This window comes from Coturnix japonica, chromosome 36, assembly GCF_054131305.1.
Source record: "Coturnix japonica strain WE chromosome 36, WE-NBRP24, whole genome shotgun sequence".
Classification (NCBI taxonomy): Eukaryota; Metazoa; Chordata; class Aves; order Galliformes; family Phasianidae; genus Coturnix; species Coturnix japonica.
Window position 1 is genome coordinate 4,581,995 of NC_140698.1, and position 60,948 is coordinate 4,642,942.

Sequence of the window (60,948 nt, forward strand, 5' to 3'; positions counted from 1 at the left end):
GATGGACTCGGGCAGTTTTCCCCTGATGAGTTCCACGCACTCACCAGGGAAAAAACCAACCTGTAATAAGAACAAAAAGACAGGTGGGCATTAGCCCAAGCCCAGAGCCAAAGGGAAGGTCCTCTGACACCGACACAGGGCAACTGTTTGCATCCAGAAGCCATCCTGTGCAGGCAGAGCAGCTCCAACCGGAGATTCTAGACACTACTGAAGCTGTGCTCTCTAGTCAAAAATGTGTGCCTACCTCAAAGCCACGCTTGCCTCTCCACCAGGGGCTTATCTCCTTTGGTGGCATATCAACAATGCACACGGTGTCTCCAACCTGCAAAAGATTGAAACATCAATCCCAGCTTCAGCACAGCTAAAACAAAAGCCTTCTTCTACGACACAAAATATGAGAGTATTCCCAAGGCGTTCACACTCTATACTAATTCTGTGCACAACAACAAGGAACGCCTGGAACTGCTTACCTCCAGAGAGAGCTCATCCGGCCCCTGGGCGACGTGGCTCCTAATAACATGGGCTGCCGCAATTGCTGGTACGTTTAAAGATGACATAGCACGCACCAGCTGCGGCTCCCGCATGTTATCAGCCTGCAAAACAGAGCACAGGCCGTGGTCAGGAGATGAGGACAAACCAGGAGGATTTCAAGGTGAGGAGCACATCTGCAAAGAAAGCTGCAGCAAATGCGCTCCGTCCTTATCAGGAGCACTTCAGAAGGAGCTGCACGTCTCATCACAGTTATTTCCCTTTCTGGCGTGCATTGCCAGGCCATGCAAAGATGCATCTCTCTCTACCCAGACTAATCAGCAATGGCACTGGCACAGACAGGTGGCCAGGCCTTTTTTGGCCCATTCTTTCCTGCAGGAGAGTACACCTGCAGCTCCTTCTAATGGCTCAACACAGGGAAAAAAGACCGGCCAGAGCTTCATACTGTACCTCCGTCGCCGCCAACTCAGGCTCACGGCTGATCCCACTGCACGCAGCACCCATCACAGCAAGTGTGAACAGCTGGAACAGAGCAGAAACACACTTCTGTTTTCTCTATTCACACAGCACAGTATGGACAGACTTCTTCAGAGCTACCCGCGCATACCCTGCGGCAAAACCATGCGGGGGGACAAAACATGGCACGTACCTGGCAGTGAGATCACCTCAAGCTATCTGCAGCAGTTCCTTGTCGCTTTGCTCGGATGAAATGAGAGCAAAAGCTGCACCGAGGCAGTGGGCGGAGGGTGAGGAGAGGAGAGAGAAAGAGCAGGTCAGTGAGCAGGGCTAAGACAGTCATGGAATAACACACACAGCACAACTGTCCCACCCACTTGCTGCAAGACATGCTGAGTCTCAGGCTACGTGATGCCTGTCCGCCCAGCAACTTTACAATGCTTCCACTACTGAGCAAAGACAATGGAAGAAGCACGGGACAGATGCCAACTTTACTGATACCCCCTTTGGAACGTGTGTACCGGGGAAAATTACGTCTGATGGTCAAGAGTAAGCAATACGGTGCTGTGAGCTCAAACAGCCAGCAGTTCTCAACACCTCACTGCCCACCCATCCATCCCACGTCAGCTCAGCTTACCTACAAGCTGCTGCACACGACGGTGAGAAGAAAAAGCACTAAAGATACTAACTAAAGCCACTAACTAAAGGCACTAACTAACTAACGGCACTAACTAACTAAAGGCACTAACTAACTAACGGAACTAACTAACTAACGGCACTAACTAACAACAGTAACTAACAAACAACGCTAACTAACAACACTAACTAACTAACAAAACTAACTAACTAACAAAACTAACTAACTAACGGCACAAAAGGCACAAGAACAACAAGACAACCAACCACTCCGACCACTAGCTCACCCACAAAGGAACACAGAACGCACCGCTCCTCCCCTCATTCCAGCCGCTTATGACATCACCAACGGCCAACAGCCTGGTCCACCATGACCCCCCACAAGGCGGGGAGCCAAGACCACGTGGTCACATCTGATTCCAACACGGCACCACAACATTCCAGGACTCAGTGTGGGCTTGGAATTCTATCCTGGTGTGGCAGCGCAATGGGAGGTGTTAGGGCACAGCTGAAGAGCTGACAGACAACGGACGTTTCCAAAGGAGGGTGCCAGATTAACTCTCAGCATTCTCTTGCGGGGCTCTTAGGAATGCTTCAAACCCATTTTCACTGCCTAGCTCATTTCTAGAAAGTCCAGTTGAGAAATGCTCACTTTGTCTGGGGAACGCCTCTATGCATCATGAATGAAAAATAAAATAAAATGGGCACGTGACCCTATGAAACTTACCTCTCTGCTCTTGTTGTCAGTCAGACACCTCAGATGAGCATGACGTGTCCCTGCTCCTGAATGAAGATTCACCCAAGTCTGTGTTCCTCTCTGCTCCATCTCTGGCTCTAAAAGAAACACAGACAGAGATGATTACAAGATCCTTTGTGCAGACGAAAGACAAGGGTGCACACGAATTCTGTTTAGCAAGAAATACTACATTCCCAATGGTAGTACTTGAATCCTCCTTTGGGGCTGGAGGTCAACACATCAGAAATAACACAAAGTGCATCTGGAAGACGTGTCTCAAAGCCCAGAAAATCCAACACGGGAGGGGGCTGGACAGTGGACTACAAGTGTCCATTTCCATTGCAGCTCCCTGTAGAGAACAGCACCAATCAGCAGGCGTGAATCAATTCATTCACAAGCTGCACAATGACTCTGTTCTTTACATGATAAAGAAACACACAGAGATTCCTGACCAAAAAGTTGGGAGTTAATAACGACCAAAGAGGTTCCTGTTCCTACACCTCATCCTCTCACCCCAACTCCTGGGTGATGCCCACAGGCTTCAAGTCAGCTCTCAAATCCATTGAACTCCAGTCACAGAACTCCATCAAAAAGGATGTCACACATGTGACACTTACATACATTTTGCATCAGAAACAGTGACGCCAGCAGGAGCAGAGAGGTGACTGTCCCCCTGTACTCAGCACTGGTGAGGCCACAACTCTAATTCTGTGTCCAGTTTTTGGCCCCTCACTGCAAAAAAGACACTGAGGCATTGGAACGTGTTCAAAGAAGGGCAACAAAGCTGGTGAGGGGTCTGGAGCACAATGGGGCCATATGAGGAGAGGCTGCAGGAGATGGGAATGTCCAGCCTGGAGAAGAGGTGGCTCAGGGGAAACCTCATTGCTCTCTATAACTTCCTGAAGGGAGGTTGCAGTGAGCTGGTGCTTGGCCTCTTCTCTCGTGTCATTACTGATAGAACTAGAGGGAATGTTTTCAAGCTGCGGCAGGAGAGGTTCAGGCTGGACATTAGGAAATATTACTTCTCAGAAAGGGTGGCCAGGCACTGGAATGGACTGCCCAGGGAGGTGGTGGAGTCACCCACCCTGGGGGTGTTCAAGGAACGTCTGCAGAAATCCCTGCTGAAATCCTGACCTCTGCCACAGGTGGCTGAGTGACACAAAAGCTGTGTCCTTGGTTCCCGGCCTTACCTTCACATGCTGTTCATCTTGCTCTGCAGCTCCTGTTCTGAATAGTCTTCTTATATTCCCATGTGATGTACCCTGAAATACATCATTTAGTGAGTCTGAACAAAACATAAGACATTAATTGGAACTGTGAAGAAATGTTTTTTGCACTTTACTTGGAGGATGTTACATGCTATACCTTCTTTTCTCAATTGTAACACACGATTTTTTATAAAAAGAAACATAGTAAGTCAGCTCTTCAGTGTGCATATTGATGAAACTTGGTGAAATACAACTTTAGAAAAAGGTAATTTGAAAATTTAAATATTCTTATCAGAATCTCTGCTATTAGTTACGTTCCAATGTTCTGATTTGATGATGATTCTCTCAGAGCTGTTTTGTCACTCGCCACCTCAAATGCACTTCAAGTGCTTTAGGAGCATCACTGGAATTTTGAATAAACTCGATATATTTTAGGAAAGCTGCTACAGATGCACGACTGCAGTACTTTGGAAAAATATAATCTTGATTGAACGCTGAACAGTGTTATTTAATTATAATCCAGGTAATTAAATTAATTAAACCAAGGGAATCACCTCCCAGTCAGTCAGCTCCCACCAGGGAAATCGCTTCCCTGCCAAGCAGATGTAACCAACACAAGCTGCTACATCACTCTAGGGCCCCACTGAGTCTTCCCAAGGGGTCTCCAAAGGCTTCCCTGTTGACTTCTGGGAACCTGGAAACACTCACATGGAAACCAGTGCCCCTAATGTGCCCCAGAGGTTTCTCAGGGCCCTGCAATTAGCTCTATAGACATCCAGACATGCCCCAGAGCAAGTATGTGTGCTGTAGGGAGCCCAAGAGACATTCCAGAGTATGCTAGTACTCCTCAGTGCGCTCAAGGGTTCTTCACCTGTCTCTAAATATGCCATACTTGACTTTGTTTTCTCTTCTGGAGCTTAGTTCTCAGCTTTGCTTTCTCATGCCATTTATCATTCAGTTTAGAGATTATTTTAACTAAAATATTTTAATCCACCATATTTTCTGAAAACTAAGAATTGATCCCGCTCAAGGAAACAGAAGAGAAAAACATTACCCACAGGCTGCAGATATTTACCTCGACTTCTCTACATGCCATCCCCAGTGTGCTTTTCAACTCACCTTGCACAGTGACCCTGGCTTTTGTTTCAGAGTCCTCTGTCTCACAGGTGTACTCCGCGCTGTCCTTGGTGGTAGAGTCATGGATGATCAGAATGGCCCCAGTTCCCTCCTGCTGCAAGTCGTACTTCTGGCTTTTTCTGATTGCTTTGCCATCCTTGTACCACCTGATGTTCACATCTGGTTTCGACAGCTCACGGCTCAGGCTGATGTCCTGCCCTGCTGCTGCTGTCTTATCCTCCAGCTGTTTTGTTACCTCAGTAGGTTTTTCTGAAAGAAAACATGCTTTTGAGTAACATACACTTAGGGTAGGATGCCTCTCTCAAAATACACGCATCTACATGCTGGAGATAAGTTAGAGAGGCACTTGCAACAGAGGCCATCCTACAGCCAGCAGTAATCTGTAAAGTAAAGACAATAGAATTCCAGGCACCATTAATTCTCTCTTAAATCTACCCCATTGAGGATGATGAACCATGTCTGAAAACTGCCTCTTCCTTCTCTCCACTGATCACACTGGGAGCCTCAGATGATGCTCTCAGATGCACATGTTCTAGATAGGAATTTGTTGTACAGCTAGATGATGTGAAGGCCATCCCTTCAGCTTATACTTAGAGGATATTGCTCCCACAGTTCCCTCAACAGATCATTCCTGATTTACTGTTAATGGAACAAGCTGTAGTGAGATGCCCATTTCCAACACTACCCCAGCGCTTTGGGTAGTTCTCACATTTGTGTCAAATGGTTCCTCCTTTTACTTATTTTTAAGAGAAATTCTCAGTGCTTCAAGGTTCAAGTAGAAGGTTGCTATTCACTTTAACCATATTATGAGTTAGCTCTCATGACAATCTTATCAGAAGACAGTTGAAGGAATCAGACCCCAGAATCTCTCCCATCTCATTACCTTTCACAGACAGAGAGGCTTTGGAGGTTAGACCACGGGCAATAAAAACGACTTCCACAGAGTCAGTAGGAGTCACACTTTTGATAAGGAGAGTCTCTTACCAACCCACGTTAGAAGCTTTAAATCGCCCACAACTTTCCACTCTGCTTCCATTCAGTGTCCACTTGAACTCATCAATGCTTTCATGGGACAGAATGCATTCAAAAGTGCCATCTTCTACCTCCTGGATTTCATTGTTTTTCAGCCGTTTGCTAATGCCAATATTCAGCTCTGGAAGATAAGAGATAGGTTAGTATGAGGTTTAGATGGAGAAAAGGCATTCGTGACCAATGTGAGTAGCAGTACTGGTGTTTGAACTCAGGATTTGCAGATCATGGCTGCGTTCCTCACTGATGTATTCTCTAAGACATTCTCCTCTCAGAATTACCAGAAAGCTATAAAAAAAAAAGAGACGTGAATCTCTTGGCTTTGCTCTGGAAGAACTACAAGGAGAGCAGCTCAGTCCATGGAGCACAATGAAGATTCAATGAGCTACAGAGGGAAAAACCTAACAGAGAGGACAACTCTAGGATGCTGTGTGAGAAAAAGGGTTTTGCCTACGACAAGACATTAAATGTTTCTATTAGCTAATTTGTTACCATCCTACCCCTACTGGTGTTCAAACCATTTCTCCATTTTAGGGATGTTTAGAAAGGAAACATTTCCAGGACATTCTTGACGTGTTTTGTGATTTTCATGGCAAAAGGAGATACATTTACTTCAAAAGCAATGGGAATTTTCCAGACATCACTGCGCTAAATTGCAGAAATACAGTTCTATTGTAGAAACTATTAAGGCTCGTGGGGGAATAGGTGTAAGACATAGTGACCACACTGAATGTGCTTTTAGCACTCCTTCACTTTCCACAGTACTTACCCTGAACGCCGACATTTGACTTGGCAACATCAGTGCCAATATCACAGGTATATAAACCTGCATCTGGCTTCTCGAGGTCATGGAGAAGGAGACATAGGGTCTTCCCAGACTGTAGCAGCTCAAACTTGTTGCCAGAAGTGAGCACATCACCGTCCTTTTTCCACACTGGTTTGACCTTCTCTTTAGAGACTTCGCATTCCAATTTAATCACACCCCACTCCTCAACAAAAGCATCATTCAAACACTTCATGAAGACAGCAGGCTTCTCTGCAATTAAACAGGCAAAACAGAACAACGTGATACAGAAGTTGAGACATTTCCAGTTGTGTTCAGATTTTTAAAGAGGTATCAATAAATCTTTACCATTACTGACGACACCAATATAGAACCTAAAGTGGTTTCATGTCTGTTGACTGAATACACTTTAAGGAATTCTGAACTAATCAGTAGGAGAATACAGGGAACAGGAGGGACAGCCTGCATTGCTGTGGGTGGGACTGATATCATATGAAAAAATTGGGATGTAGCTCTTCTAAAGCTGGAGAGCTGGCATTGCCCTCACGTGGAGCAGAGCTCATACAGCAGGCCACAGTATTAAGAGGATAAGCTGCTGAACACTTTTGATTTTCCTCTTTATTGACTCCTTTTATCTATCTTCTATTTCACACATCAGAGGTTTACACTGGGGAAAAAAGATCCACCAAATGCAAAAGAAAGGAGAAAGAGGAAATCCTTCAAACACTGAGCGCGTAGAGTAAAAGAGCTTAATTACTGGGGAGAGCAGATTAGAATCACAGTATCCTTAGAATTGGAAGAGACCCTTAAAGGCCATCTAGCCCAGCTCCCCTGCAATAAACACGGACATTCACAGCTAGATCGGGTTGCTCACAGCCTGGTCATTAGTCATTCCAGAGGCAAAACACACACTGAATGATCTCTCCCTGCAGTCATAAATCCTTGGGACAACAGCATTGACACTGCATGGCACTGAAGCAGTAAAAAAATTTGCTCCTGTAACTCTCCTTGTGTTAAGTAAAATGATGATAAAAAGCAATGGAATGCTTTGGCAGGACACCAAAACCATCCTCTTTCGTTGATATCTGCTGCAATGGAACCTTCCACTGGAAGAAAGCCCCTGATGACTTGTCACCCAGAGAGGTGAGTTTTAGAAGCAGGATTGCTGCACAATAGAATGAACTGGAGCTCCTTAGCATCTCTTACATCCAGGAGGGCTGTGATCAGACCCACCTCTCACCTTCAGGCGCGCGCTTTCTGACACCTTGTCTGACTTCACTGTCACTGGGCCAGCATCCTCAGGCTTAACCTGCTTCACTGTCAGTGTGCAGCAGTTGCCAACGTTCTTGATGTCATTGTAATTGTTGGTGTAAAGGAGGTTGCCATTCAGAAACCATTCCACATCCTCATCATCATGGGACAGCTCGCAGGAGAAGACAGCAGAGCTCTCTTCTTCAATTTCCACATCCTGCAGGTGCTTCCTTACTTCTACATCGTGGGCTGTAGGGAAACAAGGTGAACTGTTACCACTGTTACTATAAAGCATACTGGGATGTGGTAGAATGGCTGGACTAGATAATCTTTGTGTAATCTTCTCAGTGAAGTTTATACATTTGCAAAGTTAGCAGGAGAGAACGGCAGAAATCAACCTCAAGAAGAGAAATCTGAGGTGAAATAGGACATGGAAGAGGCCACCCTCCCTGCTCATACCTTCAGCTGTCAGCGTGGCCTCAGTCTCTGCAATTCCCGCCTTGCACTTGTACACACCAGTATCATTGGGCTTCAGCTTCAGAATCTGGAGCTCTGCTGAATGCTTATCCCTCTTGATCTTGTACTTCTCGGAGGGCTCGATGGGTGTGTGGCCCTAAAAACCATTTCACAACCTTTGGAGAAGGCCTGAAGTCACAGGACAGGATGACAGAATGATGTTCCAAAGCTGTCTTGTCCTCCAACTTCCTGGTGATTTGTATATGGTAATCTGAAAAGCAGGGGTGGAAGAGAAGAAAGGATGAGGACAATTGGAAGAAGAGGGAAGTCTCTTGCAACTATTCCATTCCAATTAATTTCATGTTCACAATGGTTCTTTGAACAACTCTGAAGATAAAACAAATGATTGTCTATAGGGAAGGCCATTGATTATATTTTTATAAAGTAATACTGTATAGTATCTACCAAATGCAAGCTCCAGCTCTTGCTCTGTGCTTATTAAATTGCTCCCAGTTGAGGCTTTTATTCAAATAAGAGTGAGTTGAAAATATAATAATTACTTTAGGATGTGAATGGAGACTCTTACGCTGGGGACAACAGGAGATAAAAAGCCTGCAAATTTCTTTCAGATAAAATCAATGACAAACTGCATCAAATTTAGGTGCTACCAAACTTAAACTTGTCTACTTCAGAAATACAATTAATTTCACCTGATTTGACTTCTTTGGTATAGCCAAGGACAAAACCTCAGCTCTGTAGATCTGAATAGTAAGCACATCACAACTATTCATACAGATCTTTTACTAAGACGCAGCGGTCTCATTTAGTGTCCAATGACTTTGAACTGGAAATGGAGCAGAACCTCCAGACACACACACAATATTTCAAAGACCCCAGTGAAGGAAGACTGGACATTAATTAATTCTTCATCTTCATGATGTAAACCAAGCCAGGATATGTTACCTCTAACAAGCAGATTGGCTGTGGATTTGGATCTGCCAATTGAGAACTGAATGGTGCCTGTCATATCAGTGGTGGTTTTCAGTATGGTCAGCTGGTGGATGGTGCCTTCTTGCTGCATAATCAAGTTTCCGCCAGCCTGTAAGACTTCCCACTTAGATACCACCTGCGAGGTTTCACAGAAGGAATGGATACCTCGCATTCAAATTTGGCTTCTTCAGGCTCAGTCACATCCTCATCACACAGCTCCTTTACTAGATTAATGGATTGCTCTTTAAGAAAGATGGAACAAGAGAAAGCAGAGATTTAGAAGGAATGTAAAAAACCCTTACATTATCACCCTACTTACTCATGTCAGCATTACTGCACATGAACACTACACCTATCAGCTCAAAATGCCTTAAAACATCATTAAAAAATAATAGAAAGAAAGGAATGTTGTTAAGAAGTCAGACAATAAGACTGACAACCTGAAGAGAGCTCAGATCTTTTGATTCTTACTCCAACATCCAAATCAAACTATGACCTTCCCATCCCGATATCAAACTCCTCGCATTACAAAATGGAAAAGAGGTTCAATGAAACACGGACATTGATAATTACTTTGGTTAAATACAGCAACTTAGCTCTGAACAACAAGTTTTCTCCTAGTAAAGGTCTCTGTAGCTCAAACGTAATGACTCTACTTAAGAGAAATTCATTTTCCAGAATGTTTTTGCCCTTATAATTGTAACAGTGGCAAAGCTGGGGACTGAACTCTTGAGTAGTGTGCTAACTCAAATGTCTCCCTTTTCTTTATCGCACTTAACATCATATATATATCCTAACATTGTATATATTAAAAAAAGAACCCTGTGCTCTTTTCAAACAGACAGAAAAAATGAAGAAAAAGTCAAGCTATGTTTTTTATCCCTCAACGTTCAAACACAAATCTCAAGTCTAGAGGTAGAAAATCAACCTCCTAAGAAAATAATCTGTTTTACTTAGCAAAAGTAAATCCCAAAAGACAAGCTGGATACTTTGTGGGCAGAAAGGTAGGTAGGTAGGAGTTTTTATTTCTGTGAAAGGTCCTGGTGGTGTTTAACTTCTTAGACATTAAAGCAAAGGATGTTAGCTGGTTTATAATATAAGATAATTTAAGCAAAATCGTCATCAGAAGCATAATTACCTTTAACTGTAAGATGGGCACGAGATTCTGCCTTTTCTGATACAGATTTGATTTCTGCTGCATCCTTGACTTGGACACGTGTGTAAGTCAGAGAGCAGGTCTTTCCTGAAGCAGAGAACCACAGAGTCACTAAGGCTGGAAAAGACCACTAAGCTCATCTAGTCCAACCGCCAACTCATCCCTACCAAACTGTGCTCTTGAGAGCAACCCCACAACTACACTTGGCTTCCTTGAGCAAAGAGCTCTGAGGCACATGGCCAGGCTGAGCATCATCCATCTGGTTTCACAGCATCACTGCCTCTTCTCTCATGTCAATGAAACCACCCATTCCACCCCAACCACATCCCACCAAAGCTGCTTAGTGCTCCCAAAGCGAATGCTCACCAGTTGATTCCAACTTGAAGGTCATCTTCTGGCCAGCAGCCTCGCAGATGTATTCTCCAGCATCTTTCTTCTCCAGCTGCTCCACAACCAGATGCCGTGTTTTGCCCACAGATTCCATTCTGAACTTTCTGGAGGAGGCAAGCAGTCTTCCATCCTTGTACCATTTTACTTCGCTTGGATCCTGTGCTACTTCACAGCTGAGGGAGGCACTTGCTGCCAGGGCAGCACTCACGTCTTTCTGCACCTTCTCCTGGTTTATAAACACAGGTTTTGGCTCTGAGGGAAGAAAAGAAAAAGTATTGACTGAGGGACTGAAATGAGACCATCTTGCAGGTTTGTATGTACAGGTTGGAACAGGTTTAGGTTACCACTTGTGCCCAAACTAATAGCCTTCACTAGAGAATATCAGCTCTTCTGTTGAAACTAAGTGTCAAATCTAGGCAAGAAAGAACCCAGGAACTGAAGGAACCAAGAGGGTCCTTGAACACCAGTCCCATGGTTGCAAGTCACTATGCAAACATATTGAACCCAAAAGAACATCTGTCCTGCAGGCAACCAAAACCTGAGTTCCTTTTACTTAAGACCCACTGTGAAACATCAAAACACATAAACATGTGATAGTCAAACCACTGGCTGCCTTTTCATGACCCAGAACAGTACTCCTGGCTTCCTGAACAGACTCCTCATGGCCTCTACCATTGCCACAACTGTGACTGTCAAAGGCACAAAGGAAATATGCTCACCAACGCAGTCCTTTGTTCTTTGTGTGTGATTTCCAGATATCTATTTTACTTTGAGCTCTGGGAATAGTCAGCTCTACCAAGTCTCTTACTGGGAGTAGCAGACTCACCTATCCAGATGCAGCCTCCAACATAAAGGCATAGTAAAAAGGCAGTGTACTACTAGGAGAAGTTCCTGCTTCTCCTGCCATGAAAGGCTGCACGCACAACATGCACTCCAGCCTCACTGCACATACTTTGCTTAGTCAAATGTTTCGGTGAACAGGAATTACAGTTTGGGACCTCAGGCACAGGAGAGATTTGAATAATATCTTGAATATTGCTTCCATTGTACATATATCAGTAATTATTATTCTACAGACAGACTTTGTGCGAGACTAAAACCAAATACTTTCTACAAACCCAGGCAATCAAGTATAGGGAAAAATCCTCAGCACAGACTACTGCAACTGGATCACTGTATAATAGAAACTAGATTTTACTTTACTGTTCTCTGCTGTATTTCAGACAACACCTGTCTTACCTGTGACATGAATCTTGAAGGTGAGTTTCTGGCCAGCAGCCTCGCAGCTGTACTCCCCTGCATCTTTCTTCTCCACCTGGCTCAGCACCAGCCGACGCTGTTTGCCCTCTGACTCCACCTTGAACATCTTGCTCCAGGTGATCAGTTTCCCCTCCTTGTACCACTTCACCTCCGTCTTCTTCTGGGCCACCTCGCAGCTCAGCGTGGCATTTTGAGTCAGTACAGCCTTCACCTCCTCTTGTACCTTGTCCTTGTTTGTAAACACGTCTTCTTTCTCTGCAGGGACATCACAACAGTCACACCGTTTTGCTGTAGTCTGCTGCAGAGCTTACTCCAGTTCCCCATTTTCACTGTACTTGCCCTTCACAGGGAGCATCGTGATGCCTCATTAAGACAGGAAAACACTTTTCCCTCTATTTTGCCTTGGGAAATGATAGGCATATCATTTCATATCATTTCATCTCATATCATATAATTTCATATCATTTCACATCATATCACAAAGCTAAAGATTTTACAGTCTGACAGCAGATTTGGACATGAGATTTAGAACACCTGCATGCACTGCTGAACCTCCTCCCTTCTCTTTTTTTCTTCTCGTGTCTCTCTACATTTCCAGTAAATCAGAAGGGAACGGCCCTCTAGAACAGGTTGCCCAAGGAGACTGTGGATGCTCCATCCCTGCAGGCATTCAAGGCCAGGCTGGATGTGGTTCTGGGCAGCCTGGGCTGCTGCTTGGCAACCCTGCACATAGGAAGAAGGGGGCTGGAACTGGATGAGCACCGTGGGCCTTTGCAACCCAGGCCATTTATGAGTCTGATTATTGGCATTTTCCACCTCATTGTGTCATTCAAATTTTGTAACCAGATCTCTTCAACCACCTCTCCTTTTCTCACTCCTTGCATGCCTGGTGTGCTCTTGCACTGTAACCGTGCAGACACCAGCTGACTACAAGAGCTGCACAAGTTACCCTCCTTGCCTATGGTTTGTTGCAGGAATTCATTCCTGGATGGAAAAGCACATGTAGAAAAGTGTTGCTATGACACTAGTTGACCAAAATGTTTTGCACCAGAGGGGCGGCAAGTTGATCCTACAAATGCAAGACACACAAAATGAAGCGTTCCTTTCTCTCTGGGATTCCAAGCATTTTCTCACCTCTGACTTTAACTTGGAATGTTGCTTTGTCATCTTTTGTTTCACAGCTGTAGCTCCCTTGGTCTTTCAGGGTCACATTTTTGACCATGAGCTTGCGGTGCATCCCCTGGGAGATGATGTTTGTCCTCTGGTCCTGTTTCACCTCTGTTTGATCTTTCTTCCTTACGACAGCTCCTCTTGCAGCTGACACCTCACACACCAGCTCCAGGTCTTCAGAAGGACTGACTAATATTTCTGGAGTCGTTTTGGGCTTGTTGACAAAATCAATGGCTTCATCTGAAGAAAAAAAGAGAAAGTGGTTTACATCCTGACTCAGGCTTCTTCAGTACAGCATTAAGATACAGTTAGAACTGATTGTAATGTCTCTGCTCATTAAATTTGGGTGATGGAGTTTCACCTCTGGAGGTACTCACATACAAATGTGTGCTTGATTCTCCTGTGTAAGGAAAGAGTAAGTTCTATGCAGACAGTTCTTATTTCTTTTAATCAATTCTGTATTCTGCACGTGTTCTTCTGAAGCTAAAATGAAGGCAGCTAAGTAACGTGTTTGCAATACATGAACAAACCTATTCAACACCTTGTCTCTAAGCTAACAAGAAGCGTTTGATGAGCACATCAGTATTTCATGCCCTTCATTCCATCCAGACACAACCTGCCTGAGGAGCAAGCTGATGGCTGTCAGCTACAGGCAGACCGAGCTTAGTATTGCATTTCTTAGAGCAACAACTGTTGCTTTCAGTCACTGAATATACCAACGGCAATTGCTATGCCAGGCACATTTATGGCATCAGTGAACAAATAATGAGTTAAAAATTGTAATAGACAGGAGCCATCTATTCTTTTAAAACTAGGTGACCAAAGAAGAATGGTCCCTCTAGAGTCAAGCTGTTTAGAACTAATAGCATCAATCAGTATCACATAGGTAGATTACTTCCCTGCTTTAAGACCAACTTGTGAACATTTGGTGCTCCTAATTAAGCCCTCTTGATGGCATTTTTGTCTGAGCCACGTGACATTTTGTGATAGGAGTTACTGCTAGTGTTCCCTTAACCCTACACCAAAGTAGGAGGTATCCATTCTCAGGGAATCATGCAGGCTTCCTCTGGATTTGATGCTCAGAGACAGCCCCAGAACTTTTTAAATCTTAGCTTAGCTCTCATCCAATAATGTTCATCAAACAGTGCAACTTGTCCTTTGGGGATGCCTTTGTTCTGCATCAACCAGTTCCAACGGAGTCTTCTTGGCTTGTTTTAGATCAGTTTTTCAACAGATAAAGCCAGGGTCTTTGAATTACAAAGTGAAATTGCAGAATGCATGATTCTCAACCAAACAGAACGGGAGGTGGAATGCAGGGTGAATACCTGAGCCAACACCACCTGCAAGCAATCCTTCAATATCTTAGGAATCTCTAGCCATCCCAAATCCAGTGTTGTGCTTGATCTATCATCTCTGCTGAGTTTTTAGCTAGCTGATGGTGAGCATCATGGTGGTGATGGGTGAGCAGTCGGACTAGAGGCTCTCAATCAACCTTAAGGATCCTGTGATTAGAGGAACATGAACGTGCTGTTAAAGGTCACAAGCACTGCACTGCAGCATGAACATACACAGTGAAAGGTTTCAGTAGAGCTTCAGTTCATAAATGAGGACTGGGTTATGGATAACAGGATCAAGATAGAAACCAGAAAACAGATCTTAACGCCAGGTTCTGTGAATGCAGCCAGCTGAATTTCACAGATATTGAATTTCAATGACAATTTCTTGTGTTATTTTACCCTCCAGCTCCACCCTGAACTGGAACAGGTCAGTGACAAGCATTACTCCTCCAGGCTTGACCTGACAGTGCTTTACTTGCACTATGAGCTAATGGCTGTGCTTACAGCACCTCAGGGAGACACCTCAGAGATCACAACGTCCTTCGGGTACAGCAGGAGACACTCAACTCTCCAAATGTGGAGTTTAATTTGTCAAAAGAGGAGACAGGATTCCCATGCTAAGAACTTAGGACCATTTCAGTCAGAGGTTTAAAGATGATGTAAGTGCTGAGGCAATTCATGAACTAGAAGAATGAAGCCCAGATGTCAGGGCTCAAGTCATGTCTCCAGCCCCAGCTGGAGATAAGGCTGTCTTGAATTCATCACAACACAGTTACATTATTTGCTCATACTGTGGATTTGCACAGGGACAACAGTAAGGTCAGAATTGCTTCAATAGAGATATGCAAACTTTGTCCTAAATACTGGAAAACCACAGGGTTGGACATATAAAATGAATTAAGTCTGAAGTGCTTTGCATGGATTGCGATCCCATGTTTGCCTCACAAACTTACCTGAGACTTTCCAATCAAAAATCAGAGTGTCATCTCCAATTTTGCAGAAGCATGTTCCCTTGTCTTCATTCGTTACAGCTGAAGCCACAAGCTTACGCACTTTCCCTTTATCTTCCATTGTGAATTTCTTACTGGTTGTGATTTCTTTGCCATTTTTGTACAACTTCACCATGACACTGGCTTCAGAGGTCTCAGAAACAAATTCAGCTTGTTTTCCAGCAACGGCCCTGATAACTCCTCCAGTTGTCTCTTTGTTTATGAAGTCTGCCAGTGCTGAAACAAAATATGGAAACACAAAATATGTATGATGGTAAAGAACTGCAGGGACATTGCTGACCATGAGGCATTCATTTATCATAAAACCAAACGTACACGTTTAATCCCAGTTCTAATTGCTGGATTCTAATTCAGAAGCTGGCAAATTGGCAGCTTTTATAAACCACGTACCAGATTACCTTATCTCCACAAGTTGAAGGACATACACTGTACAGGGGACAGAGCCAAAGGAAGAAGCCCAAGGCTTCAAGAAAATGTTTAAAATAGGAAAACTGAGGAAAGAATTGGAACAAGCAAACTAGAAGGAAATCAATGGAGGGGGTTCTATTACTGCATTGTAACCCCCTGGCAAACAAAATGAGCCTAAAAGATGGAGATATCACTTAGGACTGAAAAGAAAATCAGAATTCCTTTATGGAAATTAATTGGAGCGCAAAAGTTAGATGATGAAACTGGCCCCTATTAACACACAGTGGAACAATTGACTTCAAAGATTCAAAATCTCACCACTTTCTTAGCCAAAAGTTTAAGCCTATGGCCACGGTCCTATTTTACTCAGGGTAATGGAGTTTGTTTTCCAACTTCTTGTTAACATATCATTTCAAAACAGCGCACACAACTGAGTTGGGTCTGTTGAGACAGCGCAGTCAGAGCTGCTAAAATCAAAGTCTGGATTATGCATGCATTTGTTCTGCAGTTCCAAGAACACACATGTATAATACAAATTCAACAACGTTCTACAGAACGCCTGTCTTTTAGGAGCTCGAGAGCCAGCTGATGGACACTGGGATGCCTGAGATCCTGTCAATGCATTTAACTCCATCCTATCATACAGTCAAATTTCATTCATTTTTTCAGCAACTGTCTCTTATCATTGTAGTTCCCTCACCACTGCTGGATGTGAGCCCAGCCACACAAAAGCAGCTGCTGGTTTTCACTGCAGATACTGCAGGAAGGAGGAACAGCCTCCGGACTGGACCAGCTGAGCGTGGCCCTATCAGGATTTGCTCCAAAAATCTTATTACCAGTAGTGCTTCCTGCTGAAATACATGGGGGTCCTCCTTTGATTCCAACCCCAACCCACCCCACCATGCCCCCTGATAACATCCATCAGGGCCACATCTCCACAGTTCCTGAACACCTCCAGGGATCCCACCACCTCCCTGGGCAGCCTGTGCCAGTTAATTCTGTGGGCAGACCTGCCAGTATGAAATATTATGCTAACATGACAAAGAGAGAGAAGAAAAGCAAAATTAAGACTAGCTGACAAGCCTTGGCAGGAAGTTCTGCTCTCCATAAATTCAGTCCCATTATTCAATTCTCTTTGGAGATGTCTCCATGCCTCTCTGGAGTTTGTTCTTTGAGAAGAAGCAATTAAGTAAGCTCTCCAATGCCAAAGTGCATACACTACTCTAGGGCTTTGTTGTTTCTCCATGGATCAACAAGGGTGACAAGCCAGCAGAATATGATGAAGAGCCTCATTCATATTCAGTGTAAAAAAAAAAAAAAAAGGCAATTGTTGCTGGGAAGAAGGTGCATTTGCATTTGTGTCATCCGCAGAGGGTACTGCAGAAATGGAAAGTCTTCCACTGGAGCAAACAAAGGGCTCTCATTTATTGCAATCAAGGCCCAGCGTGTGGATCTCAGAGATCAGACCTACACCCTGCAGCAAAACAGAGACCTGCGTGGGAAAGTTCAGTTTCTCTCTACATCTGTGTAAGAAAAAGCCCACCATGGAATGACAGCTAAGTAAACATCCCTGTGACTCTTCACAGGTCTCTTCTACATTTGGGATCACTGCTACAAAAAGAGATGTTGACATCATCTCTCGTGGCCACCCTGAGAGAAGAGCAGGAAGGCTGGGATGCTCTTTTTCCTCTCTTTCCCTTGATTTCCTCTGGATCTTAGGGACAAATCACAGGACTGAACACAGAAATCAAATGGCTCTACAAAGCAGATTGGCCAGTTCAAGTCAAAACAGCCACTGAAAACACCCCACATGCTGTCTGACAACAGCTGGACTGTCGGGGAGTCAGGTGAATGCAGTCTGCTGGCCCTGGGCAGGAAGAGGACAGCCCAGACTGTCACATACCTTTCACTGAAAGCTGATAGAGCATTTTATCCCCCTCACAGATGCACTGACATCTTCCAGCATCATCCATTGAGACGCTGTGAATTTTCAGGGTGTGTTTCTTCCCCACAATGTGCAGTTCATAATTTTCACTGGCCTTGAGCTCCTTCCCATCCTTCATCCACTCCACAGTAGCGCCTGTGGCTGAAAGCTCAGCCTGCAATTTGGCTTCCTCATGCAGCCGAGCGGAGATCTTTTCTACATCTTTGCTCTTATTGGTAAATCTCACTGCAGCACCTGTCAGGAGCAAAGGCCTCATTATTTCAATTTAGATCAGGCTAACGTGGTCAATGTTTGCTGCAACATCTCTGAAAAAGTATCACCTTCTGTTCCTGCACTCAGCATTGTGTCAGTGCTGAGCAATTCAAGATATTTCATTTGGTCTTCTTGCCGGATTTACTAAGTAAAAATCAACCAAACATCTCCTTCTACTGATTAAGAATGCTCTAAACATGCTTCTGCAGAGTTTTCCACCCAATGACAAACAGGTCCTTCCATAATGAATGTTTATCTGTTCTATTTGGTCATGCAAAGCTGATTGATACAGATATTATTGGAATGATTGCTCCCCTACTTCTAAACTATTCCAGTGCAATCAGAAAGGCTGTCTGAACCTGGAGCTGAAAGTACTGCTCTATGGTGATGCAGTGTTAAACCTGCTGACTGAATGCACTGGCCAAGAGCTGTGAACTGCAGACATTCATCAGCTGGCATGAAGCAATCTGGTTCAGATACCAAGCAGCTGGGTAGACTGGCTTACCCTACACTCAGTGCTATCATGTTTAGGTCATTACCAGGACTCACATCAGTCCATGGGATGCAATTTCAGGTATTTGGTACAGTCAGTGAATGCCTGCAGCCCCAGTTCTAATCATCAGATCACAGCAACTATGCCTTGACTGGAAGAGGAAAGGAGAAGGATCAAAGCAAATACCTCTCACTCTCATCTTGGTGCTGACATCAACATTTTTGGTAACAAATTTCACTTCTGCTCCATCATCGTTCTTGGTGATGTTCTTTATGATTAGGCTGTGAGTAGTTTGGGTTCTCTTGATGATGCAGGTCTCGCTTTCCTGTAAGACTTTACCATTGAGGTACCAAGTGCCGCAACACGTTGTTATAAGGTCAATAGTAAACATGGCATCCCCTCCAGGTACAGCTTCACCAGTTGTTAGGGGGGATTTCACAGCCAGGACTGGGTCTGAGGAAGAACAACATGGATGTCTTAATGCTCTTTAGATGCAAGTCTGGTATCTCATTTAGAGATGGAAGATTAAATCATAGGGACATTTCTACTTCTCCCTATGCATGAGTGCTGGAAGAAGCACTTCTATGCTTCAAATCTGTTACAGAAAGTTCTGCCTCTTGCACATGTGAGATATCAAAAGATAAGGATATTCATGTCTCTGTCACAGAAACAGAACTTGTATCACTTTAGTGGTAGCTGGAAGTTGATAGGAGATAGGAGAACTAGGAATAAGAGAAAGCCTTTGGTGTGTTAATGCACTACTATCCTTAAAGTCAAAGGAAACATCTTTAGGGAACCAACACAGCTGCTCAGCTCACACTGACCCAATTTCCATTGGGGTTTTTGTGCTTACCAAGGTGCACGCTCCCTGGGAATTCCAGAGACGGGCTCTGTCCATGCGCATTGACTGCAGACACTCGGAACTGATCATCAGCCTCTTCAGACAGATTGCTCACCGTGAACTCTGGGACAGGGACATGAGACTCGTGGCACCTCACCCAGGTGAAGCCAGTTAGTTTATTGGGTTCCACAATGTAGCCATCGATTGGAATGGGGCGTTGCATCTTTGGAGGGGACCATGCCAGCGTCACTGAGGTTTCTGTTTTATTTTTCACCACAGGGTCAGCTGGGGGCTGGGTGGGAGGTTTTTGGGGAGCTGAACAGAAAGAAATACAGAAATATTAGCATAAGGTCATGTAGGCTGGAAAAGACCTTCATGATCAGCAGACTCAACTTTCAGCATGACCTACTGAGTCCCACCATTAACTACTGTGGTACCTGAGGACATACATGAAGCTTATTCCTGCAGGTATTTGCACAGTGAATATATTCACCCTCTGGTTGCTTTGGAACGTTTTAGAGGTTAAAATCCCATCAGACTTTTTCACTGTGTGCAGCCACTGATACAGGCAGGAGGCTGGGAATTACCTGATGGGCTCTGGTTACAGACTACTGACACAGTAAAGGATTGATTTCATTTCATTTTGGCCATCAGAAAGTTTGGTGTCTGGTTTAAGTCACCCAATTATAATTTAAAACTCCAAGTATAATCCTATGGAGAGCAGCGCATTCAGGAGAACTCATCTCATCTTCATAAACCTGAATGAAATCACAGAATCCTAGGATCACGGGAGGGCTTGTGTTTGAAGAAACCTTCAAGATCATCCAGTTCTAAACACCCTGCCATGGGCTTGCTGCCCACTAACCAGCTCAGGCTGCCCATCACCCATCCAGCCTCGCCTTCAACACCAAGGACAGGCATCCACAGCTTCTCTGGGCAGCCTGAAATGGAAGCAATGAGCCACATGTTGAAGATACTCAAACATTCATGACTGTAGAGAGAGCCAAATACTCCATACATATTGCCTGACTGGTCAATGGTATTAAAATGCCAACAACAGACTCATCCAGCTCATTGAAAATGGTGTGAACATGGCGAAAAACACCTTCCTAAGATCCAACCTAAACCTCCCCTGTCTCAGTTTAAAACCATTCCCCCTTCTCCTATCACTATCCACCCTCATACACAGCCATTCCCCCTCCTGTTTATATGCTCCCTTCAAGTACTGAAAGGCCACAATGAGGTCTCCCCGCAGCCTTCTCTTCTCCAGGCTAAACAAGCCCAGATCCCTCCACCTTTCCTCATAGGAGAGCTGCTCCAGCCCTCTGACCATCACAGTGGCCCTCCTCTGGACCCACCCCAACAGCTCCACATCCTTCCCAGGCCTGGACACAGTGCTGCAAATAGGGCCTCACAAGAGCTGAGCAGGAGGGGACAATCACCTCCCTCTCCTGCTGGCCACCCCTTTTTAAGTGCAGCCCAGAACACGCATGGATCTATCTTTTTCATACGGATATTCCCATAGATGTACATATATATACCACACCTACACACCCACAATCTGCTACAACTCCATAGAATTATCAAGGTTGGAAAAGACCTATAAGATCATCCAGTCCAACCATCACCAATACTTCCCAGTTCAATCATAGCCCTCAACACAACATCCAAACTTTTCTTGAACTTCCCAGGGTCGGTGACTCTACATGAGAGAAAAGGGCACACAGATAAGGGATTCTGCATTTGCTATTAGCAGGGGTGGGATGAGACCGAGCACTGCCCCAGCTCCTGGGATAACGCAGAAGGGCTGAGACCTTCCAGCTGCTTCCACCCAGGGTCACACAGCAAAGCCGACCCTGCAGGAGTCTGCATCATTCTTTGCATGGCATTGCTAAGAGGAAGATCCCCCCCCTACCCTTGGCTCTACACTCCAGCTGCTGTCTGCCATCTGTAAAGCCACCACAGCTCTCCTACTGGAGTTCCCATCTGCACAGTGACAGCTTGGTTTCTTCTTACTGTCCAAACAGCCACAGCCTCAGTGCTTCTCAAATCTCCCCTTTTCAGCTGATTTCCTCTTTCTAGTGGCTGGGCAATTCCTCCCTCTCACAGTCATCCCTCTGCCCCACTCTATGCCCACAGACCCACAGAGGGCACACAGAGCCAGCCCTGTCCCAGCAGCTGCTGCTTCACATCTGACAGTCTCAGGAGCTGAGATCCAGGCCGAGACAGCACTGCCCAGACATGGTTTGTAGGACGTTTGTGAGAGGAAATAGGGAGGTTTGTGATTAAACCTGCCCCCTAAGGAGGAAGGCAATGCTGCCTGCAGCCCCAGCAGGCATTACAAAACATTCCCTAGAGTCCCCATAAACTCCCTTTACAGCCCCTGCACAGCTCTATATAACAGTCTTACAGAACTACCTCTAGTAGAAGCAATCTCCACACAGAGATCCTTTCCCAGTGGCACTCAGCCCTTCAGTGGGGTCTAAGAGAGCTGCAGCCAGATTCAAACGCAACTGCTCACACAGCTCAGCTGCCTTCACCTGTGCTCCTGACGCTGACACATTGCAGCCCCACATCCCCCTCTGCCCCCCCCACAGCCCCACACCCCCCTGTCCTCCCCGCACTCCCCATCAGCCCATCCCACCTCAGTGCTGCCTCTGTCTCTTCTCTCCTCTCCCCGTCCCAGCGCCGGCCTCCCCCGGCCTCCCATTGGGCAGCGGCAGCTCCGCCGGCTCCGATTGGCTGAGCCGCAGTGCGCGGGAGTGGCTGTTGTGGGGGGGGCAGAGGGGGATGTGGGGCTGCAGTGTGTCAGCGTCAGGAGCACAGGTGAAGGCAGCTGAGCTGTGTGAGCAGTTGTGTTTGAGTCTGGCTGCAGCTCTCTTAGACCCCACTGAAGGGCTGAGTGCCACTGGGAAAGGATCTCTGTGTGGAGATTGCTTCTACTAGACGTAGTTCTATCAGACTGTTCTATAGAGCTGTGCAGGGGCTGTAAAGGGAGTTGAGGGGGAATCTAGGGGGCATATGGGGCTGTGGTGGGCCATAGGAGGACTAGGGGCTCTAGGGGGCTCTGAGGGTGTGTAGGGGTTGTGGGGAGCTATTGGAGGATATGGGCAGGTATGGGGCTTGAAGGGGTGGTGTATGGAGAGATACAGGGTTGTGGGGGCCTTAGGGTGATATGGGGCTACTGGGGGCTGTCGGGGGCAAATATGGGGAGGAATATGGAGTTGTAACAGATTGTGGGGGTGTAGGTGTGGTATATATATATCTATATATATAGATCTGTCATTGTCTTCATTCGAAGAAATCTGAAAATAAAGAGTCCCAGCTGATAGTAAAGACTACCCAGAGGGATGGGATGACCATATGGACTGTAATGAGGATGCATTAGAATGTGTGATAAACACTGTAAAGCAGTGTTGCTCCGGGAAATGGCCCAATACGACACAGAAGCAGCTTTAAATATCTTCCAGTCACAAGCTGTTCATATCTAATGTCTGTTTTACCCAATGTTTTCCAGTTCCAGAAGCAGAGGATGCCTTTATCAACAAGCAGAAGGTGCAGAAGGAGGTGAAGGCTGCACCAACAGAAAATGCCACGCTGAGCTGTGAGGTGGCCCAGGAGAAGATGGAGGTGAAGTGGTACAAGGAGGGGAAACTGATCACCTGGAGCAAGATGTTCAAGGTGGAGTCAGAGGGCAAACAGCGTCGGCTGGTGCTGAGCCAGGTGGAGAAGAAAGATGCAGGGGAGTACAGCTGCGAGGCTGCTGGCCAGAAACTCACCTTCAAGATTCATGTCACAGGTAAGACAGGTGTTGTCTGAAATACAGCAGAGAACAGTAAAGTAAAATCTAGTTTCTATTATACAGTGATCCAGTTGCAGTAGTCTGTGCTGAGGATTTTTCCCTATACTTGATTGCCTGGGTTTGTAGAAAGTATTTGGTTTTAGTATGGCACAACGACCTGTTTCAGTCTGTCTGTAGAATAATAATTACTGATATATGTACAATGGAAGCAGTATTCAAGACATTATTCAAATCTCTCCTGTGCCTGAGATCCCAAACTGTAATTCCTGTTCACCAAAACATTTGACTAAGCTAAGTATGTGCAGTGAGGCTGGAGTGCATGTTGTACGTGCAGCCTTTCATGGCAGGAGAAGCAGGAACTTCTCCTAGTAGTACACTGCCTTTTTACTATGCCTTTATGTTGGAGGCTGCATCTGGATAGGTGAGTCTGCTACTCCCAGTAAGAGACCTGGTAGAGCTGACTATTCCCAGAGCTCAAAGTAAAATAGATATCTGGAAATCACACACAAAGAACAAAGGACTGCGTTGGTGAGCATATTTCCTTTGTGCCTTTGACAGTCACAGTTGTGGCAATGGTAGAGGCCATGAGGAGTCTGTTCAGGAAGCCAGGAGTACTGTTCTGGGTCATGAAAAGGCAGCCAGTGGTTTGACTATCACATGTTTATGTGTTTTGATGTTTCACAGTGGGTTTTAAGTAAAAGGAACTCAGGTTTTGGTTGCCTGCAGGACAGATGTTCTTTTGGGTTCAATATGTTTGCATAGTGACTTGCAACCATGGGACTGGTGTTCAAGGACCCTCTTGGTTCCTTCAGTTCCTAGGTTCTTTCTTGCCTAGATTTGACACTTAGTTTCAACAGAAGAGCTGATATTCTCTAGAGAAGGCTATTAGTTTGGGCACAAGTGGTAACCTAAACCTGTTCCAACCGGTATATAAAGACCTACAAGATGCTCACATGTCAGTCCCTCAGTCAATACTTTTTCTTTTCTTCCCTCAGAGCCAAAACCTGTGTTTATAAACCAGGAGCAGGTGCAGAAAGAGGTGAGTGCTGCCCTGACAGCAAGTGCCTCCTTCAGCTGTGAAGTAGCACAGGATCCAAGCGAAGTAAAATGGTACAAGGATGGAAGACTGCTTGCCTCCTCCAGAAAGTTCAGAATGGAATCTGTGGGCAAAACACGGCATCTGGTTGTGGAGCAGCTGGAGAAGAAAGATGCTGGAGAATACATCTGCGAGGCTGCTGGCCAGAAGATGACCTTCAAGTTGGAAACAACTGGTGAGCATTCGCTTTGGGAGCACTAAGCAGCTGTTTATGTGGCTTAGAGGAAGAGGAAGTGAGCCATGCCAAAGGGAAGGTGGCGTGGTGCAGGAATGCAGTTGAGATCAAACCCAGCAAACGTTTCCAGATTGATGAGGAAGGGGTCAGAAGAACTCTGGCAATAAGAGGGATCCAGGCTGAGGACGAGGGAGAGTACTTCTGTGAGTCCAGAGATGACAAGAGCAGCATTAGCATCACCCCCAAAGGTATGTCTCTGGAAATGAAGGCTGGCAGTGTGGAAGGATCCTTGGCTTCCCTCATCAGCCATTACAACACTGCAAAGCTGAGTTCATTTGTGTGTTTATGCTGTTCTCTGTGTTAAGAGCCAAGTACAAAATTTCTTTCTCTCAAAATAACTGTGGAACAACTGCTTCTGAAGAGCACAGCAGTTAAGTGGGCAAATCAGCCTTCAAGGCTGGAATTAAGCATCCCAAATGTAAGATGGGATTTTTTTTACCCCTTCTTTGCCTCTTTTCTTCTTGCATCTTTGTAGATGCAAGGAGGATCTCCTCTACAGACAGGGGATGTGAGTGTGAGTTATGGTGATCACTTCCTGCGAGTCATAAAATCTGATGCTTCCAATAAAATCATTGACTCTGTTGGCTCTTTGAAGGTGCTCAAACATAAACGAGCTCATACACTTAGGGACACATCTTTTATGTGCTCCTAAGTGGTTTCTTCTTCTCCATCAGCTCCCAGGGTGGTGAAATTTGTTACGAGCCTCAACCACGTGGCTTCTGAAGAAGGCAAAGAGGCTGTGTTCAAGTGCACTGTTTCTCCCAGTGATGCTGTGGTCACCTGGTTCAGGAATGGTGTCAAGATTGAAGCCAGTAAGAAACTCGTGATCTCACAGAAGGACACCAACCACAGCCTCACCATCACCGATCTGACACTGGAAGATGCAGCTGAAATCTCTGCCAGTGCTGAGGGCGTAGAAAGCACAGCCAATCTCAGAGTCCGAGGTAAGGGGCTGTAATGCCCCATTGATAGGCTGTCACTGGTGCTGTGGTTTGTGGGTTTCATACTGCCTTTCCTCTGGTTATGGTGACGATATGGAATTTTGCTTCCTTAAGTAGGGTTCCCCTGAATGCACTGGCACTGGAACCACCATTTAAATTCTTTATAAAAAAACTGTTTTGTGGATTCTCTGTGTTCTTACTGTTATTTCTTCACATTGATCAGAGGCCTCAGTCTCATTCAAGAAGAAACTGGAGCCTAAAACTGTTGAAGAGAGAGAGACACAGTGACCCTGGAGGTAGAGCTGAGCAAGCCTGCAGAAGTCAAGTGGATGAGGAACAGCATTGTATTGAAGGCCAGTGAAAAAACAGAGATCAAAGCTGAGGGAACAAAGCATATCTTGATAGTTAAGGACATCTCCTTTGCAGACAGGGGCTTTTACTGCTGCAAGAGTCCTGACGACAAGAGGCAAGCCAAGATCAATGTGGAAAGTAAGTGGAATGATTGCAAGGTCTGTAAAGACACTGGATGTGATTTGAACTTGGATTCAGGTCTTCTCTATTATCACAGTGGCTACTGCTAGCCCTACATGCCATGGGGGCAGGGAGACACAGCCCTGGGCTTGGACACCATTGTAATGCTTGAAATAAGGTGAAAGAGAGGGCGGTCTTCCCAGCAGCCCTCAGCCATGTCATTGACATAAGCTCTTAGCTGATTCTCCTCTGGAATTTCTCACTCTGCTGCAGTCTGTTTTTCTTCATCTGTAAGGCTATTAGCAACCTATTCCCTGCTTATCCATCTGTTCTTCTCTACAAAGCATGTCTTTCAAAGCATCTCTTTATAAGCAGTCAGAGTTAAATGAAAAAATAAAAATAAAAACACAACAGTGCATCTATCTATGGATGCTTTCCTTTCAAGTAAGCTAACGGTGTCTCAGCTGTAGCCCTGTACTTCTGTCCTATTTCCTGCATCCTTTTGTCATGTTTGCTACGGAATGGACAAGGACAGAATTGAAGGTCTATCTGATTTTTGTCTACAAAGCCCCTGCCACCAATTGCTGCTGTGTAGGTCATCAACAGGTACTGAAAGGCTTGATAGCAGGCTTTGAGTACATAAAAGGCTCTTAGAAAGTGGAAGCAAACAATCTGTTCTCTGTGCAGAAATAATGGACTTCATTGCAATAACAAAGATGCAAGTTCTACAACAAAAAAGCTTTTTAATGGTTGGATGAGTGGATAAGTCATTTGGAGGGGCTTTGAAGCCTTCACTGTGGGTTTCAGGAAAGGTTAGTGAAATATCTGGGGCACAAAGAGCTGAGCATGTCCTGGAGCAATGGAGAAGGGCTGGATGATTTTTGCGGGTATTTTCAGCCGTAGAATTTTGTGTTCTGGTGGTGTCAGTACATTCTGTCGTACAACATGGACGGGTTGGTTTGTTGCATTGGTTCAGACTTTTGTACTAGGAGCTCAGCAGTGGTTAAAGCTCACACTTCTGCAAAGTAAACAAGCTCCTGCAATTCGTCTCTACTCTGTTTTAGCTGTGGATTAGCTTGACAGTTCCCTTCCATAAGCTTTATGGTTCCCTTCTGTAAGTCTACTTACACAGACTGAGTTGCTTAACTTGAAGTCTTGCTCCAGGATTTTGAGCATATTATTAGCAAAAATATCACAAATAATTTCACCAACAATTCTCCCCACCTATATGTAGCTTTCCTTTTTTTCACTGGCAGGTTTTACACTGGCAGATAGGGTGGGCATGTAGAAACAACCTCACCTTAATTCTCACGAAGCTCTGATTTCTCTGACTGGCCTTTGTTTTGTGATTCTGCATGCATGCCCTGTAGCTAAAGCCTGGATGTCTTCCCCAACACCTTCAGTCTCCCATCCTTACTTCAGTTACTCCATTGCAAATCTCTCTGCTAGTCCAAGAGAGTTTTTATTTTACCCCTGACCTTTAACTGAGTTAGTTCCATTAAGTGGCTGAGGCCCTAAGTGATCCAAGGTGAAGCATGATCCAAACTGGAATTTAGCTAATTGTAGTAGGGAATCCAAGCCTTAATGAGACGAGTTATTTAAAATATGTGTCCTCCATCTAAAACAGCATTGAACTCTTGCCCTGGTTTATGATAGAAGTGAGAGTTTAACAGCAGAAGTCTGAAGTTATGCTCCATATTTCTCATCACTCAAGAGAATATTTGAATATATTAATTTCTTTGGCTGTGTTAGAGCTCATAATGAGGTAAGCTGATGTTCTTTAAATGCTCGGAGTCTAGCAATGTGGGGAAGTGGACTGCTATTTGCTGTTGAGCTTTAGGCTAAGAAGCCTGATATTAGAGAACCGTGGACTTCCCCTTTCACTTCCCCTCTCCTTTCCTTCTTCCTGGACTGATCCCTCATGGTTTGAGAATGATTTCAGAGCAAGGTAAATGAGGAATAGCCATGTGAAAACCTGTTGTTTTATTGCACTATAAAAGACACTTATTCAAAAGACAAGTGTGTGTTCCAAGCTTAAGTTTGCAGGAGATCCTAGAAACAACTCAGATGCTCAAACCTGTAGTCTGGCTGAATATTTTATTGTCAGTTCTGGTCAGGAGGAGATGCTTGAGTAAGACAAATAAAAGGTCATGGGTAAGTTGGTCCTTCTTGTGATATACTTCTAGGCTTTCATCAGGGAAAAGCTTAATTAGTCCAAATAATTATAGGAGAAACCACACCAAGAACATGAGAGTGAAATTTCAAATGACGTGAAGGTAAATTTTACCTCGTTCTGCCATTCCCCAAATGTTTGTTTCCTTATGACAAGAAGAACTTTGCAAAAGTAATTTTTTTTTCAGTCTTGTGTGCAACACAAAAAGGGGTAAAATCTAGGAGGCCACCTGAAATCTTTTTTCCATCTGGAAGGATCGATTTAAGAGCACCCATGGACCTGGTTATGAACAAGATTTCTTCTTTGCAAAGGCTGTTGCTTAATTGGCAGATAGTGTACCTGGGAGAGGAAGAGGGAAGTAACTTGTTTTGGAAGTCCTGATGCTATTCAAGCATTCAAGGCCAGGCTGGATGGGGCTTTGTGCAATCTGGTGTAGAGGGAAGCATCCCTGCCTACAGCAGGGGGTTTGGAACTGGATGATCTCAAAGGTCCCTTCCAACCTAAACCTTTCTCTGATTCCTTTGATGATTCTATTTCTCAGATGCTGGTGTGAAATCTCCAACCTCTCCCCATTGTCTTTCAGTGCGGCAGATGAAGCTGGTGAAAGGTCTGCAGCCCCTGGAATTCCCTGAGAAGGGAACTGTCACCTTTTCGGTGGAGGTGTCCCATGAGGATGTGGAAGGGACTTGGCAGAAGGACGGCGTGCGGCTGAAGCCTGCACCAAATATCACGATGGGTTTCCAGGGGAAGAAACATTCCTTGACACTTTCTTCTGTGACCCTTGAAGATGCAGGACTCATTTCCTTTAAAGCGGAAGGCATTAATTCATCAGGGAGGCTCACTGTGACAGGTATTGGTTGGTGCAAGGTGTGATTATCTGCTCCTGTCCCAGATGACTTGAACAGCAGAACCAGCTTTCCTTCCAGCTGCAAAGAATGTTATGCACTGGGGCATTGCCACCAGAGTATCCCTCAGATATCAAGAGGATTGTTGTAACATGATTGTCCCTAGCACAAGTAATGATAATGTGCTCAAAACAATAGGTTTTTTTGTTGTTAATGACATGTTCTAGTAAGCATGGAGAGTAGGCACTGCCTTTCATTATTCCTTATGCCAGATGCTCCTAGAGACCTAATTCCCAACTAAATCCACATCCTTCTTTCTCCTTCTCAGAACTGCCTGTGAAAATCAGCAAACCATTGGCAGACATTAGCATCATTCAGAAGGACAAGGTCACATTGGAGTGTGAGCTGTCCAGGCCCAAGGTAGACGTCAAGTGGTTCAAGGTATGGCATGTAATGGTATTTTCCTTTCTGACTTCTCTGGAAATGAATGAGAGCCTTTAATTTCACTTCCAAGGGATGCAAGTCTGAGCTTTTGCTTGATAGCTTTTGCACTGCTCACTTTTCTTTATGCTCTTTTACTTGCCCAGATCAGCCCTCTTTGATATTATGTCCTGAGTTCATTTATCAAGTTGAAATGGAAGTTTGTTTTGGGTTTCATGTGAACTCCTGAGGTCTTGCTGCACAAAATATTGTTGGTTGGAGCACAGTCTTGAGCTTCAACTCTAACACAGAAATTCTCAGCCAGGATTTTGTAGCCTTGTTGTGAACTTGGTTTTAGGGTGAAATTTCAGTTTTCTTTGCACGTGACAGTGTGAGAATTTGCTCTGGCCCTTTGTGTACCTCCCCGGTGCTCAGCTGTTCCTTCCCTTACTTGGGGATAATGTCATTTATTCAAGGTGCAAACGAGCTTGTTAACAGTCCTCCGCAGTGCTTTAAGCTGTCATAGGTCAGCCAGAATTTCTGCATGTTCTATAGCCATTCCTACATGTTGAAAACACTGCACTGTGCTTAAGCTTCAACATATGTTCCAGTAAGCACAGTTCCATTAATTCTAGGGGAGTGGGTGAATTAAGCATAGATCTGAAGGCTCCCTTTGCTCAGTGCAGAGATGGAAGGACTCATGGAGATCTGACTTGATATTTTCCCTTGTAGGATTGGAAGGAGCTCCATCAAAGTAAAAAAGTGGGCATTACTTCCCAGGGAAATAAGAGAAGTCTCATTTTTCACAAGTGTGAATATGAAGATCAGGGAACATGCACGTGCCAAGCAGCTGAAGACAAGACATCAGCTACCCTAAAGGTTCGTGGTATGTTTACCTGAATGAGCAAATAAACTGTGTTTTGCACCACAGGAAAAAATGCTTCCTGGGCAGTTTGAGCATTTCTTCGTTAGTCCTTTTGGATACCTTTCTCTTTCTTCTTTATGCTCAAGACAGATTTTCCCTCCTTGTGTTGCACTGGTTAAACCCCAGTTTGTAGCTCATCACCAGGCTCTGAAGCATCAGACTGGTTACTGAACACATGGGTGCCCTGGTAAATGCCACCTGCCAAAGGGACTTCTGAAAGGATGCTTTTTTCTGATTTCCTACTAGATGCTGTCCTCATGTGGCCACTTGGGTTCAGTGTTAGCATGAACATGAACATGTGTCCTGTCCCATGACTTTGGTGAACTCTCATTTTCTCTCTCAGTCTGCAACCAGGTTGCGTTGCAGTTTCAGTACTGGCTGTTTTATGCAGCCATTCCATTTGTTCTGGTTTACGTTCTTTTTTCTTTTCTTTTTTCAGGCATCATTTCTATACAGTAGACAAAGCCAGCTTATTACATTTGATTTACAGTTTTTAGCTTTTGCTGGTAAGCATTTCAGCTCTCGGGCAGTTTTACCGACAGGTTTGAAGAGCTGAAATGGACCAGCCTGGACACGATGGTCTGTTTTTGGTGGTGTAATGAATTTCTGAAGTTAAACTGATAGACCCTGTAAGGTTTTACAGTGTATGACTCACGTCTGGCAGAGCTATCACTGCAAGGAGTGTTTATGTATCTTTAGCATTTGGGGAGGCAAATGGTTGGGGATACTCTTTCATTTGCTTGCGTCTCAGAGTGAATCACCAGTATGTGAACCATCCTTCATCTCCTTTGTATTGCTTTTGTGTGTGTCTGTGTGTGGTTTCCCCTGTGAATTTCATCCTTTCCAGTTATATGGAAGTTCTCTTTTGAGCAGTGAAATTAGATGTTCCATCAGCAGTCATAATGGTAAAGCTGAGTTGCCACGTTATCTGTGTCCTTTCTGTCTGGCGTCTCAATAACTGCTGCCCCACCACAATATCTGCCTAATACTTCAGCTCCATGGATGCCTCCTTGTGCAAACTGAGAGCCTGGATTTGGTGTGCATAGATCTGGGCTTACATCTGTGCTGGTAAATGCACTAGTGCATGGGCTAAGCAGTCCTGCCTCCTGTGCTGTGGGCATTGAGATGGGGCTCCTACAAGCTGCCCATTGCAAGATATTTAGAAACTAATTTCTGCGGAGGTTTCCATCCTCTTTTCAGACTAACTAAAATTTGGTTAGTGGGATCAAAACAGAAGGGGCAGGGAGGGAGAGCTGACCAAGGACTACTGATGGAACAACTATGAATCCTTGGTTCCTCAGGATTCCCTGCATCAGCAGTTGGCAACAGGAGTAAGGGGGCTCAGGAGGACACTGTAGAGTAGTGTGAAAAATGAGCGAAGGGAGTTACTAATTGATGCCTCTTGGAAAGCAGTCCAAGAGTAGTCCTCTTCATAAACTCTCCCCTTGTGTGTGGTTTTATCTTTATGAGGTGTTCATAACGAGTGATGTGTAGATCTCCCTTATCTCATAATGTCTTTGCCTGCCTGCAGTGAATATGCAGGATACAGGATCATATACGAGCTTCTTTGAATTACTGCTCATGTCAGGAGATAAAATCTGCCTATTCTTTGAACTAACACTGGCGAGGGTTAGTTATTCTGGCTACCAAGAGAATGACACAGCAGACTAAACTTTTTCTTTTCCTTCTTTGTCAAATGCCTTTTCATCCAACGACGTGTCCCATAGAAATTCAGAGCAGTGTTGGCTGAGGGAAGTGGAAATATTTATCTCCTGCGTGTATCTGCCACCCTATTTAGACATGTCCCTCGTGGCAGAGCACAGAGATTGGAGGAGTTGTATTAGGCACAGGAAAAGAGCACAGGGTTGTTTTTTTTTAATATATACAATGTTAAGGTATATATATGATGTTAAGTGTGATGAAGAAAAGGGAGACATTTGAGTTAGCACACTACTCAAGAGTTCAGTCCCCAGCTTTGCCACTTCACTGCTGTACAGTGCTGAGAAAATTACTCCTTACCTCTGAAATTTAGCCATCCAAGTGGTAAAATAGGGATAACAGGTCTTCTTTTAATTAGCTCTTTATTTGCTGTGCGTTAGATCAAGTGCTTAACAAAGCGTCACCATCTAAGTAATCATTCATAGAAGAACTATCACTACTGAGTTAGCCTCTCTCACAGAAACTGTGCTGATCATTATATATATATATAACATATATATATATATAAAAAATATATTGATCAATATATATATAGATAATATACATACATATATATATATACATATGTATATATATAATGTGTATATATACGTATGTATTTATATAATGTGTGTATATACATACATACATACATACATACACACATATATTTGTTTGTTTGTTTTCCTCTTTTTAGAGCTGCCTGAGAGAACTGTGAAGCCTCTGCAAGATAAGATTGCACTTGAAAAGCATCGGGGATTCCTGGAGTGCCAGGTGTCTCGTGCCCATGCTAAAGTGAAGTGGTACAAAAAGGATCTTGAAATTCATCCCAGTGACAAATATGAAATTTTGAGCGATGGCGTGTATCAGAAACTCATCATCAACGATGCGAATTATGAAGATGAGGATACATACACTTGTGATGTTTTTGATGATAAAAGCAGTGCTCATTTCTTTGTTGAAGGTAAAAATAGTAATAATAATAAAATAAAATAAAGGCAGTGGAATGCAGATAGATTTATACAAAAGCCATTCTCGCTTACTTTGAAAACAAAATGCAAATTAAATGAATATTTAAATTCAGAGGGTTTTTTGTTTTCCCAAAGTCCACCGATATTTTTCTTGTTACAATTATAAGGGCAAGAACATCCTGGAAAATGAATTTATCCTAAGTAGAGCCATTACATTTGAGCTACAGGGACCTTTACTAGGAGAAAACTTGTTGTTCAGAGCTAAGTTGCTGTATTTAACCAAAGTAATTATCAATGTCCGTGTTTCATTGAACCTCTATTCCACTTCGTAATGCGAGGAGTTTGATATCGGGATGGGAAGGTCATGGTTTGATTTGGATGTTGGACTGGGAATCAGAAGATCTGGGCTCTCTTCAGGTTGTCAGTCTTATTGTCTGACTTCATAACAACATTCCTTTGTTTCTACTATTTTTTTAATGATGTTTTAAGGCATTTTGAGCTGATAGGTGTAGTGTTCATGTGCAGTAATGCTGACGTGAGTAAGTAGGGTGATAATGTAAGGGTTTTTTACATTCCTTCTAAATCTCTGCTTTCTCTTGTTCCATCCTTCTTAAAGAGCAATCCATTAATCTACTAAAGGAGATGTGTGATGAGGATGTGACTGAGCCTGAAGAAGCCAAATTTGAATGCGAGATATCCATTCCTTCTGTGAAACTTCCCAAGTGGTATCTACGTGGGGAAGTCTTACAGGCTGGCATAACCTTTATTATGCAGCAAGAAGGCACCATCCACCAGCTGACCATACCGAAAATACCACTGATATGACAGGCACCATTCAGTTCTCAATTGGCAAATCCAAATCCACAGCCAATCTGCTTGTTAGAGGTAACATATCCTGGCTTGGTTTACATCATGAAGATGAAGAATTAATTAATGTCCAGTCTTCCTTCACTGGGGTCGTTGAAATATTGTGTGTGTGTCTGGAGGGTCTGCTCCATTTCCAGTTCAAAGTCGTTGGACACTAAATGAGACAGCTGCATCTCAGTAAAATATGTGTTTGAATAGTTGTGATGTGCTTACTATTCAGATCTAAAGAGCTGTGGTTTTGTCCTTGGCTATTCCAAAGAAGTCAAATCAGGTGAAATTAATTGTATTTCTGAAGTAGACAAGTTTAAGTTTGGTAGCACCTAAATTTGATGCAGTTTGTCATTGATTTCATCTGAAAGAAACTTCCAGGCTTTTTATCAGCTGTTTTCCCGTTGCAGCGTAAGAGTCTCCATTCACATCCTAAAGTACTTGATATATTTTCAACTCACTCTTATTTGAATAAAAGCCTTAACTGGGAGCAGTTTAATAAGCACAGAACAAGAGCTGGACCTTGCATTTCGTAGATAATATACAGTATTACTTTATAGAAATGTAGTGAATGGCATTCCCTATAGGCAATTGTTAGTTTTATCTTTAGAGTGGTTCAAACAACCATTGTGAAGATGAAATTAATTGGGATGGAATACACACAAGAGACTTTCCTCTTCTTCCAATTGTCCTCATCCTTCCTTCTCTTCCACCCCTGCTTTGCAGATTACCATATACAAATCACCAGGAAGTTGGAGGACAAGACAGCTTTGGAACATCATTCTGTCATCCTGTCCTGTGACTTCAGGCCTTCTCAAAGGTTGTGAAATGTTTCAAGGGCCACACACCCATCGAGCCCTCTGAGAAATACAAGATCAAGAGGGATAAGCATTCAGCAGAGCTCAAGATTCTGATGCTGAAGCCCGATGATGCTGGTGTGTACAAGTGCAAGGCAGGAATTGCAGAGACTGAGGCCACGCTGACAGCTGAAGGTATGAGCAGGGAGGGTGGCCTCTTCCATGTCCTATTTCACCTCAGATTTCTCTTCTCTTGGCTGATTTCTGCCGTTCTCTCCTGCTAACTTTATAAATGTATAATCTTCACTGAGAAGATTACACAAAGATCATCTAGTCTAACCATTCTACCACATCCCAGTATGCGTTAGTAGTGTCACATACATAGTGACAGCGCTGCTTCTAGCCTCAAAATACGAAGAGATGTACTCTCCTGATGTAGCAGACTTTGTTTATATTACTGATAATAACTACAGCAGTGCTGATGTTAGAGAAATGGAGATCACGATTCTGAAAGAACTGAACTTTGATTTGGGACGGCCTCTTCCACTTCACTTCTTAAGAAGAGCATCAAAAGCTGGGGAGGCGGATGCTGAGCAACATACACTAGCAAAATACCTCATGGAACTGACGCTGATAGACTAGTGGTAACAGTTCACCTTGTTTCCCCACAGCCCGCAATGTAGAAGTAACGAAGCACCTGCAGGATGTGGAAATTGAAGAAGAGAGCTCTGCTGTCTTCTCCTGCGAGCTGTCCCATGATGACGAGGATGTGGAATGGTTCCTGAATGGCAACCTCCTTTACACCAACAATTACAATGAAATCAAGAACGCTGGCAATTGCTGCACACTGACAATGAAGCAGGTTAAGCCTGAGGATGCTGGCACAGTGACAGTGAAGTCAGACAAGGTGTCAGAAGGCGCACCTGAAGGTGATAGGTGGGTCTGATCACAGCCCTCCTGGATGCAAGAGATGCTAAGGAGCTCCAGTTCATTCTGTTGTGCAGCAGTCCTGCTTCTAAAGCTGACCTCTCTGGGGTGACAAGTCATCAGGGGCTTTCTTCCAGTGGAAGGTTCCATTGCAGCAGATATCAACGAAGGAGGATGGTTTTGGTGTCCTGCCAAAGCATTCCATTGCTTTTTATCATCGTTTTACTTAACACAAGGAGAGTTACAAGAGCAATTTCTTTTACTGCTTCAGTAACATGCAGTGTCAATGCTGTTGCCCCAAGGATTTATGACTGCAGGGAGAGATCATTCAGTGTGTGTTTTGCCTCTGGAATGACTAATGACCAGGCTGTGAGCAACCCGATCTAGCTGTGAGTGTCCCTGTTTATTGCAGGGGAGCTGGGCTAGATGGCCTTTAAGGGTCTCTTCCAATTCTAAGGATACTGTGATTCTAATCTGCTCTCCCCAGCAATTAAGCTCTTTTATTCTATGCGCTCAGAGTTTGAAGGATTTCCTCTTTCTCCTTTCCTTTGCATTTGGTGGATGTTTTTTCCCCAGTATAAACATTTGATGTGTGAAATAGAAGACAGATAAAAGGAGTCAATAAAAGAGGAAAATCAAAAGTGTTCAGCAGCTTATCCTCTTAATCCTGTGGCCTGCTGTATGAGCTCTGCTCCATGTGAGGGCAATGCCAGCTCTCCAGCTTTAGAAGAGCTACATCCCAATTTTTTCATATGATATCAGTCCCACCCACAGCAATGCAGGCTGTCCCTCCTGTTCCCTGTATTCTCCTACTGATTAGTTCAGAATTCCTTAAAGCGCATTCTGTCAAGAGACATGAAACCGCTTTAGGTTCTATATTGGTGTTGTCAGTACTGGTAAAGATTTATTGATCTCTCCTTAAAAAGCTGAAAGCAACTGGAAATGTCTCAACTTCTGTATCACGTTGTTCTGTTTTGGCTGTTTAATTGCAGTGAGGAAAAAGGACGGTGATGTGCTCACTTCTGGCAACAAGTATGAGCTGGTACAGTCTGGGAAGACCCTATGTCTCCTTCTGCATGACCTCGAGAAGCCAGATGCAGGTTTCTATACCTGTGATATTGGCACTGATGTTGCCAAGTCAAATGTCGGCGTTCAGGGTAAGTACTGTGGAAAGTAAAGGAGTGCTAAAAGCACATTCAGTGTGGTCACTATGTCTTACACCTATTCCCCCACGAGCCTTAATAGTTTCTACAATAGAAGTGTATTACTGCAATGTAGCGCAGTGATGTCTGGAAAATTCCCATTGCTTTTGATGTAAATGTATCTCCTTTTGTCATGAAAATCACCAAACATGTCAAGAATGTCCTGGAAATGTTTCCTTTCTAAACATCCCTAAAATGGAGAAATGGTTTGAACACCAGTAGGGGTAGGATGGTAACAAAAGAGCTAATAGAAACAGTTAATTTCTTGTCATAGGCAAAACCCTTTTTCTCACCCAGCTTCCTAGAGTTGTCCTCTCTGTTAGGTTTTTCCCTCTGTAGCTCATTGAATCTTCATTGTGCTCCATGGACTGAGCTGCTCTCCTTGTAGTTCTTCCAGAGCAAAGCCAAGAGATTCACGTCTCTTTTTTTTATAGCTTTCTGGTAATTCTGAGTGGAGAATGTCTTAGAGAATACATCAGTGAGGAACGCAGCCATGTTCTGCAAATCCTGAGTTAAAACACCAGTCCTGCTACTCACGTCAGTCACAAATGCCTTTTCTCTATATAAACCTCATACTAACCTATCTCTTATCTTCCAGAGCTGAATATTGGCATTAGCAAACGGCTGAAAAACACTGAAATCCAGGAGGGAGAAGATTGTACTTTTGAATGCATTCTGTCCCATGAAAGCATTGATGAGTTCAACTGGACACTGAATGGAAGCAGAGTGGAAAGTGGTGGGCGATTTAAAGCTTCTAACGTGGGTTGGTAAGAGACTCTCCTTATCAAAAGTGTGACTCCTACTGACGCTGGGGAAGTCGTTTTTATTGCCCGTGGTCTAACCTCCAAAGCCTCTCTGTCTGTGAAAGGTAATGAGATGGGAGAGATTCTGGGGTCTGATTCCTTCAACTGTCTTCTGATAAGATTGTCATGAGAGCTAACTCATAATATGGTTAAAGTGAATAGCAACCTTCTACTTGAACCTTGAAGCACTGAGAATTTCTCTTAAAAATATGTAAAAGGAGGAACCATTTTACACAAATGTGAGAACTACCCAAAGCACTGGGGTAGTGTTGGAAATGGGCATCTCACTACAGCTTGTTCCATTAACAGTAAATCAGGAATGATCTGTTGAGGGAACTGTGGGAGCAAATATCCTCTAAGTATAAGCTGAAGGGATGGCCTTCACATCATCTAGCTGTACAACAAATTCCTATCTAGAACATGTGCATCTGAGAGCATCATCCGAGGCTCCCAGTGTGATGAGTGGAGAGAAGAAAGAGGCAGTTTTCAGTCATGGTTCATCATCCTCAATGGGGTAGATTTAAGAGAGAATAAATGGTGCCTTGAATTCTATTGTCTGTACTTTGCAGATTACTGCTGGCTGTAGGATGGCCTCTGTTGCAAATGCCTCTCTAACTTATCTCCAGCATGTAGATGCGTGTATTTTGAGAGAGGCATCCTACCGTGTGTGTGTTACTTAAAAAGCATGTTTTCTTCCAGAAAAAGCTACTGAGGTTACAAAACAGCTGGAGGATACGACAGCAGCAGCAGGGCAGGACATCAGCCTAAGCTGTGAGCTGTCGAAACAGATGTGAACATCAGTTGGTACAAGGATGGCAAAGCAATCAGAAAAAGCCAGAAGTACGACTTGCAGCAGGAGGGAACTGGGGCCATTCTGATCATCCATGATTCTACTGCCAAGGACAGCAGGGAGTACACCTGTGAGACAGAGGACTCTGAAACAAAAGCCAGGGTTACTGCAAGGTGAGTTGAAAAGCACACTGGGGATGGCATGTAGAGAAGTCGAGGTAAATATCTGCAGCCTGTGGGTGATGTTTTTCTCTTCTGTTTCCTTGAGCAGGATCAATTCTTACTTTTCAGAAAATATGATGGATTAAAATCTTTTCCTTAAAATAATCTGGAAACTGAATGATTCTCCAGTGTGATGTGGGTCTGGGCAGCCTGGTCTGGTGGTTGGTGACCCCTTGGCAGGGGCTTTAAAACTAGATGATTTTTGAGGTCCTTTTCAACCCAGGCCATTCTATGATTCTGTGATCATTCTATGATTCTATGATCTTGGGTGTTAGTGAGCCAAGAAAATATGGCAATCTGAATTAGTCTATATTGAATATGTGTAATCTAAACTATATGCAGTTGATCAGATGAGATCCTACCAGCGCATGTATAATGGTATTAAACTTTCCAGATATCTTCTGGAATGATCAAGCCTATGTAAATGGGTGGACTCTGTGGACTTCTTAGATTCTTTGCATCTCTATGTGATGTTCTAGAAGTGAGGGCAAAGGAGATTCAGGACACCTCTGTATGCTTGAGACTTGTTCGGGTAACAAATCCCTTTGTCCCACACCCTCATCCCCCTCTTTTCCTTCCAGAAAAACCTAATTACTTTATCAAGGAACTTTCAGATCTGAAAACTGAAGAAAGTGGAACTACAATTTTTTCATTTCAGTGCGAGAAATGCTCATACACCGTCATATGGAGGAAAGGCATTGCTGAGCTCAGGCCTGGCAGGAAATACGAGATGGCACAGAAAGGACGAGACCTGCAGCTGAGCATAAGAAATCTGGAGAAAAGTGACAGTGACGTGTACACCTGTGACATTGGTGATGCCCAGTCCAGAGCCAAGCTGGTTGTACAAGGTATGTGTGAGAGCCATATGACTGCGCATCCTGTTTCTCCACTCCCAAGACATTATCCTGGTAGAATTTGTACATTTATGGCAGGTCTTTGGGGCTGCAGCTGTCTGGCCTGAATAGCGGTTCACAAGCCATGCACAGAGCGAGCTGCATGGAAAGGGAAAGAACTACCAACTAGAGCAGTGCCATTGAGAACTTTATGTATCATTTAAAAACCAAAAATGCTGATGTATGGTGAGGCTGGTGACCCAGAAATCAGTGTGAACTTTCTATCTCTGACCTTTCTGAGTTAAAAATAGTTCTCTAAAGTTCTAGGCAAAAATTCCCTGATGCAGCATTCTGGGTAGTTGTCACGGTTTAAACAAAATTTACCTGTGTTCGTGACAGGGGGGCCACAGGCAAGCGAGGTGCTAGAAGGAGCTGAACCTCAGTCCCAGCTACTTCAGAAGCAGCCCGAACCCCCTCATACACGGCTAAGATCTCCTTCTCAGTTTAAGCATAGCGCTCCTCAGACCCTTTATATGCTCGACTCTGAAATCCCAGGGGTCGGCCTTGGGTCTCTCCTGAAGCTCTTTGCCACAAACTCCAAGTGGGACCTTTTTCTCCAGCAGCAGTGTAGATTATGTTTTTCACATCCTGTCCCGTCCGTACTGGCCCCAAGGCCACGGCATGGGCTATCTCTTGTTTTATCTGCTCAAAAGCCTGCTGCTGCTTAGGACCCCATGAGAAATTATTCTTCTTCCACGTTACCTGATAGAGGGGGCTCACTATGTGGCTGTAGTTTGGGACATGCATTCTCCAAAAGCCCACTACTCCCAGAAATGATTGGGTCTCTGTCTTGTTGGTGGGCGGAGACATAGCAGTGATTTTGTCAGTCACATCTGCTGGGATGTGTCGATGCCCATCTTGCCGTTTTACACCTAAAAACTGGATTTCCTGGGCAGGCCCCTTCACCTTGCTGCGCTTAATGGCAAAACCAGCTTGCAAAAGAATTTGGATTATCTGTTTTCCTTTCTTGAAAACCTCTGCTGCTGTATGGCCCCACACGACAATATCATCAATATACTGCAAGTGTTCAAGAGCATTACCCTGTTCCAAGACAGCTTGGATCAACCAATGGAAATGGTTGGGCTGTGCTTCCACCCTTGAGGTAAACAGTTCCAGGTATACTGAACAGCTCTCCAGGTAAAAGCAAACTGTGACCTACATTTTGCAGCCAATGGGATGGAAAAGTAGGCATTAGCAATGTCAATGATGGCAAACCACCTTGCTTCTTTTGACTCCAGTTCATACTGGAGTTCTATCATGTCTGGTACAGCAGCACTCAATGGAGGTGTGAATTCATTCAGGCCACGGTAATCCAGCGTCAGCCTCCATTCTCCATTGGCTTTACGCACTGGCCATATGGGGCTGTTAAAAGGCGAGTGAGTTTTGCTAATCAATCCCTGATTCTCTAATTGGCGAATTAGCTTGTGAATGAGGAGCAATGAGTCCCTATTGGTGCGGAACTGCTGTCTTGTACCACTTTGGTGGCAATTGGTACCACTTGGTCTTTTACCTGGAGCAACCCCACAGCAGAAGGATCATCTGACAGACCAGGTAAAGCTGACAGCTGCTTAACACAGTTTGTGTTAACAGCAGCTATCCCAAAGGCCCATCGATAGCCCTTGGGATCCTTAAAATATCTCATCCTAAGGTCATCAATACCCAAAATACATGGAGCCTCTGGACCAGTCACAGTAGGGTGTTTTTGCCAGTTTTTACCATTGAGGCTTATTTCGGCCTCCAACATAGTCAATTCTTGGGAACCCCCAGTCACTCCATGGATATATATTGGTTGTGTCCCTTGGTGACTTGAGGGCATTAGGGTGCATTGTGCGCCAGTGTCCACCAAGGCTTTATATTTCTGTGGTTGAGATGTGCCAGGCCACCTAATCCACACAGCCCAGTATACTCTATTGTCCCTTTCCCCGCCCAGGCTGTAGTCAGGGCCCCTCTATTGGTTACCTCGATGGCTTGCAGCAACTGGAACTTCCCCCCTTTTGGGGCATGTAGCCCTGTCTTTCATGTCTCATGTCCAGTTCCACATGTTGTTTGAAGCACCATCTTAGAGGCAGCCTTTATTTCTCCAGCCCACCACTCTCTTGTACCACGAGAGCTCTCCTGCTTCTCGCTGTGATGTGAGACCAAATGGAAGGCCCTGCAGAAGTCTGGGTAGGTGATGTCAGTTGCTGTTCCTTTCCCCAACTGGTGCTGGGAAAAGCAGGGAATGGGACTGGGAGACATCCCGGCGGTGGGATCCTGCCTAAGCAGAACTGAATGGCTGTTCTGATCCATGTATTTTAACCTGAGTGAATCTGACACTAATGAGGGAGGTGAGGGACCTGTGGGAAGAAAATGTATGTGCCGCAGTTTGTGGTGCAAGGTGTTCTAGGAGCTGCTGGTAACAGTGCCCAGAAGTCTTCCTTTTTTGACGGGGAGAGGATTAACAAGGTTATTTTAATGAATCTATTTCCTTTCTGTTCATCTTTCATACTACCTCTCAAAAAACTGTCTGTGGATTCTGTCATAGTTTTGTGCTGTTGCTGTCAATATTCTACATCATAACATCATGTGCAGTATGAATCATTAATTGAGGGTATAAATAGTGGAATCATGTACAAAGGAAAAAGGGTTAAAGAGAAAGTAAATTTTTGTGTGGATTCTATGCATTCTCAAGTAGTAGTTCTTGCTAAAGAGAATTCGTGTGCACTCTGTGCTTTCATCTGCACAAAGGATCTTGTAATCATCTCTGTCTGTGTTTCTTTTAGACCCAGAGATGGAGCAGAGAGGAACACAGACTTGGGTGAATCTTCATTCAGGAGCAGGGACACGTCATGCTCATCTGAGGTGTCTGGCTGACAGCAAGAGCAGAGAGGTAAGTTTCATAGGGTCGCGTGCCCATTTTATTTTATTTTTCATTCATGATGCATAGAGGCGTTCCCCAGACAAAGTGAGCATTTCTCAACTGGACTTTCTAGAAATGAGCTAGGCAGTGAAAATGGGTTTGAAGCATTCCTAAGAGCCCCGCAAGAGAATGCTGAGAGTTAATCTGGCACCCTCCTTTGGAAACGTCCGTTGTCTGTCAGCTCTTCAGCTGTGCCCTAACACCTCCCATTGCGCTGCCACACCAGGATAGAATTCCAAGCCCACACTGAGTCCTGGAATATTGTGGTGCCGTGTTGGAATCAGACGTGACCACGTGGTCTTGGCTCCCCGCCTTGTGGGGGGTCATGGTGGACCAGGCTGTTGGCCGTTGGTGATGTCATAAGCGTCTGGAATGAGGGGAGGAGCGGTGCGTTCTGCGTTCCTTTGTGGGTGAGCTAGTGGTCGGAGTGGTTGCTTGATTTGTTGTTCTTGTGCGTTTAGTGTCGTTAGTGCCGTTAGTTAGTGCCGTTAGTTAGTGCCGTTAGTTAGTGCCGTTAGTTAGTGCTGTTAGTTAGTGCTGTTAGTTAGTGTTGTTAGTTAGTGTTGTTAGTTAGTGTTGTTAGTTAGTGTTGTTAGTTAGTGTTGTTAGTGTTGTTAGTTAGTGCCTTTAGTTAGTGCCTTTAGTTAGTGCCGTTAGTTAGTGCCTTTAGTTAGTGCTTTTAGTTCGTATTTTTAGTTAGTGCCGTTAGTTAGTGCCTTTACTTAGTGCTTTTAGTTAGTATTTTTAGTTAGTGCCTTTAGTTAGTTCCTTTAGTTAGTGTCTTTATTGCCTTTTTCTTCTCACCGTCGTGCGCAGCAGCTTGTAGGTAAGCTGAGCTGGCGTGGGATGGATGGGTGGGCAGTGAGGTGTTGAGAACTGCTGGCTGTTTGAGCTCACAGCACCGTATTGCTTACTCTTGACCATCAGACATAATTTTCCCCTGGTACACACGTTCCAAAGGGGGTATCCGTAAAGTTGGCACCTGTCCCGTGCTTCTTCCATTGTCTTTGCTCAGTAGTGGAAGCATTGTAAAGTTGCTGGGCGGACAGGCATCACGTAGCCTGAGACTCAGCATGTCTTGCAGCAAGTGGATGGGACGGTTGTGCTGTGTGTGTTATTCCATGACTGTCTTAGCCCTGCTCACTGACCTGCTCTTTCTCTCTCCTCTCCTCACCCTCCGCCCACTGCCTCGGTGCAGCTTTTGCTCTCATTCCATCCGAGCAAAGCGACAACTGCTGCAGATAGCTTGAGGTGATCTCACTGCCAGGTACGTGCCATGATTTGTCCCCCCGCATGGTTTTGCCGCATGGTATGTGAATGTAGTTCTGAAGAAGTCTGTCCATACTGTGCTGTGTGAATAGAGAAAACAGAAGTGTGTTTCTGCTCTGTTCCAGCTCTTCACACTTGCTGTTATGGGTGCTGCGTGCAGTGAGATCAGCCGTGAGCCTGAGGTGGCGGCGACGGAGGTACAGTATGAAGCTCTGGCCGGTCTTTGTTCCCTGTGTTGAACCATTAGAAGGAGCTGCAGATGTACTCTCCTGCAGGAAAGAATGGGCCAAAAAGGGCCTGGCCACCTGTCTGTGCGAGTGCCATTGCTGATTAGTCTGGGTAGAGAGAGATGCATCTTTGCATGTCCTGGCAATGCACACCAGGAAGGGAAATAACTGTGATGAGAAGTGCAGCTCCTTCTGAAGTGCTCCTGATAAGGACGGAGCGCATTTGCTGCAGCTTTCTTTGCAGATGTGCTCCTCACCTTGAAATCCTCCTGATTTGTCCTCAGCTCCTGACCACGGCCTGTGCTCTGTTTTGCAGGCTGATAACATGCGGAAGCCGCAGCTGGTGCATGCTATGTCATCTTTAAACGTACCAGCAATTGCGGCAGCCCATGTTATTAGGAGCCACGTCGCCCAGGGGCCGGATGAGCTCTCTCTGGAGGTAAGCAGTTCCAGGCGTTCCTTGTTGTTGTGCACAGAATTAGTATAGAGTGTGAACGCCTTGGGAATACTCTCATATTTTGTGTCGTAGAAGAAGGCTTTTGTTTTAGCTGTGCTGAAGCTGGGATTGATGTTTCAATCTTTTGCAGGTTGGAGACATCGTGTGCATTGTTGATATGCCACCAAAGGAGATGAGCCCCTGGTGGAGAGGCAAGCGTGGCTTTGAGGTAGGCACACATTTTTGACTAGAGAGCACAGCTTCAGTAGTGTCTAGAATCTCCGGTTGGAGCTGCTCTGCCTGCACAGGATGGCTTCTGGATGCAAACAGTTGCCCTGTGTCGGTGTCAGAGGACCTTTCCTATGGCTCTGGGCTTGGGCTAATGCCCACCTGTCTTTTTGTTCTTATTACAGGTTGGTTTTTTCCCTGGTGAGTGCGTGGAACTCATCAGGGGAAAACTGCCCGAGTCCATCCTACATTCATTGCGAAAGCCAGGTGCGTATTTTACATTTGACAATGCGGGTTAGTAAAATGGGGTCTGAACATGGCTTTCAGGGGGTTCATTAATGCCCGAGTTGAGCAAGCTTAGAAAGAGAACTGCATTAAGCTCCTTGGGCACCTCCAGGGATGGGGAAAATCCGTTCTTGTGTGTCCTTGTTGGGAACATGCTTTCTGTTGTTACGTGTTCTGTTGAATGTGTTGCACTCAGCCTCGTCCAACCGAGCCAGGGCTGAAATGAACTTGTTTTTTTGTTTTGTTGCGCAGAGCCAAAGAAACGGGGCAATTTCATCTCCTGCCTTCGTTCCCTGTTGAAGGCCTGCCCCAGGAGAGCGAAGCAGCCTGAGCCTCCAACATTCTCGGGATCCATGTCCCTGCTTGACATCGTTGAGAGGTATTTAGCCAACAGGACTTGAGGGCTGAGCTGTAGGAATGGAAGCATCCTTTGCTGTTTGAAACAGAGGGCTTTTCTAAGCTGTGTTTCAGCAGAAACCAGGCATTGACAGGAACAGGCAACTATTGGCAAGGGTTCGGTGCAGCTCTTCCCTCACCCTGCACCATGACTGACAGCATGCTCTGTTTTCTCTGCAGAATGAGTTCTCCCAGTAAGAGGGCAGAGTCAGCAGCTTGCAGTTGGCGTTCCTGCTTCTGCCTGGGCAAACCATCCCCTGTGGCCAAACGCCAACTGCAGAGCAGTGCCAGGGAGCCCTCTGAAGCAGAAGTCTTGGTCCTGGCAGGTAAGCATGCAAATCCAGCTTTCAAAACACTGCTTGTCAGCAACACAGGTAGAATTCATGCTTTCAGTGGGCTTGTACATCCTTCTGGCATTCAAGCCTGTGCCTGACATCTTCAGTTGACTCCTGTCTTTCCCAAATGAGTCTCTTGTCAACACAAGAGCTGGACCTGCACGAGGATCACTTTCAAGGCAGTGACACTATTGCTAGAAGCCTATTTGCTTCTGCCCACCATCACTGCATAGCCAAATGTCAAGAACCTGTTTCATGATTCATCTTGTGAAACTTTGACACTAACTGCTGTGCGTCTACTCCTTCCTAGGTGACCCGAGCCCTTGTATATCTCCAAGACGCCGGGCATGTTACGATGCAGCTTCCTGTGATTCCATCAATGAAGAACTGTTACTAAGCACAGGATGCTGCAGTTCAGATGAAAGCCTTCCGTATAACATCAGTTATAAAGAGAAGAATGCCATCATCGTTGAAGCTCTCGTTCATCCCATACCTGCTGAAGCTGCTGACCTGAGCCTGCCAGACTCCTCAGGCACCAGCCTGAACCGAGTGCCTTTCGAGGACAGCCCAGCCCAAGCACAGCACGAGTGCCCCGACAGCAGCACAACCATGCAGGCTCAGGTCAGCATTACAGAGGAGAAGCCAAACATCTTGGAGGGGGAGGTAGAATCAGGCCAAGAGTCCCAGGCTCCGGGCAACAGCACGACTTCTGAGACACTCTCGTCAGACAACAGAGAATGAGTCCCATCTTTCCTCCAGACCTCACACCCCCTCCTTTTTCCTATTGAATAAAGGCACGCTCGTGCTCAATCAACGCCTTGACTGAATTCTGAGTTTTCATTCGCAGAGATTGGGATGAGTACAAGAAACATCAAGACAGCTCAGCTTGCAATGCTCTGGCTGTGGGGTGCGTGCAGGGACACTGTAACCATACAGGGAAAGGCTTCCACTGCTTCCTCAAGCTGTAGTCCAGCCCTGCTACTGCTCTGTGGCACAAAGCCCTGAGGGATGTTCCATATTGTTAACCTAAGTGAAGCCAGCTTCATGCACTGTGTTTTGTTGTTGCTGGGTGAGAGGGGGATGCACGTTGGTGAGAAGATGAGCATTGCTGGATCTGCCACGAGTGTCCCTTCTGCCTCTAAGAATATGTCCTAAGTAGGATGTGAACACTGCTGGCACTTCCTCATTGCACGTGCTTGGAGGATCTTCAGTTCTTGCACATTCAGGATGTCTGTCAGTGACTACGAGGAAATTCTCAAGTACTAGGAATTCCATGAAACAGTTGGAACGGGTAAGTGTCATCTTTGTACAGAAACAGCACGCCTAACAGTCTGTCTCACCACTCTAGAATTAATCTGAGAATAGATTAACAGCTCTTGTCAGTTCTCTAAGTCAGGTTTCATTTGTATAAATTTGAAATTCGTTTTTTAAACCAGTTGGAAATTGTAATATTATATTAGAGAAGAATTCACACTCAACTTTAAGCATCTGTGTTTTGATTTGTAGGTGGTTTTGCCAAGGTAAAACTCGGGCGGCATCTTCTTACTGGTGAAAAAGTTGCACTAAAAATCATGGAGAAAGTTACTGTAGGGGTAAGCCAAAAGGCATTTAAATATGAGAATATCTTCTGTTGGAGTTGTGGAGTTCTCAAGAACACGGGGGCAGGTGGGATGGTACATACGAATGCAGCCTACTGGTCCCATTGCCTTTTGAAAGATGCTGTAGAGCTGGAAAAAGTTTAACAGAGCACCACAAATCTTCTTCCTCGTTGTTCAGAGGGCAGAATTCTCTGGCTGTAAAATGGAGGAAGTTATTACGTTATTACATTACATTACATTACATTATTGTTATATTATTACAGCAACTTTACCAAAATGCCAATGAAAATGCTGAATGTTTTACTTTTCATTTTTCACAGCTCTGTTTCAGAATTTCTATGGGAGTGATGTCAGTCATTGCTGAGTTGATGTTGAATTGTGTACTGTCCCGTATGTGCTTGTTCTGTTCCACAGCAGTCAGATGTGGTACCTGGTATGTCACAGTAGTTAGCGATTTCATCGCTTGCTTTTATGGTCTCTTAAGGATGACTTGCCTCATGCTAAAACAGAAATTGATGCCATGAAGAACTGAAGTCATCAACGTGTTTGCCCATTGGATCACGTAAGAGAGACATCAAAGAAATACTTATAGTCATAGAGGTAAGAAATAGTTTCTGCTTTCTGTGCTGTCATTGTTACTTACCTTTCTCTGATACTCTCTAAATGCATTTTCAGATAACCTTATCTTACAGGGAAGCTGTTTGATTGCATTGATTCTAAGGACCACCTTTTGGAAGAGGAAGCTCCAGTCTTTTTTTGACATATTGTTTCAGCAATTGCTTATGTTCACAGTCAGGGTTATGCCCAGAGACCTCAAACCAGTGAGCCTGAACTGTAGTCAGTCTTCCATAAATAATAATGAATGTGTTTTTATTTTTCTGTTGGGAGAGAAAGTTACAGTACTCCACTCCATTCCAGTGGATTGCAGGAGAGAACTTAAGGCGGGAGAAGTAACACAAAGTAGAATTCATGGGTTGATTGAATTGATAGAATTATTTACTGAGAGAAAGGATAATAGTTATGATGAATGCAAAAGCAATTGCTCACCACCTACCAATCAGTGTCCAGTTAGCCTCCTAGTAGTGGAAGAGATTGACATGAAGTTCTACCCCCTTCAAAACTCCTTCCACAATATGTCATATAGTATGGAATATCCTTTGGCCAGTTTAAGTCAGCTGTCCTAGTTCTGTTCCTTCTCACTTCCTTGGGCTCTCAGCTGAGATTGACTGTGGCTCTGTACAACGCTGCCTGGCAGCAACTGTAAGCATCACTGCGCTATCTCCATTGTTTCTCTAGAATGAAAACGTAGTATTAAATCAGACACTGAAGAAAATAATTCAGTTCCAGCTGAAACTCAGAGAATAACTTGTGCTTAGGATTCTTTCCCTACAGGAAATGTTAGATAATTATTGCTATTTGGTACTGTGTTGTGTAGCTGAGCTGGATTTTGTTATCCTTGAAGAAGTATCTTCCTCTGAAAGGGGAGTAAAACATGATGCTCCTAATGAGCGGAGCAGAGACACAGATCTGATCTGAGTGTTGGTTTCCCATTTTTGTGATGCTCTTTGCTGCAGTTTGTATCTAGAGAGAAGCCCTTGTGGTGTCAGTCTGTTGTGTAACCTGCTCTAGTTTTGTGCCTCAAGGAAGAGTGATCCTTTAAACAAATGGTGGCTGTACAGAGGGTATGGGGTGAGATGCATTCCTCTGGCCCCATCCAATGGATTTTCTGTCACTGAAGACATGAAGCACAGGTTAGGTACTGGAAGGCTTGAATATTTCCTCACCAATAGGTTAGAGCTTGGCATTTTGTAAGCTGCTGGTATCTCTCAGTAAAGCAAATCATTACAGCACGAGCATTTTCCTAGGCATCTTATGAAATCCCTCTATCTAAGGCTACTGGAAGGCACTCTGAACAAAAATCATTCTCCCCAGCTTCTCTTCTCTGAGTGGGAGCTTCAGCCCCCTGCACAGGCTGGAGGTCATCCCCAGAACTTGCTTCAGGTTGTTATCCTTCCTGGCCAAAAACCAGATACAGTATTGTAGATGTGGTCCAGTGAGTGTTGAAGCAGGAATGACTTGTCGTGGTCTGGTTGTGCTGCTTTTTAATGCAGCTGATGATCTTGTTGTACTTCTTTTCTGTCAGAGCACACTGCTGGCTTGCATTCAGCCTGTGGTCTCTCACCACTTGTCCTCCTAGTTCCATACAGTTCGGTCTGTTCATTAAAATGTTTCAGTAAGTTGGTCTGGTCCTACGAAGCAGTATGACTGCAGTAAGCAGTGTACATGGTGTGCTGTGAGTACTGCACACATTCCTCTTGGCAGCTTGTGGAACAGACATTGTGCATTGTTTGGATTGTGTAAGCATTCCTGTTGGTCTCTTGTGATGCTCACCTTCTTAGAGCACCTTTCCATGTTTGGCTCTACATATTTTGGTACCTTACTTGTTTTTTTTGGTTTAGCAGGGAAGGTCTTCTTCTGAAGCATCCTCAGTCTTGGTCTGGGCAGCATACTTAGAAATGACATGGACGTTACATGAGTGGGTAATCAAAGGGGGAAAGATCTCACCTTTCTGATCTGTTTCCTTTTAGAAGACAGTCCTGGAGAGGATTTGCTTTCCTTGTTTCCTGGAGACTTGGATTCTTAGATGGTTTTGACTGCAGCTATTTCTGATGTTAATTCCTTTTTCTGTACTTTAGTAGCAAAGTGCACGTGGAGTGCTTTGGAATTGTCTGAAGTTGCCAGGTTGCTTGTGATCACATATGTAACGTGGAGTTATGTGTGGTGCCAGTGATAATTCAGTGTGATGAACTTGAAGGCTTTCAGTAGAATTGCAGCCCTAATAGAAACAATGACTTGAACTCTGGAATTCTGTGTAAAATCATTAGCTAGCTTGTGGTCCGGGTCTTCAAACCAAAGGCTATGAGGTGCTGCTCTTGTTGACACAGGCTGTGAAAGATGACTTGAGCTCTAAGAGTAATTTCCCTTCTGCTCTTGATATGAACGTCAAATCCAAAATTACAGTATTAAGAACATAATATAAAAGTTTTTGCTGCTGGCTTGTGGACCTGCATTAGCTGTTAGCCATAGTTTGGAACTTGCGAAGCAATCTTATTTAGATTTTAGTGATGAAATCTTTTGATGAAATCTTCCTTTTAATTCTGCAAAAGAATCTCAATGGCACATTTCTTTTCAGTCTGAAAAGGCTCTGACATAATGAAGATGTGCCATACTGCAGCCATGTGCCAGATGTGTTTGGATCCATGGAATTTTCTGATGTAGCTTCAGTGTTTGAAGAATCTCCGCTTGATCTAAATACTCAGAGAACAAAGCAGGTGTGTAAAGATGTAGTGCTAGTTTCTTACAGAAAAAATATAGCACTTAATCCAGAAATTTACTTCTCATTGTATATAGTGCTTACTCCATACTTCAGTATCTAGTAAACCTTGACCGAAGTAAGATACAGATTGAGCAAAGTATGTTAAGCATAAATTTTGGTGCCTTCTACCTGTAGGCCATGGTTCATTTTACAAGAACCCTAACTCCAGTGTTTGGTTTGCACAGAAATAGCAAGCAAGGGAACAAGTAAAGGAGTCAGTGAGGATTTTAAAACGCAATGGAAAGTGATAAGGCACAGTTGATAAGATTTTGGAGTTAGGTTGGATGTACACAGAGCTTTAAAGAGGAAGAATCTTCAGGAATAGTCAGCATGGATTGACCAAGGGCAAATTGTACTTGACCCACCATTGCTAGGTGAGCTTCTGCTTTAAAGCATCAAGCTGCATAAAGAAGGCAGTTTTAAAAGCAAGCTTACCAATTCGTTTTTAACCAGTGATTTTTTCAGGAAGGAAAGCTTATAGATGCTGTTTGCTAATGGAAGATGGAGAGAGGAAAAGCAAGAGAAAGGCATGATGTGTGCATAGCCACCACATCCCATCTGCAGCGTTCTCCCCCTCTGCAAACGAGGAGCAGCTCATCAAGCTTGGCCTGGGCCATGGAAAGGGAGCATGCTAACATCTGGGCCAACCCAAACGAGTTAGTTCTGCAGGTTGGTTGTTTTCTGCTGTTTGTCTCACGTCCTGTTGCTCAGCGGTAGATTTGTTCATGTTCAGTGCCAACAGGAAACACCCAACAGGTGGGGTTTGCGGAGAAAGAGGTCCTGCAGGTCTTGTGTGACACCCATGGAACCGTAGCGAGGCTGCATGTGTGTAAAACACCAGGAATCAACAGAGGTGTGAAGGTGAGCTGTGGGCTGCAGTACCACAGGAAGGGATGTGTGTGCTCTGGGTTTGGATGCTTCTGTGTGTTTTAAGTGACTGAGATACCACTGCTCAGTCTGTTTGAGTGTATAGAAGAAGTGTAACATCCATTCTGATGGAGTATTGTGAACGGAGCCCTGTGGGTTTGAGACCTGCCTTTAAGCTTGTGGGCATCATCCAGGAGTTGGGGATGGGGCAAGGGAAGTTGGGGTGAGGGATGAAGCGTAGGAACAGAAACTTCTTTGGTCCATATTAACTCCTCCCTTTTTTGATTAGGAATCGATGTGGGTTTCTTTTATAAAGAAACAGACTCATTGTGAAGCCTGTGAATGAATTGATTCACGCCTGCTGATTGGTGCTGTTCTCTACAAGGAGCTTCAGTGGAAATGGACACTTGTGGTCCACTGTCTGGCCCCCTCCTATGTGCTCAGATCAGCCAAGTTGTCAAGGCCTGGCTCTTGGTTGGTGAGTTGTGCCAAGGTCAGAGAGTTGGATTTTCTGGGCTTTGAGACACGTCTTCAAGATGCACATTGTGTTATTTCTGATGTGTTGACCTGTTGAGGTCCAGCCCCAAATGAGGATTCAAGTACTACCACAGCAGGAATGGTTTAGATTGGAACTGGAATGCAGAAGGTTGGAGTCAGCAGGAGCAGGGAATCGATCATCCCCCTGTACTTGGCACTGGTGAGTCCTCACCTTGAGTTCTGTGTTCAGTTCTTGGCCCCTCACTGCAAGAAGGACACTGAAATCCTGGGATATGTCCAAAGAAGAACACTGAAGGTGTGAGGTGTCTAGAGCACAAGTCTTTTAGCAAGCACTATCTTAGAGGCAGCCTTGATTTCTCCAGCTCCAAGCTTTGTGCCACAAGAGCTCTCCTGCTTCTAACTGTGATGTGAGACCGTATGGAAGGCTCTGCAGAAGTCCTTCCTTTTCTTGACTGTATTTTGTGTGGCTTTGGACTTGTTTTCATCTTCCTCAAAGCCCTCTGCCCAATTCTGTGTCCTTCTCTGCAGCCATGAATTCAATATGGAGCAGGTTCCTGAGCTCAGCGTCCAAGACATTCACAGCGTGAGCTCCCTGTGTAAGATGTATTTCAGGGAGCTCCTGAACCCTCTGCTGACCGAGCAGCTGTATGCCAGGATCTCTATAAGCTCAGGGCAATGTCTTGGAAATGACACGTACCAGTTCCCTGGCCATCCTGGTTAGTGGTTGTAGCAGTGCCCCAGCTCTGAGGTCTTCTTTCTGTTAGCCCCATGAGTCACGTCTTTGCCACATCCTGCCTCTCACTGATGGCACTTGTGGTGGTGCCAGGAGGTGCTTATTTAAGCTATTCACAATGGTTGTGAGAATTCCTTTTCCTTTGCTGTTCTCCTGCTATTGGTAGAATGGGGTTAATAGCAAAGTGGACTTGGAGACGAATGCCTGCTGCGAGGAGCTGCACTGTGCAATCAGGCTGTAAAGCTGCCCAGTGCTTGCACCGCTTGGCCTTGATGGCACGGGCTGTGTGTATAATCAGGAGGGGTGTTAACTCTTTGAAAGGCCCGATAATATCAGTTCAAGAGGAAATGGTTTTATGTTGAAAGAGGGAAGATTAACGTTGGATGTTAGGGGAAAGTTCTTTACTAGGAGAGTGCTGAGGTCCTGGAACAGGCTGCCCAGGGACGTTGTGGATCCCCCATCCGTAGAGGTGTCCAAGGCCAGGTTAGATGTGGCCCTGGGCAGCCTGGTCTAGTAAATGTGGAAGATAGGTGGCCCTACCAGGCAGGGGGAGTGGAGCTTCATTATCCTTGAGGTCCCTTCCAACCCGGGTCATTCTGTGTTTCTGTGTTCCCCAGATGCCTCTTGGAAGGCATCAAGTCTGCCTCAGTGCTGACCACCAGTGCACTGTCCCCATGGGACTTAATAAGACACTTGATTTCTCTGGCAGGGATCTGCTCGGTGATAAACATGCATGCTAAGAACTTAGTGATAGTGTGGGCTCCAAACCTCTTAAGGTAAACTTCTTCTTCCATTTCAACACGATGCTTAGTTCTGCTGTCCCCCAACCCAGGTGCACAATTTCTAGATGACAGTTTCTACTCACTTGTTTAGCTGGGACTGCTGTGTCTCTGATCATCCAGGAGAATTAGTGGCATCACATCAGTGGCATTGCTGTTTGCCCACTGCGGAAGTCTCCAGAGCCCAGCTTGACAGTTTTTGGCTACAGAAATTCAGACTTGGGGAAGTGACCTCGGGGAAATGACTTGTAAGATCTGCCTTTTCTTCAGATCCCAGCAGAGCCAATCTTCCTGCGCCAGCAAAGCTGCTTGCATGGAGCTGCAGATACAGTCAGCTGTTGTGGAATTACTCATCAGCCACACAGATGTCATCTTCTGCTCCAAATCCACACCAGCCATGGGAGAGGGAGTAGGTGAGCATCTTCCTCCATTAGCTTGATCTTGATCTGACAGCTTCATCCAATCCAGGGCTTCTCCAAGACCTTTGAAAATTCTATTACTGTTGAGGAGACAGCAGGCTTCTGGGCTTAGATTAGAATATGGTGCCCCATTCCTGGATCCTTAGTGTGTCCAAACACAAACCTTACATGGAGAAAACCATCACTGCTGTTAAGATTTTTTGCAAGCAGTTGAAGCTTGATTGAAATGTGGCAGCAAAGCTTTCTGAAATCCCAGACCCCTAGTTTTTCTAGGATTTTTGTTTGCCTGTTTTTGATACAGTGAGCTGCTCTTAATTGTGGCTGTGTCCTTTGCCACGAGCATACCTCTGAGCACACGGTTATTTTGAGCTCCTCTTCTTCCAGTGTCTCGGATAAGCAAGTCTGAGAGAAATGCAGAACTGGGATGGCTGTGCTGCTGCTTCCTCCTCCATCTCACCTGTGGTTTTCCCTTGCAGGGCACAGTTCTCTGCCTGGGCCCAAGTCTGTGTGGGTGTCTCCATCCACAAAGCTGCTCACACTGCAGGAGGCACAGGCTGAGAGGAGAGGCCAGAGCAGCTCTCCTGTTGCAACACAGAGCAGCAAGATACAAGTGGAGGAAGGGCCTGCAGCTGTACTGAGGAACTTCAACGCAATCATTGATTTTCCATCTGAAAGGTAAAGAAAGAGGAATTCCCTTTCCAGCCCCTATCATCATTGTTCAGGTGATTTCTATTGGTTTATTTTTTGTCCATTACATCTCCAAGCACTCAACTAAAAAACAGTTGCACTATGGGCTCAGTGGAGCCACACAAGGTGCCTTTCCTTCCTGGTTGGGCAGGCAGTCACAAGATGCAGAAAGCCACGCTGGTGTCTATCCTGGCCTGTGCTGCCTATACCTGGAAACACTGGGGTTTTCCAGATTTCAGGGCCACGCACCTGAAACCAATTGCGCTTCTCCTGTAAGCAGAGCTGTTGGTCGGACTTGCTGGCACTAGAAATTAAAGATGGCAGTGAGCTGAGGCCAAGGAGGTGTTAACGTAAGAGTCAGAGATGCTTTTGAGCTTCCCTTATGGCTGCACCATTTTCTCAGAAAGCAGTTACGCCTGCCAGCTCCTTTCCTGCTGCTGAGCCTTTGCTCACATGCTCTGCATCTTGCTTGACACGGTTGAGAGGAATGTAGCCAGCAGGACTTGAGGGCTGAGCTGTAGGAATGGAAGCATCCTCTGCTGTTTGAAACAGAGCGCGTTTCTAAGCTGTGTTTCAGCAGTAAGCAGGCAGTGCCAGGAGTAGGGAACTGCTGGCAAGGGCTCGGTGCAGCTCTTCCCTCACCCTGCACCACGACTGCTCTGTTTTCTCTGCAGACCATGTTCTCCCGGCAAGAGGAAGGAATCACCTGCTGGCAGTTGGTGTTCCTGTTTCTGCCTACGCAAACGATCCCATATGGCCAAACACCAATTGCAGAGCAGTGCCAGGGAGCCTTCCAAAGCAGAACGCGTGGTCCTGGCAGGTAAGGGTGCAAATCCAGCTTTCAAAGCACTGCTTGTCAGCAACATGGGTAGAATTCATGCTTTCAGTGGGCTTGTACCTCCTTCTGGCGTTCAAGCCCATACCTGACATCTTCAGCTGACCCCTGTTTTCCCAAAGGAGCCTCTGAAGCCTTTGCCTCCATGGGCAGAGGAAGTTGGATGCTAACCCCTGTGTATCCACTCCTTCCTAGGTGAATCGAGCTCTTGTGAACCCAGAAGAGCCAGGTCAAGTGCTGATTGCTCAGACAGTGCTTCCATCAACAGAGACCTCATGGGAAGCACAAGTTGCTGCAATTCAAATGAGAGCCTCCCGTGTGCCAGCAGCGACGGAGAGCAGGAGGTCATTGTTCAGGCACTCATTTCTCCCAGCTCTGCTGAAGGGGCTGATCTGAGCCTGCCAGAAAACACAGTCACCAGCCTGGACTGTGGCCTGGTGCCTTTGCAGAGCAGCCCAGACCAAACACAACCCGAGTGCCCCAACAGCGGCACCTCCAAGCAGGACGAAGTCACTGTCACTGAGGAGCAGCCGAGCCTCTTGAAGGGGGACTTGGAGTCAGGCCTCCAGTCCCAGGCACCCGGCAGCAGCACGAGCTCCGAGCCACTCTCTCCTCAACAGCAAAGGATGAGTCCTGTCTTTCCAAGTGACTAAAGGCACGCTCATGCTCAGTCAACGGGATGGGGTGTTGGAAGAAGAAATGCTTAGAAGAGAAAATTTCCAGTGTTCATTTTAAAATATGGCATTTTTAAAAAGAGAAGAAGATAGAATAAGCAGATGTTGACAGATAAAGGGCACCTCATCAAATTTTGGGAAAGTCCATCTTGAGGAAACTTGGATAAGAGCAGAAAATAACTGTTTATGGATATACCCAATCACTAAAAATACCACCCTGAGTGCCAGCTCATGGCCCCAGACCCTTTTCTTCATTTCAAGAGCTGTCATCACAGAGGGCATCTTCCTGAGCTGGAGACCCTGAAGTAAAAGAATCCTTGGTCCTCAGTTAGTCCATGTAACTGATTTGCCTCGGAGCTGTGAACGTCACAGTGCACTGCTGAAAAACTGGCAGAGTTCCCCTGGAAACCCTGATTTGAATTCAGCAAAGTTCATCAAATCCAACAAGATTCAGAGGAAATGTTACAGGAACAACGAGTTGATATTTTCTCTGAAACTTCCTGGTAGGAGCACTAGAAATGTGGTCAGAAGTCTTTGTGGCATATGTAGGCCTCTTTTAAGAGATCAACATCACCTTTTGCAAAACAGAAAGATGTGGTGATTTATTCACATGAATACTGTGTCTGAACTCCACTTGTACCTGCCAAAGATCCTCCTACCTTCTCAGCTCAGTGAAGATTTGGCCTGCTGTATGCCCTGAATTATGGTATGGTCTTACCAGATTTTCCGAGTGAAATAACACATGACCAAACACTGCTCCTACTTCAGAATATATCCTGAGTTCATCCCACCTAATACAGACAGAATCATCTTATGCTCTGTTATTAGAGTATGAGAGATGGTTTGCATTGTTGACTAAACATACTTTTAGCACCATAGAACCATAGAATATCCCAGTTTGGAAGGAACCCAAAAAGATCATCAAGTACAACTCCTGGATCCACACAGGACTACCCAAAAATCAGACCCTGTGTCTGAGAGCACTGTCCAAAATACTTCCTGAAATCTGGCAAGCTCAGTGCTGTGACTACTTAATCTGGGGAGGCTGTTCCAGGGCCCAATCACCCTAAATCTTACTTCACTGATTCCTGAGAATTTCTTGGATGACCACGTTCCTATGTCATATGTATCCAGGTTAGATTGCATGAACCAAGCAGATCAATGTGATCTCATCCTCAACAATTTTGCATAAACCTAAAAGCACTGAGTTTTGTAAATGGGAAAGAAACACAAAGCAGACGCAGTTCTTATTCAAACTATAAAATGTCTAGGTGTTTCATGGGAAAAATAAATTTATATTGAACATATTTATATGTAAATTTTATTGTACAATAGAAATAAAAGAACATTAAAAACAATGAGAAACATGCTGTTGTTTTATTCGTCTTCACAATGATGATGAAGAAAATTAAGTACAGAAGGATTTGGCCCAATATTCACTGACTTGCGTTGTCCCAGATTAGACTTCTCTAAGTGTAAACTCAGAGACCGAAACTACTGTCTTGATGTTCAGATGTCCTTTGCCCAAACCAGTGGTGTTGCTCAGGTGTGTATAGGTCTGTGGGTATGTGTGCAAGGACGAGCATGCACATATATGTGTGTGCACAGGGGTGTGCAGAGTGTTGGAGCTGCACAAGGACATTGTGGTACCGGTGTGTGCGTGCACTTTGGGAGTGAAAGGAAGGGGTTACACATGTGTGTCTAATGTCTGGACTGTGGCAGAAAAGAGGCTGCAGTGTTGCTCTCTGTAGGAAGAGGCCAGTAGTTGCCCCATGTCAGACAGAACCAGTTCAAGTGCTGGCCAAAGCTGAGTCAAGGAGTGATGCTGCTGGCACTTCTGTGATAACTTTGTTAAGGAAGGTTCAAACCACTGCATAGCATATGTGAGAGCTATGAGCAAGAATGAGGTGAGACAAACAGCCCTGCAGTCACCAAGGTCAGTGAAGAAGGAGGAGAGGAGGCTTAGTGGACATGGTGGTGATGGACTGATGATTGGGCTGGATGATCTAAGTGGTCTTTTCCAGCTCTCATGATTCTATCATTCTGTGACAGGTGATGTTAGTTTTGTTGACAGGTTCAGCAAGGTGAACTGGGACCAGAGGTACATCCCAAAACCTTTGAGTTGCTGGACTGGAGATAATCTTCCCAAAATAACTAATGAAAATAGTAGAACCATAAAAGGAATTTCTTTATCACTACGAGAAAAAGGGAGGGATCCTTTGGCTAATGAAGGCCTGATTTGGCAAAGCCAGAGACAGTTTGCTTTGCACCACATTTATTTGACTTTCCAGAATGGTGTACTTACTTTCCAGGTATTTCTAAACAGTGATTTTTTATTTACAAACATGGCTAACAGCAGGTTAAAAATTCTTTTCTTTGTTTCCTTTCTGCTAAGAATGAATGAATTTAATGTGGTCCTTTTCGTGCTTCCTTCTTTACGAAGGAGACAGCTGCTGCATCATGGCAAACAAACATTCAGATGGTTTGGAGAACAAGTCCTTACACAGACTACAGTGTACAGCAATAAAGGGCACACACAACAACATGCAAGACATTCATTCAGCCTCCAAACACTTCTCCCTGTTGACCAATTCAGAACATATTAAACCATTTAAGAAGGGCATTAAGCTTTAGAGTTGATGGGACGTTTTATACCTTGTACTTTTCTCCAACTCCCATAGTAAGCAAGGAAAAACAGAACAATAATAATAAAATCATATACAAAACAAACAAAGAAAGAAACATACAAGCAGAAAACGCTGACAGAAAAAGAATATACCTCGCAAGGTGTCAGGATCCTTTATATCTAATCCTCAAGGCAGAGGATGAAAGCTTTGTCTTTTCTAGGTAACTTGTGGCTAAGACTGGGAGCTGGGAGGACTTTATACTTTCCCTGACCCGGTGGTATGTAAACTAAATATAGAAGGTAGTCAAATAACTATAACATATGTAACATATATATATGTATTTTTAAATCCCAGACCTTAAGCCTGAAGTTCCTTGAATGGCTGGAGCTTTTAAATAGTGTTTTGATAGAAATTCTCTCAGCTATCTAAGAGTGCAGCTGGTCAAATCCACAAGCAAGCACGAACGATAAGCTTCATTTATAAGAGCAAACACAGAAGAACAACATGGAGGGAATAGTTGTTAGTTTCTTGAGTGAACTAACCCAGGCACCGTGTAGCCTCTACTATTGCTGTTCCTGAAGGAGAATCTGTTCCTCCCTTTATTTCTGAGCTTCACCCACCTCTACCACCTCTCACAAGAAGTGTGTTTTGGGGGAATATTCATATGGAGTCAAAAGGAGCTGGCTGTTCTATCCAATCAAGAATGGGAAGGCATATGACCTGTAGATTAGAAGATAATCCAAATATGTCACAAGAAATCTCTCCATTTATTTTAACAGCTCGCTTGGAAGCTGTGGAAGAATTATCACCTATTTACAAACAAGACAGTGAGAGATAAAATTCCATTGTACAGTGAAATCCATGAGATAACATGACAGAAAGTCAGTAAGTCCATCTGCCACAGCAAGCAGCACTCACCAGGTGATGGGGGAGTTCCTCAGTTTTCTGACATCAAATCTGGATGCTGTAGTGGGTTTAGAAATCAGCCTCCTTGAGGTACTTCTTTATTTGGATATATTCGGAGCTTAAAGTAACTTACTTTAAGAGGAAAATAGCACCAGCTGAGTCCTGGCAGATGGTGATGTGTCTGGGTGGAACAAAGCAGCAGAACAGTCCCTGGCCATTTTTCCCTCTTGCAGTTGAACTCTGTGTTACTTTGTACATTTCTTAGGCCAATTTTAGTGGTTGGGTTTTTATTCCAATTTTGGTTTTTGCCCGAAAATAAGAGTAAGGTTTGTATGTGTTGGAGCAGAACAGCACTGAATGAACTGCAATGGAACCAAACTTTAAATTGCACACCTTGCTTCTGAAATTTGAGGAACTTGATGTGCAGAAGCAGCTCATGAATGCTGAGTTTACAACAGCAAACCTGAAACTACTTTGAATGAGAGGGAAGAAGCAGAAGCTAATTCTGGCAGGGTGATTCTCTTCATTTAATGCTTCCATTTTCTGTTTTGCCAGGGTTCACTGGATTTCATTTAACGTGAGGTTCTTAATGACTATTATATGTATCCATTTAGAGTGTCATTTAGCCAAAGTCTTTCTGAAACAGACAGGCCTTCCTGTTCTGGACTGTGAACACCGTGTAAGTTTTGCCTCTTCTGCCTTTGCCTGGTCTCTCAGTGGGTTCAACTTCTTTATTCAGTCCTAACTAAGTTTGGCCTGTAGGAAATGGAGAATATTCTCATCTGCTAGAGAAAGATGGCTTTAGAAACTTGGGATGTTTCACGGCACTGAGAGACCCTCCTGCTGCCTGCTTATCTTCTGTGATTTTGCTTCTCATAGAATCATAGAATCACAAGGTTGGAAAGGACCTACAAGATCATCCAGTCCAACCGCCCTCCCATCGCCGTTGCTGCCACAACCACATCTCATAGCTCCTCACCCAGACACCCAGAGCGTATAGTAAAAAGGAAAGTGAGAAATTAAAATTTCCTCAGCAAAGCTTCAGTCATACCAATAGTGGAGGGTAAGACCAGCTCCCGTGGGGCTTCACAGTCAGATTAGTACAAAACTATTCTCAAAAAGGATGCCATCACCTCTTGTAGGCTGAGCTGCCATATCTGCGGCACCTGCTGTGATTCTGGTGGTGGACAGCTGATTGATTCAGAGATGGCTATTTGTGCCAAAGCATTATTTCCATTTCTATGACATGCAGAACAGAAAACAATCATGGCACTCATTGCCAACTTCTTTTTCATAGAGCAGTGCTTATCAGAGGACTTCACTTGTCTCTCCTTCCCGAGCCTTGTTTCATCTGTTCTGCTTGTGGTGGGGCTAT

General features: G+C 44.7%; 5 protein-coding genes and 1 long non-coding RNA gene across 14 annotated transcripts; 5 read left to right on the plus strand and 1 right to left on the minus strand.

Annotated features, from left to right (window-relative positions):
• Positions 1-9,008: 9,008 nt before the first annotated feature.
• Positions 9,009-10,997, minus strand: LOC146755144 (myosin-binding protein C, fast-type-like). The gene is made up of 3 exons (XM_085526449.1): positions 10,695-10,997; positions 10,311-10,415; positions 9,009-9,414 (listed from the first exon to the last, which is right to left on the minus strand). The coding sequence occupies exons 1-3, from the start codon at positions 10,810-10,812 to the stop codon at positions 9,266-9,268; spliced, it is 372 nt and encodes a 123-aa protein (XP_085382575.1). The 5' UTR covers positions 10,813-10,997; the 3' UTR covers positions 9,009-9,265.
• Positions 10,998-24,181: 13,184 nt separating this feature from the next.
• LOC146755145 (obscurin-like) lies at positions 24,182-35,305 on the plus strand. Its single transcript, XM_085526381.1, is given in 13 exon segments — positions 24,182-24,191; positions 24,528-24,755; positions 25,242-25,511; positions 25,732-25,778; positions 25,781-25,997; positions 28,736-29,019; positions 30,150-30,303; positions 32,738-33,004; positions 33,628-33,813; positions 33,816-33,896; positions 34,593-34,679; positions 34,682-34,858; positions 35,022-35,305. Coding segments are annotated over 13 exon segments (2,292 nt in total).
• Positions 35,306-38,225: 2,920 nt separating this feature from the next.
• Positions 38,226-42,425, plus strand: LOC146755146 (obscurin-like). Its single transcript, XM_085526382.1, has 3 exons — positions 38,226-38,558; positions 39,188-39,454; positions 42,262-42,425. Exons 1-3 carry the CDS (start codon positions 38,480-38,482, stop codon positions 42,423-42,425), a joined length of 510 nt encoding a protein of 169 aa, XP_085382508.1. The 5' UTR covers positions 38,226-38,479.
• Positions 42,426-42,699: 274 nt separating this feature from the next.
• LOC146755147 (uncharacterized) lies at positions 42,700-43,927 on the plus strand. Its single transcript, XR_014938442.1, has 3 exons — positions 42,700-43,224; positions 43,597-43,665; positions 43,793-43,927. It is a non-coding gene; the product is annotated as an uncharacterized LOC146755147 (long non-coding RNA).
• Positions 43,928-45,210: 1,283 nt separating this feature from the next.
• On the plus strand, positions 45,211-46,558 carry LOC146755148 (rho GTPase-activating protein 32-like). Its single transcript, XM_085526404.1, has 2 exons — positions 45,211-45,565; positions 45,885-46,558. The coding sequence occupies exons 1-2, from the start codon at positions 45,388-45,390 to the stop codon at positions 46,313-46,315; spliced, it is 609 nt and encodes a 202-aa protein (XP_085382530.1). The 5' UTR covers positions 45,211-45,387; the 3' UTR covers positions 46,316-46,558.
• Positions 46,559-50,288: 3,730 nt separating this feature from the next.
• On the plus strand, positions 50,289-57,398 carry LOC146755149 (rho GTPase-activating protein 32-like). 9 transcript variants are annotated; one of them, XM_085526337.1, is made up of 7 exons: positions 50,289-51,217; positions 51,282-51,409; positions 51,705-52,112; positions 53,479-53,838; positions 54,321-54,519; positions 55,206-55,351; positions 55,562-57,398. In XM_085526337.1, exons 4-7 carry the CDS (start codon positions 53,667-53,669, stop codon positions 56,017-56,019), a joined length of 975 nt encoding a protein of 324 aa, XP_085382463.1. In that variant the 5' UTR covers positions 50,289-51,217; positions 51,282-51,409; positions 51,705-52,112; positions 53,479-53,666; the 3' UTR covers positions 56,020-57,398. The 9 variants fall into 9 exon arrangements, with proteins under 9 accessions (XP_085382463.1, XP_085382465.1, XP_085382466.1 ...); XM_085526339.1 differs by having other exon boundaries at positions 51,291-51,409; XM_085526340.1 differs by having other exon boundaries at positions 51,305-51,409.
• The last annotated feature ends 3,550 nt before the right edge of the window (positions 57,399-60,948 follow it).

Coding starts and splice junctions, on each gene's coding strand:
- LOC146755144 (XM_085526449.1), bottom strand. CDS start 10,812: ATGGAATCTGTGGGCAAAACACGGCATCTGGTTGTGGAGCAGCTGGAG. Junction 10,416..10,694: donor CTTCAAGTTGGAATCAACTG/GTGAGCATTCGC, acceptor TCTCTGCTTCAG/GAAAGACCTGCTCTCTGACT. Junction 9,415..10,310: donor TGCCCATCTTACAGTTAAAG/GTAATTATGCTT, acceptor TCTTTCTTAAAG/AGCAATCCATTAATCTAGTA.
- LOC146755146 (XM_085526382.1), top strand. CDS start 38,480: ATGATTCTACTGCCAAGGACAGCAGGGAGTACACCTGTGAGACAGAGG. Junction 38,559..39,187: donor AAAGCCAGGGTTACTGCAAG/GTGAGTTGAAAA, acceptor TTTTCCTTCCAG/AAAAACCTAATTACTTTATC. Junction 39,455..42,261: donor AGCCAAGCTGGTTGTACAAG/GTATGTGTGAGA, acceptor TGTTTCTTTTAG/ACCCAGAGATGGAGCAGAGA.
- LOC146755148 (XM_085526404.1), top strand. CDS start 45,388: ATGACTGACAGCATGCTCTGTTTTCTCTGCAGAATGAGTTCTCCCAGT. Junction 45,566..45,884: donor AGAAGTCTTGGTCCTGGCAG/GTAAGCATGCAA, acceptor ACTCCTTCCTAG/GTGACCCGAGCCCTTGTATA.
- LOC146755149 (XM_085526337.1), top strand. CDS start 53,667: ATGACTTGTAAGATCTGCCTTTTCTTCAGATCCCAGCAGAGCCAATCT. Junction 53,839..54,320: donor AGCCATGGGAGAGGGAGTAG/GTGAGCATCTTC, acceptor TTTCCCTTGCAG/GGCACAGTTCTCTGCCTGGG. Junction 55,352..55,561: donor AGAACGCGTGGTCCTGGCAG/GTAAGGGTGCAA, acceptor ACTCCTTCCTAG/GTGAATCGAGCTCTTGTGAA.